The 70,581-nt window shown below is 35.0% G+C and overlaps 7 protein-coding genes across 16 annotated transcripts in view; 6 read left to right on the top strand and 1 right to left on the bottom strand.

Moving 5' to 3' along the window:
- The window catches only part of LOC132628202 (cyclin-B2-4-like), a 4,947-nt gene extending 1,794 nt beyond the window's left edge, over nt 1–3,153 (top strand). Inside the window, exons 2-9 of one of the 7 annotated variants that reach the window (XM_060343956.1) lie at nt 972–1,034; nt 1,162–1,291; nt 1,384–1,449; nt 1,802–1,850; nt 1,921–2,076; nt 2,155–2,282; nt 2,758–2,847; nt 2,931–3,153. In XM_060343956.1, the coding sequence (XP_060199939.1) occupies nt 972–1,034; nt 1,162–1,291; nt 1,384–1,449; nt 1,802–1,850; nt 1,921–2,076; nt 2,155–2,282; nt 2,758–2,818 (653 nt within the window). In that variant the 3' untranslated portion in view covers nt 2,819–2,847; nt 2,931–3,153. Of the gene's footprint in view, nt 515–971; nt 1,035–1,161; nt 1,292–1,383; nt 1,450–1,801; nt 1,851–1,920; nt 2,077–2,154; nt 2,283–2,757; nt 2,848–2,930 lie in introns of those variants that run through there. The other 6 variants (XR_009578053.1, XR_009578052.1, XR_009578050.1 and 3 more) reach the window with 6 other exon arrangements.
- A 209-nt stretch (nt 3,154–3,362) lies between these two features.
- Nucleotides 3,363–4,020, top strand: LOC132628203 (G2/mitotic-specific cyclin-2-like). Its single transcript, XM_060343957.1, has 2 exons — nt 3,363–3,541; nt 3,623–4,020. Exons 1-2 carry the CDS (start codon nt 3,459–3,461, stop codon nt 3,765–3,767), a joined length of 228 nt encoding a protein of 75 aa, XP_060199940.1. The 5' UTR covers nt 3,363–3,458; the 3' UTR covers nt 3,768–4,020.
- A 27,261-nt stretch (nt 4,021–31,281) lies between these two features.
- LOC132628201 (BTB/POZ domain-containing protein At2g30600) lies at nt 31,282–38,748 on the top strand. 2 transcript variants are annotated; one of them, XM_060343954.1, is made up of 14 exons: nt 31,282–31,336; nt 31,385–31,443; nt 32,205–33,050; nt 33,819–34,145; nt 34,457–34,687; nt 35,033–35,194; nt 35,886–36,098; nt 36,205–36,252; nt 36,365–36,423; nt 36,590–36,716; nt 36,819–36,893; nt 37,001–37,081; nt 37,550–37,618; nt 38,299–38,748. In XM_060343954.1, exons 3-14 carry the CDS (start codon nt 32,250–32,252, stop codon nt 38,515–38,517), a joined length of 2,412 nt encoding a protein of 803 aa, XP_060199937.1. In that variant the 5' UTR covers nt 31,282–31,336; nt 31,385–31,443; nt 32,205–32,249; the 3' UTR covers nt 38,518–38,748. The 2 variants fall into 2 exon arrangements, with proteins under 2 accessions (XP_060199937.1, XP_060199936.1); XM_060343953.1 differs by lacking the exons at nt 31,282–31,336; nt 31,385–31,443 and having other exon boundaries at nt 31,483–33,050.
- Nucleotides 38,749–40,659: 1,911 nt separating this feature from the next.
- LOC132628198 (1,4-alpha-glucan-branching enzyme-like) lies at nt 40,660–48,020 on the top strand. Of its 3 annotated transcripts, none has more exons than XM_060343948.1 (14): nt 40,660–40,817; nt 41,855–41,974; nt 42,259–42,466; nt 42,934–43,003; nt 43,116–43,385; nt 43,626–44,532; nt 44,729–44,845; nt 45,097–45,159; nt 45,453–45,560; nt 45,938–46,039; nt 46,159–46,226; nt 46,362–46,443; nt 46,633–46,749; nt 47,460–48,020. In XM_060343948.1, exons 1-14 carry the CDS (start codon nt 40,749–40,751, stop codon nt 47,676–47,678), a joined length of 2,520 nt encoding a protein of 839 aa, XP_060199931.1. In that variant the 5' UTR covers nt 40,660–40,748; the 3' UTR covers nt 47,679–48,020. The 3 variants fall into 3 exon arrangements, with proteins under 3 accessions (XP_060199931.1, XP_060199930.1, XP_060199932.1); XM_060343947.1 differs by having other exon boundaries at nt 42,250–42,466; XM_060343949.1 differs by lacking the exon at nt 41,855–41,974 and having other exon boundaries at nt 40,665–40,817; nt 42,250–42,466.
- A 794-nt stretch (nt 48,021–48,814) lies between these two features.
- Nucleotides 48,815–54,340, top strand: LOC132628199 (dolichol-phosphate mannosyltransferase subunit 1). The gene is made up of 8 exons (XM_060343950.1): nt 48,815–49,033; nt 50,992–51,091; nt 51,190–51,223; nt 51,311–51,387; nt 52,005–52,030; nt 52,109–52,273; nt 52,719–52,833; nt 53,942–54,340. Exons 1-8 carry the CDS (start codon nt 48,939–48,941, stop codon nt 54,044–54,046), a joined length of 717 nt encoding a protein of 238 aa, XP_060199933.1. The 5' UTR covers nt 48,815–48,938; the 3' UTR covers nt 54,047–54,340.
- Nucleotides 54,341–55,041: 701 nt separating this feature from the next.
- LOC132628200 (uncharacterized) lies at nt 55,042–57,324 on the bottom strand. Its single transcript, XM_060343952.1, has 2 exons — nt 57,060–57,324; nt 55,042–55,820 (listed from the first exon to the last, which is right to left on the bottom strand). Exons 1-2 carry the CDS (start codon nt 57,160–57,162, stop codon nt 55,273–55,275), a joined length of 651 nt encoding a protein of 216 aa, XP_060199935.1. The 5' UTR covers nt 57,163–57,324; the 3' UTR covers nt 55,042–55,272.
- An 8,552-nt stretch (nt 57,325–65,876) lies between these two features.
- LOC132624028 (stemmadenine O-acetyltransferase-like) lies at nt 65,877–67,895 on the top strand. The gene has a single exon (XM_060338853.1). The coding sequence runs from the start codon at nt 66,238–66,240 to the stop codon at nt 67,624–67,626; it is 1,389 nt and encodes a 462-aa protein (XP_060194836.1). The 5' UTR covers nt 65,877–66,237; the 3' UTR covers nt 67,627–67,895.
- The last annotated feature ends 2,686 nt before the right edge of the window (nt 67,896–70,581 follow it).

Here is a 70,581-nt window from a genome sequence, read left to right as displayed (position 1 = left end):
TTCGATTCCCTTAAATGAATAAGTTTTGGATAAAGTTCACTAAAGCTTAGGTGCTAATCTTCTTAAACACATCACAGGTAGTTCTTTCTTTTAAAATCTTATCAATATCTTGCAACATGACATTGTTCTGCAGGTTTCAGGCTGACATTATGATGGAATACGAGGTGGCCATCATGAAAGCAGAGGTTTCTTGGCAGCCCTAGTATAAATAGCTTATATTGTCTCCATTTTTAGGTTATATCATTTTGGATATTGAGTGATGATAGTTCTTGTGCGTAGTTTGGGATATGTCCCGTCTCTCCTCTTGGACCTCTCTTTAATTACTACAAGTATAGTAATTCTTGTTTGAGTTCTTTCCCCTTCTCCCTTGGATTGTATTTCTTACTTGAATGTTTATCTAATTAGTTCCTGGTCTCCCTTCTTTGTTGCTTTGAGTTAATTTCGCGACCTTTCATCCAACGGCCATAATTTACTAGCCGTTACTTTCAAAATTATGAAAAGAAAAAAATAAAAAGAAGAAGAAAAAAGAGGTGGCATGTGCAGACATATATCCCTATGTTTACAATTCAATTCCATATATCATCCATCTTTTAATGATACCCAAAATCAACCCCAACAAGAAGAACAGAAACAATCTTTAGACGAAAAAAAAGGAAAAAAAAAAGAGACTTTTCTTTCTATAAATCTTTGATAAATTTCATGGGGTTCTTCTTTTAGGGTTGTTTACACTTAAAGATTTGATCTTTTTTGTAGCTTTCAGTGTAGAGATTCAATTTACTCAATTTACAGGTTTGTTTGATGGACCCCAAGTTTTTTATCTAGCTTAATTCTTTATGTTTTTTCTTGGCTTGATTCTTATTTTGTTTAATGTTGGCATTTAGATTGATGGGGTCGTTTATTTTTTCATTTTTTCAATTGGGGTTTTAATTTTTCTATTTGTGTATCTGATTTATAAGTCTTGTGAATTAAAGCAGGCAAGATGGTTGGATCAGATGAGAATTTCCCAGGTGTGATGAGGCCTTCAAATCTTCAAGGTAAGTTTTTAATAGTATTTGATTAGTTTTTTTGGTCATGTTTTGTGTTCTTGAATTAGTGTTTGTTGATTTGACTGTGATAAACCCTAATTTTACTATTTTGGGAAATTTATGGTATTGTTATTAGGGGGATTAAGGCCTGGTGTTGGAGGAAAATTGGGGCAAAATAGGAGAGCACTAAGTACAGTCAATAGGAATGTAATTGGAGCTCCACCATTAGTACCATGTGCTGTCAACAAGAGAAATGTCATTACTGAGTAAACACTTCTTAAACCCTAAAACTCAATTTCATTTTTAGTTTCAATCTTTATTTTTTTTAATTTACCTGTTTTGACTATCTTTTATTTAGTTATAGTAACAAAGCTAATGCTGTTAACAAGATCCCTCCTGTTCCGATTCATCGTCCAATCACAAGGTTTGACTCTAATTCTTGGTTGCATGATACTAAGTAGGCGCGTTTGGCCATAGATTCCAAATATTTTCACTTTATTTGGAATTTATGAAGTTGGAGTTATGTTTGGTTATTCTTTTTGCAAAGCATTTTAGTTGGAATTTATGAAGATGGAGTTGGAAAACAGGTTTCCAAATTTGGAATCCAACTTTGGAATTTTATAACTGAACACTGATTTTGAAATAAAGTGAAACATTATTCTGGAAAAAAGTAAATAATTCTCATGGCCAAACGGCTCCTTAGTTCTTATCCTAAAAATCGTTACATCTGATCTCAATTCCTTGTTAATTTGTATGTTGGGTTATTGACATTTCAGGAAGTTAGCTGCACAAATCGCAAGCAAACAGCAACAACCAGCAGTCGAGGTACATTTTCAATCCCCTCTTTGGTTTATTTTATAACTCATGAGCTGCTGTTAACATTATATTTCTATAGGTAATAAAGCCACCACCAGTCCCAGTGGCACCAAACAGAAATGAATCAGAAGACTGCATTATTATCGATGCTGAAGATTACAAGGCCACTGGTTATTCTGCCGTGCCAATGTTTGTGCAACATATAGAAGCAATGATGGAGGAAATTGACAGGATGGTAAACTGATATGATCTATATCTTGGTTCTGAATTTTGTTATGGATTGCCCATTGATGTTTTTTAATATGTCGTTCAGGATGAGGAGATAGAGATGGAAGATGCTGAAGATTGGTCAATTGTGGACATAGACAGTTCTGATAAAAAGAACTCACTTTCGGTTGTGGAATACATCACGACATCTATGCTTACTACAAGAAGGCTGAGGTAGAGATGTTATCTCCATTCTCCATATTTGTTTGTTAAGTGTTTTTGTTATTGATAACTTATATGCTCAGTAGGATTATGGCCTGTAGAGTTTGCAGAACTCTCATACTTTTCAACTGATTATCTAATTCTTTTTAATATGGTCTCATCTTCCACCTTTATACTTCCACCTTTATAATCATTAAGCTTAATAGTTTGCCTCATTACTCACAAAATCTAGTCTAATTTCAATATGACAGCAATTTTTTAGCCAAAATCTAGTCTAATCTCTCTCACACACAAACATTGTATGCTTAGGCTGTCTCTGTTGTGATGCTATTCTATCAAGGATTATTATTTCATGAAAAAAAAAAATCAGTCTCCCTCTGTTACTTTCCTCTCTCGATTGATATGAAATCTGGAAAGAAATGGAGGTGTTTTGCTTACTCTTTTCGTTAATGACGGAGTAGATTTTATGTGTCATTTTCGATTGCAGATTGCTGGCTGCGTCCCTCCAAACTATATGGAACAACAATTTGATATTAATGAGAGGATGAGAGGCATCCTCATTGACTGGCTGATTGAGGTAAACATACGACCAGTCTATTGATAGCATATCATTTCTGAATTTAATGAAGTAGAATTAATAATTTCGGGTGTCATTTAAAGGTACACTACAAGTTTGAACTGATGGAGGAGACCTTGTATTTGACCGTGAATCTCATCGATAGATTCTTGGCAGTTCAGTCAGTGATTAGAAAAAAACTTCAACTTGTTGGAATAACTGCTATGCTTCTTGCCTGCAAGTATGAAGAGGTTTCTGTACCTGTAGCGGAGGATCTAATTTTGATCTCCGACAAGGCTTACACCAGAAAAGAATTGCTTGAGATGGTTAGTTAAAAGACCGACCAAATGATGGTGAATGCCTTACAGTTCAACATGACCGTGCCTACAGCATATGTGTGTATGAGGCGGTTTCTTAAAGCCGCTCAGTCTGATGAGAAGGTTGGCTAGATATCTTTTCACTAGAATTGCGTTAAGAAGTAGTAAAAACATTCTGAATCATAACTCAGATTATTTTTGGTTAATGTTTAAATCAGGTGGAGCTGGTGTCTTTCTTCTTGATAGAGCTGTGTCTGGTTGAGTATGAAATGCTTCGATTCCCACCGTCAATGCTAGCAGCTGCTGCTATCTTTAATGCGCAATGCACTCTCGGTGTGTCTTAAGGAGTGGAATAAAACCTGTGAGAAGCATAGCAGCTATGTTAAAGATCAGCTTTGGTAAGTATAGTATACTTTTGATGAATATCAACATATTGACAGAGATGTTTGATTGTGTGTTCCTTATTTTTGGTACAACAGGGAATGCCCGAAGTTGATGGTTTCTTTCCATCAGAAAGCAGCAGTTGGGAAGCTTACTGGCGTGCACCGAAAGTACAGCACTTCTAAATATGGTTATGCTGCTAGATGTGAACCAGCTTCTTTTCTATTAGAAGCATGGTTCTAGGATGATTGATGTCCAGGAAAAGTTGTACCCGTGATAGAACTGCATGCTTGCAGTAGTAGCGTTTAGTTTGAATGTCATTGAGAGCAACATAAGTTGCCCCCTGGGAGGAGGGGGGAGGAGGGTGTTTGAGTTCTTTTGCTGCTTACCATGCTTTTATTTGTTTATTTGGTTTTTCATGTACATTGTTGACGTTGCTGGTATTTTGTGAAATCTAGCTTTTCAGGCTTTCTCTCGAAGCTAAGTTTCCAGAGAACTCCTAATATTTTGTTACATGAAATTATGAATGCACTAGAAATTGCAGTTCTTCTCAGCAGATTAAAAATGGCTAGTAAGTCTGCTCCCTATGATCTTTCCCTACATTATAGCTTCATACATATGCAACTTTTAAAACTAAGAAGCAACTCATGTTTAATGTTTAATCTGTCAGAAATCAACAGAAAATAAATAAAGAAATTGAAATTTTGATAAGAGTTGGATGGGTTAGGCTATATGACCTATTGTTTAGGCCATATTGACTCAGCCCAAATAACTTTTGAGTGGGTCATTGTCAATAACCCGCCCATATTATAAACTCAACTAATGTTGACACCCCCCAAATTCACTGCAAGCTGTCGCCTATTTAATACCCTTTTTGTAACAATACTTTTGTGGAGAAAAAAAAAGGAAGCGGTAGATTGTGAGAGCTCGAAGCCTCCAACTTCTCACTAAAAGATCCATTTGACAAAAAATATTTGGTTCCGTTGCCGGGACTTAACCCGGGTCTCTCGGGTGAGAGCCGAGTATCCTGACCAGCTTGACTACAATGGATGTTGCATGCTATCTCATAGTATGCTTTATATAAATCTTACTCCCTTTCAATTAAAAATGGAAAAGTTGAAGGGTTAACTTTACAATATTCACATCCTTTACACTTTTATGGTTCGCATTTTTAGGGATTAGTTATCACCATTATATTTATTCTCCTTTTAGACATGATTTGAAATCAGATTGATTTGAAGTTGAAGTTTTGTTTGGAATTGCAATTTGAATTTTTTAAGTTATTATTTTTTTTTTCTCAAAACCCCACAAATTGTGAAAACTTTCAAAACTTCCCAAATTGTGATATAATCTTACAAATGAGCAAACCATAATTCATAACAAAGTTAATACGCTATCAAAAGGCTTTTCTAAAAAATACTACATTTGTTGATCTTTAGTGAATAAAAAGGAAAATTGGTAAATGATTGTTAAGAGTAAATTTGTTATAAATATACTACCAATTTTTTTATTTTATTTTTGGTATTTGATATAGATGGTTGGTACACATGGTTGAAATTTATGGATCTTTTCTTACAAAATATAAACTTATGAGCCAAGTTTTACATTTAAAAAAATCGAAATCATGATTTGGAATCCTGAATCCTACTTTTTGGAGAATTGGGATTTGAAATCATGATATGAAGTTGAAATTTTGTGTAAATTTCATAAACAAACGCTGATTTGAAATCAACATATGAAATCATGATTCGAAATCGCATGACCGAATGTCTGCTTAAAATAAACTTCTGTCGTTATCTTTAGCACAAGATTTTAACGTATCTATTCAGTGTTTTCATAGGCATTTTCGAGGCGAGGTGTACCAAAAACGCTTCGGGGCGCAAATGAAAGACGTAGATCCATAAGGGTCCTAGAATTTGGGGCATAAGTCCCGAGTGCAAAAGTGTAAGCCCCAGGCGTAAAGACGTACGCCTCGAGCGTTAAATTTGATTTTATTGTTTTATACTTTGTGTTATCATGTTGAAGTGATTTTTCCTAAAATATATAAATAAAGAAAGCAACTCTCATAAAAAATAACACTGCATAAATAGTTTTTTAGATGATTATGTCTGAAATTGATATGATAGAGATTTCATAGCACTATATTTCTGAAGCAACTTTATCCATTTTTTTTTTCATTGCTCTTACACCTTTTGCCCTTCTCCTTCTTTGAATATATAAATAAAAATCAATGCAAACATTAGTTGAGGTCGGGAAAGACTATTAGATTTAGAGATTGATGATGAAGCGAATGAAAATTTCATTTTAAAGATTAGTAATCCTTTTACGTAATATATAAATTTACTTTGGGCTTAGGCTAAAAAATTGACCATATATCTCTCTCTCTCTTAAAATAAATTGTCATATATAGATGACATATATAAATTTACTAAATAGACACAAATTTAAGAGAAAAGGATCAAATAGTCCATTATCTTTGCCTTTGGGCTTAGGTTAAAAAATAATCCTATTTCTTTTAAGTGGAGAATTAATAGTCCACAATTTTTAATAAGGTGGTGCACTTTCAGTCTCAAGCCTAACCACCGTGAATATTTTAACAGATCAAACTTAGTGCATGTGACTTTTCCTTCAAATCAAGCAACTTCTCTCTTTATCTTAACATAAAACCATCTTTAATTCTCTTCAACTTGTCCTCTTCTAACCTAATGGTCCATTATTTAAACGAAATATGCACTGTGATCCTTTTAGTATTGCAAGAATCCCAGCTTACAAAAATATTTATCTACTTCAGTCCGTCAAAAATTGCAAATAGTCGTGTGGCATATTCATGATTCAGGATAGAAGGGGACACATTGAAATGGGACAAAGAGTTGGACAAAGAAGAAGCAATTGAAATAGATTCTGGTTGGATATACTCTCTGTACACACAACTTAACCATTCATTCACATTACGTTAATGAAACTGAAAACATTTTATTTTTATTTTTTATAACCGTTAATGAAATTGGAAACTTTGTTTTTTTTATAACCATTAATGAAACTGGAAATTAGAAGTTGAAATCAATAACACAGGTAGCATGAATAACACTAGATAACATTGGTACTAATTCATTTATACATTACCATCCATTACACAAAAAAGTAAAAGGTATTTTTCCCCACGACAATTGCATGTGTTCGTGCCTTAAGGGTACATTTGCATTCTACCATATTACAACAACACAAGCACACAAACACTATTGACCAAATGAAAGCATTTTGGTTATCATATTTCCTCTTTCAGTTTTCTAAACTCGGCTCCATTTGCCTCATTTTTCTTCCTTCTCTTTCGAATTTTCGATCTCAATTTCCATTTGACTAATTGTATCAAGAGGAAAGCTTATTCTGTCTCTGCCTTTTGCTATACCTCTATTTCCTCCTGCCTAAGCTTCTTCACATTCTTGTAAACTTCCAATTTGTGTTCAAGTTCACTGATTTTCTTCAATAGCTTGGGATTAACAAACATTGATTGCGGATCATTTTTCTCATTAACTCAATAAAAGAAGTAGCACCATCATGGTTTCTGCAACAGGCAAACACAAATATTAAGCACAAACTAAACCTTTTGAATAAGTACAATACTGCGCTAGAAACACATTTGTAAAGGAACAATTAGAACAAGAAATTGAAGAAAGTCCACATGCTAAGAATCTCATACTTTTCCGCCACCAAATCAAAGCAGCAAAACTGTGATAATTTGAAATCGACTCTTATTCAATTAAAATCTTAAGAGAGAAAAAATATTGTCTCATCTTTACTACATCAATGTACACAGTAAAATCATTAATATTTACTCAATATTTGTTGGAATTAATTCCATCTCCGATGTATCGGAGAAGACAAGAAAAGGAAGCTTGTGTTTTGCAGAGAAAAGGAAAGGGAATAAAGTACATAGTCAGTAGTATTCAATTCTAGTGTTGTGTAGTGTTGTGGAATAGTAGTATTCAATTCTAGTGCTGTGTACTTGTGTAGTGCTGTGCTCTCATTTAAATAAAGAATTAATAGTATTGTGTAGTGCTGTGCACATTAGTAAAATAAACATGTACTGTACACATTGCTATATAAACATGTACTGTGCAGATGAAAAAGACACACAGAAAATTTGTTTCAATCTGTTTCTTTGTCATTTTTTTGTTTCTATCAATATTTGAGTTGCACCCAAAGAGAGAACACTTCCAGAACAATGGAAATTAAGCCATATAAGCAATCACCCCAAATGATTAAAGTCATTTGAAGAATTCCCCATTGAAAAACACCTTCATAATTCATTGCAGCAAACGTTCAAATACTGACAATACATTTCCTAGCAAATATCAACCAACTCTGGATTTTTCAAGAATCTAAAAATGATTGAAGGTTCACTGATATACATTTCACAAATAACTACATTTGATTGATAAAACCAGTCTATTAGAAATAAAATAGCAATGAGCAAAATATCACAACTGCTTTATTTGTCATGTATCTATGTGAATTGTATCATTCGTGTGCCTATCATAAAGCTTCTTAATCATTATTTACTGGTTCGACATAGTTAATTATTTCCAACAAATCTGGCAAGAATTTTGCAACTGACTAAAATACTAAGCATTTGGCACTCCACAAATTTAATGATTGTAGTGAACAAAAAAAAAATTCTAGAGATGCTACTTTAATGAACCACATTTAACCAAAAAATAAATATGAAACTTGTAAACTTAAATTGATAACATTGCAAGTTCAACATACAAATTAAACGGCTGACGTTGATCAAAGTTCATATTTGTGCTTGTCCTTCAAGTGCCTTGTTAAGCCGGTACCCCCATATCCTGATGGTCAGTGCCTATGAGAATATATCCTTAGATAAAACTGACATCAAACATGTTCTTCGTCTGCTGACTCAAAATAATTCCACACCGACAATTTTCGAGGACCGGATCAGATCGGGCCTGACCGTTGTGGGTCCAACATAATTTTACCCTAGACCCGCCTCGTTCCAACCCCCCCCCCCCCCCCCCCGACCCCTATCCCCAACCACCTTTTACGCCAGGACCCGACCGAATCGGCTCCATGACAACCTTACTAATAAGGAGAGATTTAAGGGAACCTAATGATTACAATTAATGAAAGAGATTTTATAGAGCAGGATAGTACAATTAATAAGGAAAGATTTACGTGCACAATCTAAGAATATTTATGGCCACTGCTGTCAACTAATCTCCGCACTTCACAAACACTGAAACCAATAGAATTCAATCTATATGATAATTCAAAACAAACCAACACACGGGATGAATATTTATGGTTAATGCTATCAATTAATCTCTGCATTACAAATTCAGAAACTACTGTATAATTTTATTATTCAACAACCTTCTCAATTTAAGCCAACTTGATATCTCCAGTAACACCAGACAGTCCCGGTAATAAGAAGCATATAAAGCTTCACAAACGAATAGCTTGAAAGTGTTGGTGATGACGGTGAAACTCGCTTCTCGGGAGAAATGGTTGTAAGAAATCAAAGAATCATCTTTTATTCTCCACGGAATTTTAGATTTACGCATAAATCAAAGTGGCTTGGTGATGCTATCAGTGTGCTTCTTGGGATTGGATTACCCCTGGTGCAGAACAGTCGCATCCATGACATTGGATCTACATATTCTTTCATTACCCATACGTCTATATCCACAGTACCACCACCCTGATATGGACCAGCAACCAAGGCCAGGAAGACTTCTTGTGCAAAAAGGACAATATAATCACTCTTGTTGGCTAGCACACTTTTGGCTTAGGAGAATTAAGATGTGTGAAATATTTTCAAGATATGTTAGAGAAGTTGTTTCCTTGTATAGGAAAGAAGGGGCAACAACAATCCTTAAGAGGTCCTTCGTGTATGATGAGAATTCTGGTATTGGCGGGATTTTCGGTTGTCTTGTTGTCTCAGGTTTGACACTTCACACTAATGGTTTAATAGCGGATGAGATTGAATCTAAGGCGACTGAAAATAAGAATCACCTTAACAAGATCATCAAGAACATGGAAGGACGTAATGCAAGTTATCTTGATTGTGAATCTGCGAAAGAGCTTTTACGTGATCAGAAGAATAAGTTAGTTAAACTGGATGGGCTACTTATCTTGTTGGTGGAGGGAGATGAAAAAGAAGAAGAAGGAGGAGGAGGAGAAGGAAAGAATGGCAAGAAGGGTAGTTATGGAGGCTAGCAGGATGGGCATCAAGTTTTTTTTTTTCGAGGGGCGTAAGGACTACTTGCCTAAGCTCTCTTGTAGCTTTCACAGCTTATTGAAGGATAAGCCTCTGTACTTCTCTGATTTCACACATTGGATATGTTATGAGCGAATGGATTAAAAAAAAGCATAATCTCCCGATTTTATGCGAAGAACGGGGTGTTCTCATTGATCGTGTTGCCCAAGCCTGTTAATCACAACAACATGGATGGCTCGAGGATAAGGCAACTAAAGCATCAGCTTTAGGCCCCCAAGAGTCAAAGACCCCCAAAAACTTTGATATTATTATGTAATTAATCATTTCTATATCTTGATATGCAAAAAGTCAGTATCGCACGTCTTATTATATAATTTGGATGTTCTTTCAAATTAATAAAATGTTAGCCATGTATTAGAATACAATACCTTGATTCTTGTTGTAAAAAATCTTTTTGACAGACATTAAGATTTAAGTAGTTAAATTTAAAATTCTAAAATATCACGCAAAATTCTAATGCCTTTTAACAACAAACTTACAGAATTTAAAAGAAAATTTACTACAATCCTAATGTGATGACAATATAAGGCGATACTTTTATTTGTCCATGAAAAAATTTATTTGAACGAATTAATCCTTAGAAAGATAACTTTATAGTTTTGCATTTGAAAGGGTTAAAAGAGTGAATTTTGAATATATATATATATATATATATATATATATATATATATATATTATTAAAAGTATTTAAATTTTGTTAGGCTTTCGCTTTAGGTCACCGATTGTATTGAGCCGCCCCGACACAACAAGAGTGAATTTTTTTTAGCCAAGCACAGGCTTCCCATTATGTCGTATGATATATCAATCCGAAGCCATAGGTCAACATTCTCAATTGGTCATAGAAATGAAAGAGTTAACAGATTTTCCTAGAGTTAGACGCTTTGGATAGAGCAAGTGAGAGAGCTTAGGCAAGTAGTCCTTACGCCCCTCCAAAATATCAAAAAAAGGAGAAACAAACTTGATGCCCATCCCGCTAGCTTCCATAACTACCCTTCCTGCCATTCTTTCCTTCGAAAGCTACAAGATGGGGCTAGCACACTTTTATCTTCCCAAATATCGGTGCTTAACTTGTAAATTTGCACATTTGTTGCACCACCAAATTTTCTCCTATCTGTACTAGCTTGACGAGTCTTGTAGCACTGTCAAACCCAAGCCCATGTCTGCGTATATTGTAAGAAACATGTTTTATAGTTGTTTCTGGAACTTTAATCGTTCTCTTGATGGAAGGGTTCCAGAGGTAACAAGCACTCCAATCAAAGTCAACAACACAAACATACCATGACACTCAGTGATAAAAGGAAATAGCCACTACTGCTCTTGTAAGGAAAGTTGAACTTGGTCAAGGTGTTATTGTCCTGTAAGATGACATATTGCTCCTTTGTACTTGAATATGATCGAACCAGCAAGTCGCCTTTTTTCTTTGGTGGTTGAGGTGGTTGAAGATAAAGTCACGGTTAGTGGTACGAGTACACATCGACTTCCAGACAACAGTGAACCTAAGAATTGCCTTAACATGTAACCTTATAAAAATATCTGTCAGGATTTCCACCGGCACGTAATTCTTTTATGTTGATCTTTTTGGTCCCATTTAAAAAATCAGTCATGATCAACACTCTACAATTAGATCGTCTTAAACATTTTCTTCCATTAACTAATTTAAAAATGCATGGTATAAGGATAAACACAAAAATAATATGACATTTTTACTCACGATCCATTACAGTGAACAAAAAATACATATAATCCCTAAAATTACACTCACCGGGGGTCACTATTCTTTACTCAAAATTTTCAACTTATATTTTCACTCTTTCTCATTGTGTCACACTTCTTCAACATAGAAAAAACTCTTAACTTCATAAAGCTTAAAATTGTCTTCCCTCCTGCAGTCACATCCTCGCTCCAACTACATGTCAAGATTCAAAACCTTTATCAGACGTCATACTCCTTTCATGTCGGAAAATCGAGGTATCTATTATCCATGTAGTCAGAGGCGGATCCAGGATTTTAATCTTGTGGGTTCAATTTTAAGATTTTTAGTATTGAAATCTTTATATTTTAAAAGTTATGGGTTCATATCTACTATATATTATAATTTTAATAATTACTTACACATAAATTTATGTTCCGTGTCGAAAGTTAGGGATTCAATTGAACCCCACTTAATAGGCTAGATAGGCCCTTCAGTAGCTCAAATATAATTCCTAGATTTAAGACTTTTTGTTGTACCAGAAGAGATTTTTTTCCATTTTAAGCTTTAGAGATGATAACAATGAAGAGATTTGACACAGACGTAAATAAAATGATTAAATCTCGGGTCTATGAGTCTGACATTAGAGAGATTAGAGATTTGACCTCAATAGAATGAATATAAGTAATCATGAAAATAATAGGTGTAGTCTTTTCATATCTTTTTTCCTTCACCCTCTTTCAGTGATTTCTCTTCGAAGCTTATCCAGATAAGATTTTTTCTTTTTATCAAAGGTTTTGGGTATATATTATCACTAGTAGATATTTATATAGTGTATAGGCATACTTATTATGTTCTGTGTTAACTTTGTGTAAATTCTTAGAAATTGTAAGTTATTTGGGACATTTTCCAATATGATTATTGGGCTACTTCTTCTCTTTTATCACATTTAATTTCATTGTAGTAGCTAAAATATAATTGCTAGATTTAAGACTTTTTTATTGTACCAGAAGAGATTGTATTCCATTTTAAGCTTTAGAGATGTTAATAATAAAGAGACTGACACAGATGTAAATAAAATGAATATATCTTGGGCCCAACAAGTTAAGATTAAAGATTTGACTTCAATAGGATGAATAGGAGTCATCATGAAAATAATAGGTGTAGTCTTTTCATACTTTTTTTTCTTCACCTTCTGTCAATGATTTTCTCTTCAAAACTTACCCAGATAAGGGTTTTTCTTTTTTATCAAAGGTTTTGACGTATATATTAGAGAAAATTCCTCCATAACTTGTTCGCAAAATTCACTTTAGCAATTTAATTTTACGGACATTTATATATTCTCTAAACTCTAGCCCAAACCAAGTCAAAGTTGGGTGTTGTTGAGCCACTCACTTTCTAATTCGGCCACGTCATTTAATGAGTTTTTTTAATAATTTCATCCAAACTAAAAAAAAAAAATATAAAATTAACAAACACCCCACCCGTTCCCCGAGTCCTTCACCGGAAATATGAGAAGTCATCGGGAAAATGTAATAATTGCAAAACCAGTCTGAAATCATAAGTAAACATGTCAAATAGCAAAATAGAGGTAAGTATCAATGGAGTTCATCCGTGAAAACACAATGAACACCATAAAAACACAATGAACAACTTTCTTCGGGGGTTACAATGGAAAACAAAGGGGAAGAGGGGGCGGTGTCAGTTCAAAGGCATCGCCGGAGAGACGTCATAAGAACAGAATCTCACTGGTGTTGGGTCTTCTTCCGCCAGATATGAGAAGAAAATTCTGAAAAAAGAAATTAAGAGAAAAGGGAGAAAGAAGAAGAAATAGAAAAGGAAAAAAAAACTAAAAGGAAAAATAAAATATTTAAAAAGTATAATTAACTATAATAAATATTCATCCAATTAAAAGATGACAAATGTATATTTGGGGATCATTTTTAGTGTTATTTTTTCCTCCCACACGCTTTTCAGAAATTGATCACACTTTCTTATCACGTCACAAGTTAAGAGGGTACTAAATTCAGTTGAAAGTTGTTTAGAGGATATATAAACACCTGTAAAGTTAATTGCTAAAGTGAGTTTCGGGAAAAAGTTAAGGATGGATTTTTATGTATTTTCTCATATTTTTATAATCACAACAATATCATGATATATTTACAAAAAAGAAATTCGTGTTAGATCAAATCAGGACTATCATATAGTTATACTAATGTTCAGAATGGAATCAAAATTTGAAATTTATGAGTTATGAATTTATTGTCAAACTCATATCCCAATTTAATTATTGAATTTGTAAATATAAACTTTTAATAGACTTCTTAGTATAAATAGAAGGTCTAAGTTTGTCCAAACTCGTACATACTAGCTCCGCCTGCCTCAGATCAAACAAAAAGGCACATGAAATGGACATGGGCGAAACTACAGTGTAAACCTATGAGTAGCCTGTTTGGCCAAGCGTTTTTTAGGGTAGAAGTACTATTTTTTTATTTATTTTTTAGATTTGAGGTGTTTAACCAACAAAAAGAAAATGCTTTTGAGGCGCGAAACAGTTTTTCTGCGATTGGAAAAAATTAAAACAAAAAACTATTCTTAAAAAAAGCAAAAGTAGAAAATTATTTTTGAAAGATAAAAATATACCTACCATAAATACATATTTACCAAGTATATTCCTTATTAATTCATTAATTTTTAATTATAAAACAACTCGTTTGGTTACTGCGTATATTAAATCATTTCCTTTTGATTCTTTAATCATGCATTTCATATAAATTATTTTTCTCGATGTTTTTAGTATATTTAAATAATATGTTAATATTATATCAAGGGAAAATACATAAATACCCCCCTCCCCCCAACGTATACTCGGATTAATTATGATGCACCCAACCTTTGCGGGCGATCTATTACTCCCCTGACCTTATTTTTTCTGTATTTTTGTACTCCTTTTTGACTGACGTGGCATAATCAAAATTTGATGCCCAGTTGCACAGTGAAGAGTGTTGCACACTCTCCGCCACATTGGCGCCACGTCACTGTCACGTCGTCGTCGTCTTCTTCTTCTTCTTCTTCATTTCAAGAAATCAATCAACTCATTTTCCTTAATTAACACACACACATTCAATTTCATCATCAATCGCTTATTTTCAAGAAATCAACCAACCCATATTCTTCCTCCATTAACACACACACATTCAACTATTTTGTTCCTCCATTAACACACCTACATTCAAGAAAATTGATAAATGGACGCCTAGTTGGATGGTTTGAATTAAGAGAGAATTGATAAATGGATGCTTATGTTACAGTCAAGTAACTTTCTGAGAAGCAAGGCTAGATTACCCAAACCAATTGAACCGGACTATTACTATAATCCATATGTATTCAAACTTAAACAATACAACTTTTTTTTTTTTTTTTTTGTAATTTCATTTGGCAAATATATCTTGAATTAGGATTTACCCAAATACTGTATGGACATAATCAATTAATTTTTCTGGCCCCAATTACAAGCATACGAACTTAACTTTACAAGATTGGCAAGTTTGCTCTAGTAGAACAAATTCCATTTGCAAATTTCTTCTTTATTTCCACCCACACAAGCTGCGTTAAAAGGAAAGGGAAAATGAAGAATGAGAATTTTAATTAAGAAAAATGACAAACTAAAACTGATTGGCAGCTACATCACATCAATGCAAGTTCACTGGCCTGCGAATTAACTCTAGCTAAAGTAGAATAGGATTTTCCTACCGGGGATGAAGGGAGGAATAATTTTAGGAAGAATATGGGTTGGTTGATTTCTTGAAAATATATTAATGATTGATGATGAAATTGAATATGAGTATGTTAATGGAGGAAGAAAATGGATTTGTGGGTGTGTTAATGGAGGAAGAAAATGAGTTGAATGTGTGTTAATGGATGAAGAATATTGGTTGGTTGATTTCTTGAAAATAAGCTTTTTATGATTGATGATGAAATTGAATGTGTGTGTGTTAATGGAGAAAAATGGGTTGATTGATTTCTTGAAATGATGATGAAGAATAAGAAGATAAAGAAAAAGAAGAAGAAGAAGACGACGACGACGTGGCACTGACGTGGCGCCAATGTGGCAGAGAGTGTGCAACACTCTCCACTGTGCAACTGGCATCAAATTTTGATTGTGCCACGTCAGCCAAAAAGGGGTACAAAAATACAGAAAAAATAAGGCCAGGGGTGTAATAGGTTGTCCGCAAAGGTTGGATGCGTCATAATTAATCCGAATATACGTGGGGATATTTGTGTATTTTCCCATTATATCAATATTTGATATTTTCTTTTATTTATCTATGTATTATATTGATTGAAAATTTTTATATGTACTTTTTTATTTTAATTAAATAAAAGTACAAACTTTAATTAAAGTCTTTCATAATAGATATTTAAAATAATTTTCCTCTACAAAAAATTCTTAATAGTAATCCATTAGTACTTGTCCTTTTTCGTAATTTGACATTCAAAAACACTTTTTTGAAGAAAAAAAGCCAAACACAATCTGCTTATCAAAAATACTTTTCAAAAAATTAGTCAAACACAAACTGCTTTTGATCAATTTTTTTTAAAAAAAGCACTTCTTAAAATAATCACTTTTTAGTCGCTCGGCCAAATATGCTCTCAGTAGCTTTACTTCATACTTTATATTTATGTTTAAATTATATATAATATGTACAAATGATTTATTCAAATTCAATAACTTTTTTTTAAAAAAATATAACCTATAAACTCAAAATTTTAGTTTCACCACGGTAGGTAGACACTCGGGACAATTTTTTTTTTTTTATTTGTCACCTAGTATATGAGCCGAATTAAATTCTAATTCATGCATTGTAGTGTCTATTTCTGAGGAAAGCTCACCATATAAGATTTTTTTCCATTCGCACGGGTTCAAACCCCTCTTATTAAGGGTGAAAGTATTTCAACAATTCCACCACTAAATCGTACATAACTAATACACACATTGTCACATCCCATTTTAACCCCGGAGAGTTAAAATTTAGAAGTATGACGTATTGGAGATTCCTGTTTTTTGTTTGTTGTTGAGTTAAGGAGTCGCCACCTAATTATTTATGGTGAATTAGGACACCTAAATTTATTAAAGTTATGTTTAAAGTTAGCTCTGTTTAAGGTCTGCGAAATTTAAGATTCTAGATAAGGGTTCAATTAGTCTAAAGGGAAGGTATTAGGCACCCTTTAAGACCCATTAACAATGGTTAACCGACCGGACTTAAAATTAATTAGGCTAGGTGTAAATATAGTATTATAGAAAAGAAAGTAGCTTTGTAAGTATGACTAAAGTTATAGATAAGCATGTAAACATGCTATTTATAAAAATAGAACTTATAAATAATAATTTGTATAAAAGAATACTCATTATGTTATTTTAAAATACAACTTATAAATGTTGTTGAAATTTTAAATGGAAGTGTAATAGTATTATTTAAAATAATACTTGTAGAAAACACAATAATTTGTTTAAAGAGTTTAGTTAAAATAAACTAAAAGAAACAGAATATGTAATGTTTATATGTATTCGACGAAAAGTGATCTATGCCGACTCACAAATTCAAAGAGTTATTATAAGATTAATGTGGAATAAATATTAAAGGCTTCATATGAAGACTAGTAGTTTAATATATATATATATATATATATATATATATATATATATATATATATATATATATATATATATTGTGCTAAAATTATTTCAAACAATTATGTATTTCAAGTGTTAGAAAGGAATTAAAGTGGGAAAGTTATCCGTTGAAACTAATTTGCCTTTTATTTTTAGAATAAGCTAAGTTAGTGTAAAACTTGGGGCGTTTTAAAGCTTCTAAAATAGTAAGTATAATTTATGGTTCCTTTAGTCAAAAAATATATAGTCATGATACTTTGAAAATCAATTATTCTAAAAAAAGATAAATATTGTGGATAATAGATAATTTCGATATAAACTAATGAAGCTTAATTGTTAGTCTTCTCTTTGAATTAACTACCCACAACTAAATTAAAATCTCTAATGTTACTAAAGTTTATCTTAATTGACAAACACAAATGTTAGTTATACAAAGCAAATAAAATACATAACAATAAGAATAAGGAAGAGAGGAAAATGTTAAATGGATCTGGCCCATTTAATTTCTTTGTATTGCTGCTGCGGGTTATTCTGTATAAGGCTGACTCGAGAGAAATTATGTTGGGCTTTTTTATGTGCAGTGAACGTGATGTCGAGGCTTCGAATCTACACTCGAACGCGACGAACTCGAACTCGAACTCGTTTATGCTTGAATTCAAATTGGTAGCAGGGGAGAAAGGGAACAAAATGAGTTGCTATCTTGAATCGCTACCCGAAAGTGTTAAGGCTCAAGGATATCAATGCTTTTTTTTTTCTGAGGGATGTAAGCGGCTAAAACAGAACTCCAAACACATAAAAGTTTCAAATTGAGTTCAATCCCCCTTTTTTTTTTAAATTGATTGCGGGCTCCGTCTCCTTCTCCCCAAAAATCCGTCTGATTTTTGATCCCCTCCTTTCTTTCTGTCTCTTTTTCGTTGATTTCCCTTTTTCTTTCTTCCCCTCGTTGTTCTCCTCCTTTATAGGTTTTGTTTTCGTTTGTTTTTGTACTGAAAAAAAAAAAAGGAGGAGGAGCGGGAAAGAGAGACAAGTGGGGGACAGGGGTGAGTGGGTAGCGGAGAAGAAGGAGGGAAAGGGGGTGAGTGGGAGCGGCGAGTGGAAGGGAGCGGAGTGAGATGGGAAAGGAGAGTGGGAGGCGGAAAGAAGGAGGGAAAAGAAAGAGGCGGAAATGAAAGGGGAAACCCTAAAAAGGGTTTCCCTTACTTTTGCTGAAAATGAATTGGACCCGGTCCATTTGTGGACCGGGTCAAATTTTAGACTGGGTATTTAAAAGAATGGACCAGTAAATTAAACATGGACTGATCTAAAAAATTGAGATAAAAATATGGTCTAGTCCAAAATATTAAGAATTAATCGGACTTTGATTTGGGGTCCGGTAAGTCAAAATACGGACTGAGTGCAAGAAATAGTTTGGCTTCTAAATTTGAATAAGAGACACATTTTGATTAACGATGTACTAAGGGTGCCAGAATATCACCTAATACGGAAATATGTAATTATAAAAAGACCCGGGTAAAAATTATATGATGTCGCAAATGACCGTGCAATAATATTTAATAACAAACGCTATCATTTAAATGTGCGAAATAAATGTGATGTGTGTGCGGAAGTTGGTAGAAACGTTGAGAAATGCAAATTTCAATAATACTGAATAATAGTAGCAAATAAATAGCGGTAGTAATACTGATAAATAACAATGATAATGGTAATAATGATAATGTTGATGATAATGGTGATAAAAAAATAATAGTAGATATAATAATAATGGTAAATAACAAACATTGATAATAAAAAATGATAATAATTAATAATAATTAATAATAAAGATGATAGAAATTAATAAATAAAAAATAATAACGATAAATAACAATTATTGATAAAATAATGATAATAATTAATAATAAAATAACGATGATAATGATGATAAATAATTGATAACAAAAAATAACGCTGATAATAATGATTAGTAATTAATAATAATAATAATAATAATAATAATAATAATAATAATAATAATAATAATGGAAATAACAAGAATGATAATAATAAATGACAATTAGTAATAAATGATAATTTAAGAATAATAATAATAATAATAATAATAATAATAATAATAACAATAATAATAATAACAATAATAATAATAATGATAATAATAAACTGCAGAAGAATAAATAAAACGTGGGTGTTAATAAAAGACTAATAATTATAGTAAAACTTAAATGCATATTTTTTAATTTCTCGAAATACCAGAAGTATAAATAGGTATTTCGGAGGAGATGCGGGACAAAATTAGGTGTCAACAGTATATAGAAAGTAAGGATTTACAAAGTGTTGTCTTGTAATTAATTTAACGATTCTAAAACCCGAAAGTGAAATGACGATGAACATTTAAAATTTGTGATAAATTAATACTTGTAATGTTAAAAAGTAGCGAATATAAATAGCAGTGAAAAATAAAGTATCTAGCTCGTCAATAAATTTAGACGTCCGAATGAATAGAATTAACTAAAGGAGGGACAAAATTGGGTGTCAACAGATGCCCCTCTTCGACCGGAGGCGATGTAAGAATCTTCGGGCGAAGAAGTTGACGTAGTAGCCAATTTTGTTTGGACTAACGAGTATGAGTTTGTAAGAAAGTATGATTTAGGAAAATTAATGGAAAATATTATGAGGGCCGAAGTAATTATGAAAAATTATGGCCGAATCTCAGTTTCGAGTCGCCTACATATCTCGGGTTGCACGAGAATCAGGCCATGTGTAGTTCGAAAGTTTTTTGTGGATTCACAATCTTGCAGGGGGTTGTAGACAAGTGACGAGACGTTCAAGAATAGAACACGTGTTTATAGCCTCCTAATTATAAGTGTGATGCACAACACACCCATAAGTAGGACTCTACTAGACACGGTGTAAATTCTTCAAAGATGCCCCAGTGTCGAGTTATGGAGACACTGGGTGTAGAAAGGAATATGAGATTGTGAGAAGAGTAAATTTAGTAGAGTTTTAGCGGAGGATGTGAAAGAGAAATTAACCTACGTATCACGTGTTTGTGGACATAGGCGGAATTGAGTTCGAGAGTAGATTCGTGACCCTTGCTTACGAGTTTGATATTCCTCTTCAGCAAATTTGCCCCAGTTCACTGCGTAAGATAAAGTTCCACGTTGTGTTGCGTCCCTGCAGGTTGTATTTTCTGCCAAAACTGAAATTCATGTCAGAATTAGTAATAAAGTTGAAAGTGTAAAATTATAAAGAGTGTAAAACGATAGTAAATATGAGTGTGGGAATAAAAATGAAGCTGTGTGGCCAATGTTGTCTCTGGTTGTCTTCAGGGACTTGAATGAATGCATGATGCGTATGCTGAGGATGTGATAATATCTCTAGTTGCAGTTGAAGATGATAGTGATAAGGCCTCCGGCTTTCTTCCGGGACTCGATGATAAATGATATCTGCGAAACGTAAGGTAAATTCGTCAAAGTAGGTAAAGTAGATGATGAAATAAAGAAATGAAGTAAGGAGTAAAGTAAGTGTATAGCCGTTTGGCTTATGCAAGTGAGGCCGTGTAGCCATGCGATATCTCCGGTTGTCTTCGGGGACTTGATGATGCATCTCCGGTTGTCTTCGGGGACTTGATGCTATGTCTCCGGTTGTCTTCGGGGACTTGATGCTATGCCTCCGGTTGTCTTCGGGGACTTGATGCTGTGTCTCCGGTTGTCTTCGGGGACTTGATGCTGTGTCTCCGGTTGTCTTCGGGGACTTGATGTTGTGTCTCCGGTTGTCTTCGGGGACTTGATGCTGTGTCTCCGGTTGTCTTCGGGGACTTGATGCTGTGTCTCCGGTTGTCTTCGGGGACTTGATGCTGTGTCTCCGGTTGTCTTCGGGGACTTGATGCTGTGTCTCCGGTTGTCTTCGGGGACTTGATGATATTCCTGTAAAGTTCAAGGTAAATCATTAGAGTTGATGATGTGTAGCCGTCTGGCTTATGCATATGGGGCAGTATAGCCGAGTGATGCCCGGTTGTCTTCGGGACTTGATGATCTGTCTCCGGTTGTCTTCAGAGATTTGATGATGCGTCTCCGGTTGTCTTCGGGGACTTGATGATACATCTCCGGTTGTCTTCGGAGATTTGATGACGTGTCTCCGGTTGTCTTCGGGGACTTGATGATACTTCTCCGATTGTCCTCAGAGATTTGATGATGTGTCTCCGGTTGTCTTCGGGGACTTGATAATAATTCCTGCAAAGTTCAGAATAAAATGGTTAAGCTAGTGAAGTATATGATAAAGTAATTGGTAAAGTATGGAGCAAAGCGGTAGAATATCCGTTTGGCTTATGATGTTGATGGTATCGTGACAGGCTGAACTAATGACGTGCGATCCTGATTTAATTCGCCTCCAACTTCGTCAACCTACAAAATAGGTATATAAAGTCATAAAGTTATTGTGATAAAATAAAAATTAAAGATAGAGTTAGAAATAAAGCCGTTTGGCTTTTTAGGCGAGGCCATATTGAGCCAGATGATGCTTTTCTGCCATGATTGATAGACTTGACTGTTGATCTCGCGGTCTTAAGTTCCTGCACTCAAAGAAAAATTCTTAGTTTGGGAGGGGGAAGTTGATTCGTGTTGACTCGAAGCTTGACGTGGTTGGCGCTCCATTCGTCTTGTTTGTTTGGATCTTGTGATCTCCGTTTAAGCCTCGGTAGATAAACAGTAGTGAAATAATTGAAAGAAAGTATTTCATTTGAAAGGTAGGTATGTAAGTATATGTATAAGGGAATGTAACTATACGTATATAAGTTGTGAAATATGTATATGTAAACGCATGTATGTAAGGAAAGATATATATGTAAATATATGTATATAAGGAAATATATATGCGTAAATATGTGTATGTAAGTTGTAAAATATTTCTGCCAACTTCAGATTGTGACACTTCTAAAGTAATTGGTCTATAATACTTCCTATCTGGTAGCCTTAATCTTGTCGATGTCCAACTGTTCTTTTGTCTATATCTTTTCAAAATATGCCCCAGTTTTGGGTTCAAAAGGGTATGCTAAACTTATGTTGTGGTGTGACCGAACCTTGTATAGGTTGCCTACGTATCCGCCAAGGAATCAGGTCAGAGCGTAGTTCATGAAACATAAAATGGTCTGAAGTTTTCTAATAAAGGGACCGAACCCGATGTGGATTGCCTACGTATCCCACCAAGGGAATCAGGTCAGCGTAGTTCTGTTATATAAACGGTAAAAGGTTTGTTGGATTTTTATCTAAGTGCGACGGATCTGTATGTTGATAGTCTACGAATCCTGCCAAGGGAATCAGGCCCTGTATGGTTTTCTTTGTGTAATAATTTTTAGATTTTCTGTTATAGCGCAACCGAACCCTATGTGGGCTGCCTACGTATCCCACCTCGGGAATCAGGTCGGAACGTAGTTCGTAAGCATGCAAATGTGAAAAAATCTAACCTAGTATGACCGAGTCCCTATGTGGGCTGCCTACGTATCCACCGAGGAATCAGGTCAAGCGTAGTTCGCACGCATAAGATATTTTGGATTTTTTTATAAAGCAACCGAACCCTATGTGGGCTGCCTACGTATCCCACCATGGGAATCAGGTCGGAACGTAGTTCGTACCTAAAGGAAAGATTGCAAACTAGGTTGTCTAACCTAATGTCGTACTTTGATTTCTTCTTGAATTGCTAACTTTTAGGCTTATGTTATCACCTATTGGCTATTTCAATTTCTCGAGTGGAATCTTGTCTTGTCCCCTAGTTTTGTTGTTACTCTCTCGGGATGTATGTTGTCTATTCGTTCATTTTATGTCACAATCGTAGAGTTGACGGATTTGATAATTATAGTAGAAAATAATAGTAGATGATTAAGGAAAATTAGAAATGCATTCATAGTTTTCACGATTAAGCCTCCAAAAGATGAAGCAAAGCAAACAAAAGTTTTGAGCATGATTCAAGCTTTTAAAAATAAAAGTTCACTACATGTTCAGTCCACCAAGACTCCTGGCGAATCAGGGACGGAGTACAAGTCTAGTTCTTCAGAGTCTCTCCTGGTTCTGCACCCTGGATGGTTGGTGTCTCAGTAGTTGTTTCAACAATCTTCACTGGCACTTGTTTTCGGATCATCCCCACAGGCACAACGAACATTGATGAGATGCCTCTCTCCATCTTTTCCAATTGGCGCAACGGCCTCCTTCCGATTCTTAACTTTTCGATAATTATCATGTTCACGTTGGCGTTTTCGTGAGTAGGCAAAGGGATGGGGATCCATATCGGGTCGAGCTCCAGTGAGCTGGATCGCTCCTTCCTTAATCAAGGTTTCGATTTTGTTTTTGAGGCCATAGCAATCCTCAGTGGCGTGCCCAGGAACTCCAGAATGATATGCACAATGCTTGGAACTATCAAACCATTTTGGAATAGGATTGAGAATTTTTCCTTCAATAGGTTGTACCACGCCTGCCGCTTTCAGTCTTTCAAATAGTTGAGCCAAAGGTTCAGCAAACCGAGTATAATTACGGGTGTTTTTTATGACAGGATTTGGACGGACTTTATGTGTGGTATGTGGTCGATTTTGGTAAGTGGGAGTTTGGACAAGTGGGTTTTGATAGTGAGGTGCTCGAGGTTGGCAATAGTTTGCTTGGGTGTTGTAGACAGGGTAATGGAATAGTGGAACTTGGTAGGGTTTGGCGTAGTGGTAAGGATAGAAAGGCTGTTGTGGATGGTCAGAGTATGTAATGGCTTGTTTTAGAGGAGTAATTGTAGGTGGTGGGTTAGTGTTGATGGGTAAAGGAATGTAAGGAGTATGACCTAGTGATTGGTTTGGTGAGTTGGGTGGTGGATCAGGAGTAGCATGGGTAGCGTAGGTTGGAGGTAAGTTGTTGTGGGTAGGTACAGTGTTTTGCGGAGGAAAATGTTCAGGGGCTGGAGATTCAAGTGATGGAAAACGAGGCGGGTTTGGTGCGACATTCCTAGGTTCAGGAGGCGGACTTTGGAGTGTGACAGATGAGTTGGTCATGTTTCTAACCCGATTCAGTTCTCTGCGTAGATCCTCAATCTCTTGAGTTAGGCGGGCGATATGTTCATCCCGTTGGATAGTAGTGCTATGTTCAGAAGTCTCAGGGGGATCATTAGAAACCATGATGTTTTCCGGACCAGTTGAGATAGGTGTGGCTGGATCAGACGTAATATTTGCCTTTCCTTGAACAACCCAGCTGCGTTGAGGTAACGATGATGTCTTTGACCTTGTGATGTAAGGGTGGTCGGCCATCGAGTGTCAACACGAATCAACTCTCTTTTTGGGAATAAGATAAAAGAAACATACAGTATAAACGATGTTAGTCTCACGAACATATCTAGGTAAAGTCATGATCACGTAAAGTCAAGTAAGGCATGTAGCAAATAATTTATCAAAGAGAGTCAAACAAGTTGTCAAACAGATGTAAACGATTATATAAAAAAAAAAAAAAAAAAAAAAAAAAAAATAACGCGTCCTAATATGCATGTGACCTCTTTGTGCCAGAGGTAGGCCTAACGTTTGTTTGAAGGGTAAAGTGTGTCATAATATGTCATCCTGTTGCTTTGATTAATTAAACGGATTCTATTTCCCCAAAATAAAGTACAAAAAATTGTGTAACATTTATTACATATCAAATGAATACAACAAGAAGTGTTTCCTAATCTAAGTAAAGTAAATAAAATTTCTGTGCCTAACTTCTAGTTTCTATTTTTGATGTCCTTGATCTTCATCATTTGTTGTACTCCAATGCAAATCCATACCTGTCATAGAAACGTTAATCATCCTTCCCTCCTAAAGTTTAATTAATTAAAGCAAATAGTCAATATTTAGGCACAGTTATCCTTCAAACATGCACATAAAGTATGATTGGTGTCACTTGGGGTCGTGAACCCGCTTGGACGTTTGGGTAAAGTCATCTAATGGATTTAATACACCAAGAGTATTAAACCTCCTAGGTCATGAAATGTATGCTCTTAATAAAGGGTGTTGGTTTAGCTCTATCTTAGGCTGACTAAGAGTTGGCTTCCTATGACACAAGGTTCTCCCAAGCGGACAACTTGGGAGTGGAAAGTCCGTGGCCGTCGACTGCACCGCTGATCGACTAAATCCACAAGATCAATCCAACTAAAGGGGAAATTTAGTAGTGAACGGGCGCGAACCGCGAAGCCGTTTTGAGTGTGTGAATATGTGTGAGTTTTCCAGGAGTGGAAGAAATATGAACGGAATGACAGTTTATCAAAGCAGTAACACATAAATAGTTTATATCAAACAAACAGTTTATATCAAGCAAACAATTAATAGCATGTAAAAACAGTTAACAAACAAATAAAGTAATTAAAATAAGCACACAAAACCTATTTAAACTAAGTCCGTTATGGTTAGAACCTAAGTGATTCCCCAGCAGAGTCGCCAAGCTGTCACACCCCATTTTAACCCCGGAGAGTTAAAATTTAGAAGTATGACGTATTGGAGATTCCTATTTTTTGTTTGTTGTTGAGTTAAGGAGTCGCCACCTAATTATTTATGGTGAATTAGGACACCTAAATTTATTAAAGTTATGTTTAAAGTTAGCTCTGTTTAAGGTCTGCGAAATTTAAGATTCTAGATAAGGGTTCAATTAGTCTAAAGGGAAGGTATTAGGCACCCTTTAAGACCCATTAACAATGGTTAACCGACCGGACTTAAAATTAATTAGGCTAGGTGTAAATATAGTATTATAGAAAAGAAAGTAGCTTTGTAAGTATGGCTAAAGTTATAGATAAGCATGTAAACATGCTATTTATAAAAATAGAACTTATAAATAATAATTTGTATAAAAGAATACTCATTATGTTATTTTAAAATACAACTTATAAATGTTGTTGAAATTTTAAATGGAAGTGTAATAGTATTATTTAAAATAATACTTGTAGAAAACACAATAATTTGTTTAAAGAGTTTAGTTAAAATAAACTAAAAGAAACAGAATATGTAATGTTTATATGTATTCGACGAAAAGTGATCTATGCCGACTCACAAATTCAAAGAGTTATTATAAGATTAATGTGGAATAAATATTAAAGGCTTCATATGAAGACTAGTAGTTTAATATATATATATATATATATATATATATATATATATATATATATATATATATATATATATATATATATATATATATTGTGCTAAAATTATTTCAAACAATTATGTATTTCAAGTGTTAGAAAGGAATTAAAGTGGGAAAGTTATCCGTTGAAACTAATTTGCCTTTTATTTTTAGAATAAGCTAAGTTAGTGTAAAACTTGGGGCGTTTTAAAGCTTCTAAAATAGTAAGTATAATTTATGGTTCCTTTAGTCAAAAAATATATAGTCATGATACTTTGAAAATCAATTATTCTAAAAAAAGATAAATATTGTGGATAATAGATAATTTCGATATAAACTAATGAAGCTTAATTGTTAGTCTTCTCTTTGAATTAACTACCCACAACTAAATTAAAATCTCTAATGTTACTAAAGTTTATCTTAATTGACAAACACAAATGTTAGTTATACAAAGCAAATAAAATACATAACAATAAGAATAAGGAAGAGAGGAAAATGTTAAATGGATCTGGCCCATTTAATTTCTTTGTATTGCTGCTGCGGGTTATTCTGTATAAGGCTGACTCGAGAGAAATTATGTTGGGCTTTTTTATGTGCAGTGAACGTGATGTCGAGGCTTCGAATCTACACTCGAACGCGACGAACTCGAACTCGAACTCGTTTATGCTTGAATTCAAATTGGTAGCAGGGGAGAAAGGGAACAAAATGAGTTGCTATCTTGAATCGCTACCCGAAAGTGTTAAGGCTCAAGGATATCAATGCTTTTTTTTTTTTCTGAGGGATGTAAGCGGCTAAAACAGAACTCCAAACACATAAAAGTTTCAAATTGAGTTCAATCCCCTTTTTTTTTTAAATTGATTGCGGGCTCCGTCTCCTTCTCCCCAAAAATCCGTCTGATTTTTGATCCCCTCCTTTCTTTCTGTCTCTTTTTCGTTGATTTCCCTTTTTCTTTCTTCCCCTCGTTGTTCTCCTCCTTTATAGGTTTTGTTTTCGTTTGTTTTTGTACTGAAAAAAAAAAAAGGAGGAGGAGCGGGAAAGAGAGACAAGTGGGGGACAGGGGTGAGTGGGTAGCGGAGAAGAAAGAGGGAAAGGGGGTGAGTGGGAGCGGCGAGTGGAAGGGAGCGGAGTGAGATGGGAAAGGAGAGTGGGAGGCGGAAAGAAGGAGGGAAAAGAAAGAGGCGGAAATGAGAGGGGAAACCCTAAAAAGGGTTTCCCTTACTTTTGCTGAAAATGAATTGGACCCGGTCCATTTGTGGACCGGGTCAAATTTTAGACTGGGTATTTAAAAGAATGGACCAGTAAATTAAACATGGACTGATCTAAAAAATTGAGATAAAAATATGGTCTAGTCCAAAATATTAGGAATTAATCGGACTTTGATTTGGGGTCCGGTAAGTCAAAATACGGACTGAGTGCAAGAAATAGTTTGGCTTCTAAATTTGAATAAGAGACACATTTTGATTAACGATGTACTAAGGGTGCCAGAATATCACCTAATACGGAAATATGTAATTATAAAAAGACCCGGGTAAAAATTATATGATGTCGCAAATGACCGTGCAATAATATTTAATAACAAACGCTATCATTTAAATGTGCGAAATAAATGTGATGTGTGTGCGGAAGTTGGTAGAAACGTTGAGAAATGCAAATTTCAATAATACTGAATAATAGTAGCAAATAAATAGCGGTAGTAATACTGATAAATAACAATGATAATGGTAATAATGATAATGTTGATGATAATGGTGATAAAAAAATAATAGTAGATATAATAATAATGGTAAATAACAAACATTGATAATAAAAAATGATAATAATTAATAATAATTAATAATAAAGATGATAGAAATTAATAAATAAAAAATAATAACGATAAATAACAATTATTGATAAAATAATGATAATAATTAATAATAAAATAACGATGATAATGATGATAAATAATTGATAACAAAAAATAACGCTGATAATAATGATTAGTAATTAATAATAATAATAATAATAATAATAATAATAATAATAATAATGGAAATAACAAGAATGATAATAATAAATGACAATTAGTAATAAATGATAATTTAAGAATAATAATAATAATAATAATAATAATAATAACAATAATAATAATAATGATAATAATAAACTGCAGAAGAATAAATAAAACGTGGGTGTTAATAAAAGACTAATAATTATAGTAAAACTTAAATGCATATTTTTTAATTTCTCGAAATACCAGAAGTATAAATAGGTATTTCGGAGGAGATGCGGGACAAAATTAGGTGTCAACAGTATATAGAAAGTAAGGATTTACAAAGTGTTGTCTTGTAATTAATTTAACGATTCTAAAACCCGAAAGTGAAATGACGATGAACATTTAAAATTTGTGATAAATTAATACTTGTAATGTTAAAAAGTAGCGAATATAAATAGCAGTGAAAAATAAAGTATCTAGCTCGTCAATAAATTTAGACGTCCGAATGAATAGAATTAACTAAAGGAGGGACAAAATTGGGTGTCAACACACATAACTCTAACTAGCTATCAAACTGCCTGTTTATGCACATTTTAGTTGAAGATGACGTGATGAAAGGAAACATCTAGTGAGCTGTCCAGAGCCACTTCAGCTTGACGTGGATGATAAAGACAACTAATATAGAAAATCTATACTGTTATTCTCAATGTCTTAGCTCATGAACCACCGTACAATGCCACGTATTTTATTCTTCTCTCAAATTAGCTAATAGCCATGAATTTTTCCCACCAAAAGAATCAATTCCCATCTCCTAAAAATATCCAAAGACTATCGTGTTTGAATGAGCTTAAAATAAGCAGCTTATAAGTTAAAATTAACTTATAAATTAAAAAAAAATAAGTTGAGGTAAGTTAATTTCTTTTTTGGCTTATAAGTTATTTTCAACTTATAAGCTGTTTTAGCTAAGCTAAGTCGGGCTCAATTATATTTTTAGGCTTATTTTATGCACAAACTAATTTTAAGCTGGCCAGCTAAACACTAAAAAAAAACTGAAAACGCCTTATAAGCAACTTATAAGCTAATCCAAATGCAATTTTTTGCGCGGAGTGCCCTTCTTTTGGGCTGGTCTTTATATTTTGCCCCTCATTTATGTCTTCTTTAAATTTTGTCTTTGCCACCTGTTTAATGAAAGTTTTTTGACAACATATGTCGGGTCCGGCAGAGTTCTTGGTTTTTGAAACTGAAGTTATGCCGGTTCCGGCATAAAGTTATGCTTGTTCCGGCATAAAGTTATGCTTGTTCCGGCATAACTTCATGAATTAAGTTAATTTATGTGTGCTTGGTTTTTTGGTGGTGTGTTGTTAATAATTTTGATTTTTATGCAATCTTATGTGTTTTTGGTGTTTTGTTAATAATGTTTTGTTTTGGTTATGAAAAATGAAAGTTTGCCTCTCACGGCATACTTTGTAATTTTGTAAACTGAAGTTATGCCGGTTCCGGCATAAAGTTATGCTTGTTCCGGCATAACTTCATGAATTAAGTTAATTTATGTGTGCTTGATTTTTTGGTGTTGTCTTGTTAATAATTTTGGTTTTTATGCAATCTTATGTGTTTTTGGTGTTGTTTTGTTAATAATGTTTTTATTTTGCTTATGAAAATGAAAGTTGCCTCTAACAGCATACTTTATTCTTTTGTAAAGTGAACTTCTGCCTCCTCCGGCATACTTTTCTAGTTCTTAACACTTGCGTAAATTTTTGTTTTGCTCATGAAAATAAAAGTTTGTCACTAACAACATACTTTGTTCTTTTGTAACGTGAACTTCTTCCCCCTCCGGCAGACTTGTCTAATTCTTAACACTTGTGTACTTTTTTATTTTGCTTATGAAAATGAAAGTTGCCTCTAACAGCATACTTTGTTCTTTTGTAAAGTAAACTTCTGCCTCATCCGGCATACTTTTCTAGTTCTTAACACTTGTATACTTGATGTTTTGCTTATGAAAATGAAAGTTTGCCTCTAACAGCATAATTCGTTCTTTTATAAAGTGAACTTCTGCCTCTTCCGGCAGACTTGTCTAATTCTTAACACTTGTGTACTTTTTTATTTTGTTTATGAAAATGAAAGTTGCCTCTAACAGCATACTTTGTTCTTTTGTAAAGTAAACTTCTGCCTCCTCCGGCATATTTTTCTAGTTCTTAACACTTGCGTAAATTTTTGTTTTGCTCATGAAAATAAAAGTTGCCTCTAACAGCATACTTTGTTCATTTGTAAAGTAAACTTCTGCCTCCTCTGGCATACTTTTCTAGTTCTTAACACTTGTATACTTGATGTTTTGCTTATGAAAATGAAAGTTTGATTCTAGCGGCATACTTTATTCTTTTGCAAGGTGAACTTCTGCCTCCTCCGGCATACTTGTTCAGAACTTTGCCTGATTATTTTTTGTCAACTGAAGTTACTATAATTTCAAGTCTAAGTCATTGAGCATTGTATACTAATCAAATGGAACGTATAAACTAATCAAAATCAGAACAAAGCAATAAATTTGATCAATTCTATGTTGTTGAGTAAAATTATGATTCGCAATGTTGAATCTCAACTGAATATCAGTTGTTTAGTTCATAGAAGATGATTTGTTGTTATTTTCAAATATTAACAAATCTAAATTTAATAAAGCATCAAATTGAGTTGAATTACGTTTAATTGAAACGCTATATATTATGTATTTATCTTTTCCGACGTTGTAGCAGCAAAATCAATGGAGATTTCTCTGGTGAAATGTTGGAACGATGAAACGATTGAAAGGTTTGTTGTTAGAATGATGGATAGGTTTAATTGAATGTTTGAGGTTCGTTACAGACTTTTAAGTTTTTATATGTGATGAATAGGACGTCTTTTCTTATTATTTTTTAGCTTAGAAGGGCAAATATTAAAGACCCATTGCGGGGGCAAAAATTAAAGACCAACGCATTTGAAGGGCATTCGCGCGAATTGCCCATCCAAATGGGCTCATACTGGTTCTTTGTGCTCTGTCACTATCCAAATATCCAATAATAAACTCTATTCCAACTCATCTTTTTTGGTTTTGTTTCTTTGTCTGTGTATATAATTGTTACATACATGGGCGAGTTGTTTACTTCGATCTACTGATAGAGATAGCTCCGTATCAACATATTATGAGGTGATAAAATTCAACCCCACCATGCAATTTCTATAAGTATTATTCTTGAAATTTTGAGAAAATTTCTGCAAAGATCAGATTTTTCAATTTTTGGACATACAATTTTGCTGGATTTTGAATTTTGTTTATATATAGAATGATGCTTAGTTTTAGTGATTTTCTTCTATTCTTGAAATTTTAGGAAAATTCTGCAAAGATCAGATTTTTATCCATTTTTGGACATACCCTTTTGCTGGATATTGGTGATTTTCTACTATTTTTGAATTTTTGTGGATAATTTTCATCAAAGATCAGATTTTTATAAGTTTTTAGGAATACCCATTTGCTGGATATTGGATTTGACCTTTATTTTTATTAAAAAAATGTGCTGCAAATTGAGAGCAAGTTGGAGGTTGATATTTATTTTTGCTTGATTGATTGTATGGTGTCTAGAGATTTCTGGGTTACTTTCAGATGGTGACCATTTCAATTATCTCATTATTTTTCTGTGTAGATTTTGAGATTTTAGAAGTTGCACCTGATATCTTTAGAAATTGCTATCAAGGACATCTTTTTCCTTTTCTTTTTATCTTGCTGTCAAATGTCAAAGCCCTTCCTGGATCACATTAGAAGTTGTTATCAAGGACAGTCTATTTGGCAAGTTGTTTTTTTGGATCTTTTTTGTTACTATCTGTCAGGAACTATATATATAGCAAATTTTTCTTCAATCTTTTCTCATATTGAATATTGATTTTCTGGCTAAAAATATGGTTCACTTACAGCATTATTGTGAAGTGAGTAAACAAGAATTGTTTCCTCCTGGAGAAATGATGGAGAAGAAGCAGAAAAAGTTTCTTACCGTGGCGCCTTTCGAGTGTGCTTGGCCTAATGATCTGAGATTTAGAGAAGCAGGAAGGGGTTGTGTAGCTTTCGATGCTTTCGCACATAACGATGTGACTCTCGTTTTCCGGGAGCAGGTAGGGAGTCAGCATTATCACTACAAAAGGGATAACTGTCCACACTATACTGTAATCATCGGTAGTCATAGGAATAAGAGATTTAAAATCGAGGTTGATGGGAAAACGGTGGTGGACGCTTCCAGTGTTGGTCTTTGTTGTTCTTCAGCATTTCAAAGCTATTGGATTAGTATCTATGATGGATTAATTAGCATTGGTAAAGGAAGGTATCCTTTTCAGAATCTTTGCTTTCAATGGCTTGATTCAAATCCCAATTGCACCGTTCAGTACGTTGGTCTTAGCAGTTGGGATAAACATGTAGGGTACAGGAATGTTAATGTACTCCCTGTCACACCAAATCATTTATCTTTGTGGAAACATGTGGATTATGTTGAGCATGATTTAGGCGAGGATGATTTAGAACAAGAGTTTGAAGATGAAATTAACTATGAAAGTTGGGGTCTCGGGAAGTTTCTTGAGAATTGGGAGTTATCGGATATGTTCTTCGTTGTTGGAAAGGAAGAAAGGGTTGTTCCAGCTCATAAGCTAATTTTAGAAGCATGTGGAGATTTTGGTCTTAGTTCATCAGTTGAAGAAGTTGTTCCCTTGCCAAACATAAGTTATTCCGTTCTTCACGCACTTCTTCAGTACATCTACACCGGACATGCTCAGGTGAGTCCTAAATTTCGCGCGACTTCAAATTATTATCCTTCCATTATATTGTCTGCTAAACTTTGCATAACATACTTATTGCTTATTACTCCTTCCGGTCCATTTTAGTTGTCGTGGTTACTAAATAATTGGTTCAAAATATTTGTCATTTTAGAAAATCAAGATAGAATTGATGATTTTCTTCCACCTTATCCTTACTCTAATAAATGTGGAGAGAGACTATATGGTGAAAAGAAGACTAGTATTAATTGAGATCAAAGAATAAATAAGGGTAGCTTAGTCAAATTGCTATTTTAATTAATATTTTCTTAAGAGGCGTGCAAAAGGCAAACATGACAATTAAAATGGACCGGAGGGAGTGCTTTGTTGAATTTCAGGAACTAAAGAAAACAGAAGAAAAAAGATCTTTTACCATTCAAATAAGGAATTAAATCAAATGTTTCAGATGGAAGAATCAAAACTTATTTATCAGTCTTTACCATGAACTCATTTTCAAATTTGCTCGTTGTGACTTTTGTGTATAGACTAATTTTTCTTTTTACTTTGTACCTCTTTCTATTGTCTAAAGTTTTCTAAGACTTTCAACTTCAGCCAAATCTGAAATCAAACCTACCAAGTGTGTATCAAATATCAAACATAATGCATTCCACTGAAATAGGTATAGATGTGTGAGTATTAGATATTTTTCCAAAGTAGTATTGTATGCGTTAGTTTACACGAATATTTATCTTATAGTTGCTGATCCGCTGCTATATTTGAACATTGTAGATTTTGGAGTCTGATCTCTGCTCATTGAAGTCTTTGAGCTTAGAATACAAAGTGATGTCGTTGGTGATGCAATGTGAAGAGATCCTTGAACGAATTATGTCTAATAAGCAACTCGTTGACTCAGCTAAGCCTGTAGACATATCTTATCCGAGCTGGCTCCAATGTAGCAAAAGTTTTCCGTACGGGTTGCCCATTGATAAAGAAAGGCTTGAACGGTTCCTCTTGACTGGAGAGTACAGTGATATAGACATTTATGTTGGAGTTCATGATATTGTTTTGCGGTCACATAAAGTGATCCTTGGGTCATGGAGTACTCCTTTCACAAAGGTAAATAACATTGTTAATAACTTGAATTTTTAGCCAAAATGGTCCCTTATCTATGGGGGTAAGTCTATTTGGGGTCTTTTAAATATAATCCTGAGCATCTTTAGTCCCTTAAGTTTGCTAAAGTGGAGCACCTTTGGTCCAACTAACAGAATGGACTTAAAAACTAATGGCTGTGGGAGTAAGTCTATTTTATTTCTTGCATCTATGCAACTCTGTTTGAAGCAAAAATTTTAGTAGTGTTATTTAAGTTGTTTAATGTTTATCTTCTGCACATGGCTTTTAGAATACTGAGCAAAATTTCGAATTGGCAGATGTTTACAAATGGAATGAGGGAGAGTGTTTCTTCAATGGTCTGCTTAAAAGATGTTCCTCTTGAAGCATTCAAGATTATGGTAGAATTCATGTATAGCGGAGAACTTAATAAAGAAGCTACTGAGGGAATTAATACCTTGTTACTTCAGCTACTTTTACTAGCAGATGAGTTCGGGGTAACACTTCTTCATCAGGAGTGCTGCAAAATACTTCTGGAGTGCCTCTCAGAGGTAATCTTGTGATTCTCCCTTTTTTTTCTTTTTCTTTCTTTTGGTTTCAAAACCTGTATCTGTCGTATGCTTGTTGAAAGTGCTAAATGTCGGACTACAATTAAAAGAATGGAGAAGTGATGCAGTTCGGAGTAGTGAGCGTGAGCAGAGCCGTTTTATGAAAATGAGATATATTAATATTAATACCTTTCATCTATACATTATATGCAGGGATGGAGTTCTCCTATTGGAAGAAGGTTCAAGAACTTTTTCTATTATGCCAAGTTTATTGGACGTGGAAGAAGACACTTTTGGCAAAGTCTTTGGGTCGTGATCTGTAACACTAACTGTTGATCTTTGTTGCAGGACTCAGTATGCCCAATTCTTCAAGTGATATCATCTGTACCCTCGTGTAAACTCATCGAAGAAACCTGTGAGAGGATATTCTCGATGCATTTTGATTATTGTACAACTGCAAGCATCGACTTTGTCATGTTAGATGAAACAAGTTTTAGCAATATCCTTCAGGTGATCATCATTCCCTCCATATACATGAATAATATGAAATAATGTTGTGATTTTTTATACTTAAACAAGAACCCATCATTGGGGAAAAAACTTGGATTATCTAGTTGGAGTAAATGTCTGCAAGGAGGAAATATCTTTTGCAAACTTCACAAAAGTGCAGTGTGATTGTGAGTCATATTTAATGGTTTAGCCCTTGCATAGAAGAGTTCAGATACTCGTCTATCCAAGGGTTAAACATTAATATTAGCAGAAAATTAATAGGAAATCATATGCTTTTAACTGTCTAATATTGGCGACCTGGTATTACTTTCCATAGCATGGTTTTGGTCCTTTAATTGTGGGAAAACAGTTCGAAGCCCTGGCCTGAAAAATATATTACTCCCTCCGTCCCAATTTATGTGAAGGTGTTTGATTGGCATGGAGTTAAAAGATAAAAGGAAGACTTCTAAATAAGTCATAGATATTTGTATGACTATAAATCATCTCATCAAAGGTAAAATGGGAAGTTTAGTCAAATTGTTACTAAATGTAGAAAGGTGTCATTCTTTTGGGACTGACTAAAACGGAAAGAGTGCTACATAGATTGGGACGGAGGGAGTAACAATCACTTTATGTAGAGATGAATTAAGAAAATTTATATGCCATTGAATTGGCAGTATACATATCTCACAATAAACAATTCCTTTTGCAGCACACAGATTTGACAGTGACATCTGAAGAGAGAGTTCTCAACGCCATCTTGCTTTGGTGCTTACAAGCAAGAGAACTATATGGATGGGAAACAGTAAATGAATTGATGGTAAATTCAATACCTGAAATGCTTTTCGGAGAGAGGCTCACGTCTCTAAATAAATATCTGCATCTTGTGCGGTTCCCCTTACTGCCACTTGATTTGCTGAAGAAGGTATATACCTTGAAATTTACGAGCACCTCACTTCCTTGTCATTAAAGAATTAATATATGCTAAAGTTGGCCCTGTTTGATTGTTGGCTTTGTTGGGAATCCTGCAGTTTGAAGAGAGTAGCCTTAGCCAGCAGATTCCCACTTTTGACCATATGGTATGTTGCAATCCTTTCGAGAAAGATTCCATAGCGTGCAGGGATACATTTATTTTCGTATGTTTTATCATTTTTTGATAGCTCTGGAGAATAACTCGTATACTATTAATAGGTTAAAGAGGCCATAAGATTTCTGGAGTTTGGGTTCACCGATTTTCAAGGAAGCCAGAGGTGAGTGTACTTAAGAGTTTTAATTAAAATCCACCCGGTGGTCATAGTTAGATATGGTATTGCGATATCCTCAAGGGAACGGCCTAGTATAAAGGCGTCTAATAATTGAAGGAATTATTTATCAGTCTGTCCGACGCTGATGAAGTGCTGTATCTTGTGATAATAGATTTCAGCATAGAAAATCAAGTTTTAAGGAGCGGCTCTACATATGCGATGGAGACAGCAACGGGGTCCTTTATTTTGCTGGCACATCATATGGCAAACACCAGTGGGTAAATCCTGTTTTGTCCAAGGTAAATCCTTCCTTCTTTTGACTTGTTGCCGTTCTTAAAAAATATACCTTCTTTTGCCACCTTGTTTTGTCATCTGTTTGACATGGGTAATTCATGTTTCAGAGAGTAACTATTACTGCTAGTAGTCCCATTTCAAGATGCACTGATCCTAAGGTGTTGGTGTCAAGGAACTTCCAGGTATGAATAGGATTTAAACATTCAGTTAATATAAAGGATGTTTTTTTTTTTTTTTTTTTTTTTTTAGATTAGTTGAAAGAAAATGAATTATCACTTTTGTTCTTCAGGGTACATCTCTTGCTGGACCTCAGATGGAGGGCGGAAGAAACACTTCGTGGTGGCTGGTTGATATTGGTCCGGATCACCAGGTTAGATTTATTGGTCTCTGTGTACAATGGACATAGAGAAGGGAGATGAAAGAAGTTTTTGTAAAATAGGATGTATATTGTAACCTGGACAATCACTTTCTTTGTGCCGAGTCTCAAAATTCTGTTGTATTTTGTATTTAACTTGCGAAAATAAACATTTAAATGAAGATCGAAAATTTACATTTCTCATTGTAAGGGCATTGCACTACATCACGGTTGTCTAGAGTAGTGCTTGTTAGTATACCTCTTGGAACAAGATGCCGAAAGTGAACACTCGTCTACTTTTTTTTTTTCTTAAAGAAACTTTTTGAGGTTGGGGGGTTGCTCTTTTGGTATCGTTAAAAGTATTATCTCTCAGTTTATCATTCTAAATTGTGTGTCAATATCCCTGATGGATATTTTTCCATTTGGTATTCAATTAGAAGATACAACATCTGATGCATATAATATTTTGATGAATTGATGCAGCTCATGTGTAACTACTACACATTAAGACAGGACGGATCAAGATCATTTATCAGATGTTGGAACTTTCAGGTAAGCAGTGCGCGCAGTATTCACGAACCAGTATACATGTCATCTCTAGTGGATGTACTCGTCAATAGATTCTATAGAAAATGACAAAAATGGTCCTTTATATTTGGGAGTAGGCTCAAAAAAGTCCTTAAAGTACACTCTGAACTGTTTTGGTCCTTTAAATTTGCCAAACGTGAGCACTTTTGGTCCATCAAATATTTAACAAACTTTGTCTAGTAGATTTGACATAAACTGTGTAAATTTTTTAATAAAAAAACACTTGGGAAGTCCCATTAAATCTTTGAAACTAGAACGCAGAAAATTGTACTAGACACCAAAATATAGACCAAAATAGCAGAAATTACACCTAAAAAGTCGCATCAAACTCTAAAAAGTGACCAAAAATGGCAGAAACTACAAATTCTCGCTACATCCCTTTTTTTCTCATAGTTGCCATCAAATCTAACAGGCAAAGTTCATTAAATATGTGACGTGGACCAAAATTAGTTAAACTTTTGTCCAACTTAAATGACGAGAACTGCTCAAAGCATATTTAAGGGACTATTTGGAACCCATCCCAAACATAAGGGATCAAATTTTGTCATTTTCTCACAGATTCTACATATATACATTCCAACATACTCATTTTGTAGCACTGGTAATGGTGTTAAATAACAAAATTTTATGCATTGCATTTTCAGGGCTCTTTGGATGGGAAAAGTTGGACAAACCTGAGAGTACATGAGAATGATCAAACCATTTGCAAGCCAGGTCAATTTGCATCATGGCCTATTACTGGTCCGAATGCACTACTTCCTTTCAGATTCTTTCGAGTTCTCATGACCGCTCCTACTACGGACGATACTAACCCCTGGAACTGTTGCATCTGCTTCTTAGAACTCTATGGCTATTTTCGTTAGCTTGGTACTCGGTTTAAACATGTTGTTATGAATAGCTAGTTTTTCCACAAACTCTTGTCAAAATGTTACATGGTCTGGTACCGCCCAATGATGTTTACAGTGTGATTTTACATCGTCGTAATTTACATTCACTGTCTTGGACCAGCCAAATCAGTGAAATGCCACTGAGAGTTAGCAGTTCGGTTACTATAATTATAGTTGATAATTGAAATTTTTTCTATTTTCAAGTAATCGATTATTAAGTACTACTTACTATATTTAGTTGTCACTGAACTTTAGATGATCATGAAAGGGATCTGCAGCATCACATGGAAAATAACAAGTACAAAAAACTTGGACCGTCTATATAATCAACTCTTGGAAGCAGATGCAAATTTAAAATCTTAAGTTTATGAGTTCCGAATTTTAGAAAAAGCTGCTTCTTAGATTTGGGATTAATTATTTATATATACTAAGTTGATTCACTAACAGAAATAGAAAGTTTTGGCCAAAACTATTGAGTTCAAATGTGGTTAAATCAGTAATTAAAATTTTAGCTCCGCCCGTACCTGAAAGATAAACCACATGAACAGTGGGCATTACATTTTGTCATATACTACTTCGCACCAGCAAATTATTAGTATGATGCAACTACCACTCGACAAGCGGTTTTTGGTACTTTGGTGATTGACGGTCGATATTGAAAAAATTTCATTTCAAGTTAAAGATTAGTAATTATTAAACTGTAAACTTTGGCAGCTATATTGATTTGATGGTTCATAATAATGTTTTCCGTTTCAAGATAAGATTGTTAATTATTGTGATGTGGACTGTTAATGGAATTATTCTAGTGACGTAAGCATTAACAGTGTAAAAGTCTTTACACAACCAAATTAGTTAAATTACCATTACAAATAATTTTATTTAATAATATTGATTAAATTTTTTAAAAACAAAAATGGTCGAATATATTCACAACACTAAGATATGGCAGTAAATTTTATTTGAACATTCAAACTATGATATGTTTCGATTGAACATCTGAACCTATAATGTTCTAGCAAACGAGTCCAACTTGAATTTTAAAAAGGTTTTTATGTATTTAACTAAACACTCAATATATAAATAAATTAATCTTTTTAAATATATCACATTTTTTAATTATACGCATTAAACAAAGCAGTACTCTTTGCCTTCATATCAACCGTGAATCTGCATGAATTGTTTTTTTTTTGTTTTGACGGACAACCTTTGATCACGTGGAAGTCCAAAGAAGTATAATAAGAGCAAACTGACAAATTAATTTCTTTCGTTTGGCCCACTACTGAAAGTGTTTTTCCTTCTTTTCTTTCTTTCTTTCACGTGTCCAGTTGTGTCCTCGTAGTTGAAAAATATTCAATTCTCATCCAAATGTGATTGCCACTATCGCCCATGATGTTCTGAAAATGGTTGGTCATTCACAAAGTTTATCTTAGTTCCTGTGGACTTTAATCTAAATCAGAAGCTTTATTTTGAAATTTTAGATAATTTAATTCACGGTCCGACGGGTATATGTTGACGGAATAGATTAATCTCGTAATCAAGTCAGTCCATTTTTTATTCAATCATATCTAGGTTTATTAAAGACATCTGGCATTCTAAAATTTATGTAGAATGAATAACTCATATCATAAATATGTTAAGAATGACATATCTCAAAATCAACAATTTTAAATAGCCTCGACATATTTTTCAAAAATACATTTCAAAGCAAGAAAAACATGCTCAATGCAGAAATCTTGTAAATAATCATTACAACAAATGGAGTTGTTTTCATACAAGCCGTATTTATCAACACATTCAACCAAAAAAAAAATCTATAATTAAGATTTGAATTAGTGACCTCGGATTAAAAAATGAAAGGATCTCAATTATACCATCACATCTTTAAATTGGCCGTTGTATATGACTTGGGTAAACAACTCGCAGAGAATAATTTTACGGTCTACACAACTTAAATATAAGAAAACTAAAGAATACGGACATAGATTCAATAGCGAAATGGTAAGGGGTTTTTCTTTGATTTCACAAACCAGTGGGGTCGGAGAGAGATATCCAGAAAGTGGAGGGGTCATATGTTTATTTATTTTTATCATAAAAGCCATTATAAAAAGACGAAATCATGAGAAGTGCAGTAAAGTGTGTTAAACAAATAAGAAAACGAAAGCTGAAGCAACAAAGAAAAGCAGTGAAGAAGCAAAGAAGCATTGATCATGGAGAATAGTTTCAATGTTTTATCAACACCCTTTCAAGCCTCTTTTTCACCTCAAGTTTTTCCAGTGGTAATTTTACTAATTTCATGTTAATTTAACTATGCTTAGCCTTTTAATTACATCTTTCTTGATATTTCTGGATCATCTCTTTACATTTTGGAATGAGGGTGCTTTTTTTTCCACATCAATATGGAAGAAAAAAGATAGTGATAGAGCCTTATGTAAGTATATTGTTATCTTGTGGCAAGTGCATTTATCTTATTCTCAAATTTGTATAGTGGTTGAGTGTTTATGGGTTGAGTGTATAAATTGACAGTGGGGGGTGGGGTGGGGTGGGGATATTTAGAAAGAGTGTTCTAGGTTTAGTGGATTAATACTTGAGGTAGTTACTCACTCCGATCATTTTTACTTGTCACGTATTGACTTGACATGCCTATTAAGGAGCCAAAAATAGAATGTCAATTTTACTATATCACCCTTTGAATATAAGAAATGCAATATTTTGGGAAATGCATTGAGAAGTGATTATAGTAAATGTAAGGGTAAATTAGGAACTAAGTGTTAAATTATGTCTTGATTTTCTAAACTGGACAAGTAAAAATTGACATAAATAGTATAGAGGACAAGTAAAAATGGACGGAGGGTATACTTGGTAACAATTGTTTCTTTTATGAAAGTTAAACTTGTTACGGGTTTTGGTGGAAATAGAATAAGCTCTAATTGCTGAGATAGCTACTGAAGTTTGCTTTTCCTAGCTTATTAAATGTTCCAATAATAGATTCAGACGAGTATCTTCTGATTACCCGATCGTGATGTTTCTATTTTTTACATTTTTTTTTTTTGTGTTAAATTGCAATTTAAAATATTGTATCATGTGAGATGGATAATTGAGGATGTGTTCTTTGTATGGACCTTGAGAATCTCAAATGCTACTACAATAATTTCTACATTAATTTACAAACGTACTGTCAGATTTACTGAATTCAGATTCAGTTTTTTTAGCTGAGTCCAAAGATTAGGATATGCTGCATTTACTTGTTCAATTATAGTGTAAGATTTCTTAAATTCTCAAAATATCCATGTAACCTCAAGAATTTCTTTGACAGGCTTCTAGAAATAAGATATGTTTTCCTTCTCAACATAATACTCGACTGAAGTTTGGATCTCCGGAACAGTCTTGGGATATTTCTTCCACCCCAAAATCAAGAGTTAGAAAAGATGACAGGGTATGTTTGATAATTTGATATGGTTGCGCGGAGAATACAGAAATAGCTAGAAAAATTATGTACTGGTGTTCATGCTATATTTGATCTGTACGATGTGTTACTTGGTCCCACCAATTTATAGTACCTAAACTTGGGAAAAAGAGCTCTTTACTCCTGTGTGCATTTATTATTTTCATTACTATCTTTATGCGCATGGTGTTTCCAAATTCGTTTTTAGGTCCGTTAATACCTTTCCTCCTTTGATATAAACTGACTGTGGTGCATTGCCTTCCTAGATGAAGCAGAGTTCAGCTATTTCCGCTGTTTTGACCGATGACAACTCGACAACGGCATCCCCAGAGGAAGACAGTGAGACTGAAAATATTGGTCTCCTAATGTTGGATCCAGCTTTGGAACCTTATCTCGATCACTTCAGATACAGAATGAAGAGATATGTGGATCAGAAAAAGCTCATTGAAAAATATGAGGGAGCTCTTGAGGAATTTGCTCTAGGTAACAGCCAAAAGTTGAGCTTTAGGCAATTTGACCTTATTGAAGATGACTTGTTTATACCTACTTTGACTTTGCTAGAGAATTTTGCCTACCGGGGAGTAAGTACTTCTCAAACTTTTAAAAAGCTGTTTGTTTGGTTCATCAAAAAAGTAAACAAGTTTTTGGAGAAGTGAAACACCCTTGATGTCAGTGGCGGGGTCATGATTTTCACAAAGGAAATTCAAAAGATAAAAATTAATACACACAAAGAAGCCGAGGGGATTCAACATCTACTATATAAACATAAAAAAAAATCTTAAAGCAATTTTACAGTAAAAAAATCTTCCTCCTGTTGCTTCATAATTTCCTTCAACAATCATGAGTTACTCTTTCTGTTCAAAATAGCTTCTTAATATTACATTCAACAATAATACTGTTGTTGAGATTTAGCAGGGTTTTCTTGTGTAAATTGCTCTCTTTTTTCCCAGGTTATTTAAAATTTGGATTCAACAGGGAAGAAGGTTGCATAGTCTATCGTGAATGGGCTCCTGCTGCTCAGTAGGTCCTTTTCAACTACGAAATACCAGTTTCCATCATCATAACAATTTACTTTTTACATGTTCTGATTGCTACGAAGGTTCTGCTTCTAATTAACTCATCCACAATGCAGGGAAGCAGAAGTTGTTGGCGATTTCAATGGATGGAATGGTTCCAACCACATGATGGAGAAGGGCCAATTTGGTGTTTGGAGTATTAGAATTCCTGATGTAGACGGCAACCCAGCCATTCCACACAACTCCAGAGTCAAGTTCCGTTTCAAGCATGGTGATGGAGTTTGGGTAGATCGTATCCCTGCTTGGATAAAGTATGCCACTGTAGACGCTACAAGATTTGCAGCACCATATGATGGTGTCTACTGGGACCCACCACCTTCAGAAAGGTTTTGTTATTCATATCTTGAAGCTGAATATTGAACTCCTTTCTTCAGTAACTTGTCATCACTTCGTCACAGGCATTAAACATGTTTTTTTTTACTCATCTTCTTTATGTAAGATATTTTGAAATGCAAAAGCTAAAATAATCTGTCTTTTCTAATTTGGACTTGATCCATACTTTTCCCCTTAACAAAATGAGTCAATCTGTTAGTGCTTGAACACTTACTAATTCGGCAATTAAACAGGTACCACTTCAAATACCCTCGCCCTCCCAAACCCAAAGCCCCCCGAATCTACGAAGCACATGTCGGCATGAGCAACTCTGAGCCACGTGTAAATTCGTATCGTGAGTTTGCAGATGATGTTTTGCCTCGAATTAAGGAAAATAACTATAATACTGTCCAGTTGATGGCCATAATGGAACATTCTTACTATGGATCATTTGGATATCATGTTACAAACTTTTTTGCTGTGAGCAGTAGATCTGGAAACCCGGAAGATTTAAAGTATCTGATAGATAAAGCACATAGCTTGGGTTTACAAGTTCTGGTGGATGTAGTTCATAGTCATGCAAGCAGCAATATCAATGATGGCCTCAACGGCTTTGATATTGGCCAAAGTTCTCAAGAATCTTACTTTCATGTTGGAGAGCGAGGTTACCATAAGTTGTGGGATAGCAGGCTGTTCAACTATGCTAATTGGGAGGTTCTTCGTTTCCTTCTGTCCAACTTGAGGTGGTGGCTAGAAGAGTATAGATTTGACGGATTTCGATTTGATGGAATAACTTCTATGCTGTATGTTCACCATGGAATCAATATGGGATTCACAGGGAACTACAATGAGTATTTCAGCGAGGATACAGATGTTGATGCTGTGGTCTATTTAATGTTGGCCAATAATCTGATTCGCAAGATCTTCCCAGACGCAACTGTTATTGCCGAAGATGTTTCCGGTATGCCCGGCCTTGGCCGACCTGTTTCTGAGGGAGGAATTGGTTTTGATTACCGCCTGGCAATGGCAATCCCAGATAAGTGGATAGATTACTTGAAGAATAAGAATGATCTAGACTGGTCCATGAAGGAAGTAACATCGAGTTTGACAAATAGGAGATATACAGAGAAATGTATAGCTTACGCAGAGAGCCATGACCAGGTATTACATGTTTACATCAACACTAACAATTCTTCGAGAAATTGTTAGATAGAATTCAAATATACACGTCCCAAAGTGTAAAAGACTTCTTTTGCCATGGGCTTCAGAATATTGGTAGCTATTGGATCTCATGGTTAGTTATTTATCCGGTGACTTCTAGTTTTATGATCTCTCCTATTTTGTCTGCTGGAAACAGTCTATTGTGGGTGACAAGACCATTGCATTTCTCCTAATGGACAAAGAGATGTATTCTGGCATGTCTTGCTTGACAGATGCTTCTCCTGTTGTTGACCGAGGGATTGCGCTTCACAAGGTTTGTCTGCTCTTATTGCATTTTAAGGTTTATATTAGTTAATCATGAGAATTCTGGCACTCTTTATGAGGTAGTCACTAGACATAGTTTCTGATGGACCATTCGATTTTCCGTTTATCATTTGTCTTTTCTGTTTATGCTTTGTTTTCTTTTTCAATATCCTTCTCACTGGGTTGTTGTTGTTGTTGTTGTTGTCTCTTCTCATTTGGAGGTCTTTTTTCCATCTATTCACTTTTAGCTTTTACTCACAGATGATCCACTTTTTCACGATGGCCTTAGGAGGAGAGGGGTACCTCAATTTCATGGGTAACGAGGTATGAGTTACAGCTTAGATATTTTGTGATAATTACAATTAGTTTGGCTTACTGGAACAAGACACATTCCTCAAATATGGCCGAAGCTGTTGTGCATGCAAATGGGTCGAAACATAGAGATAAACAGCACAATCAGTGTTTCCATTGTCTAGGGATTTCTATTATGTTGCGACAAAAACGTCATCTTAGAAAAGTACATTGCTTACTTTTTCTATATAGAAGATTAAGGTATAGAATTTGCAAGTGTGTCTGTTTTGGAGTAATTGTGATATGTCTGATGAATTTCATTGTAGTTTGGCCATCCTGACTGGATTGACTTCCCTAGAGACGGCAATAATTGGAGTTATGACAAATGTAGACGCCAGTGGAACCTCCTGGATACCGAACACTTGAGATACAAGGTTCAGTATTTTGTATTGGAGCTTGTTAAATATCTATTAATTTTTAGATTGCTTACTTGGTCCAGAGGAAGATAGCTCATTTCATCTTTATCTACTTATTTTTCCAAGGACAAATTTCTTATTTTCTTTAGAGGTCCCAGTGTTAAATTCATCTACATACTTAATTACCGCCTCGTTTACTGCCAATAAGGCTTTAGTGAGCAGTTTAAGTTGATTCTTTGAAGCTATAATTTGAGGCTACCAATCCACATCCTGCTATATTTGTCGAATACGTTTTTTTTTTTTTTTTTTTTTTTCACATGAAGTGATACTAATTGAATGGCCTAATCTGATATCTATTTTTCTCAATCTTTCCTCCCTCTCATGTTGAAATGCAGTTCATGAATGCATTTGACAGAGCCATGAATTTTCTCGACGAAAAGTTCTCATTCCTTGCATCAGGAAAACAGATAGTAAGCAGCATGGATGAAGATAATAAGGTACAATCATCTAAAGTTGAAATGCTCGGTTTATAAATGCTATCTAAGGACATGTAGAAACCTTCTCACCTTCCATTTATTGATGGATTTCATATTTATTTAGTTACTTCACTTTGCAGATTGTTGTGTTTGAACGTGGCGACCTCGTATTTGTATTCAACTTCCACCCAGATAACACATATGAAGGGTATATATGTTTTACTTTTCGTAAAATTTTGTTTTTTAATCCTGTTAACAAGCTTTATGGAGAAGTAAACAAAATGAATCGTTTTCACATTGTCTGATTTAACTCTTTTTTCTGATCCTCACATGATGAAAGCAGGTATAAAGTTGGATGCGACTTGCCAGGGAAGTACAGAGTTGCACTGGATAGTGATGCTTGGGCATTTGGTGGCCATGGAAGAGTAAGGAGTTTGCTTGAATAACTATAATTGTCTCAACCTTTAGTTGGATAAAATATCTGACTCTCTAAGCTTGGGAGTCTTTGAGCCTCCTGCCCTCCCCCCGCGTTGTTTAGTTAATTGAAAAAAATGAGATGACTGTTTACGGATGATCTTTGTCTTCATGATGATGTGCAATATATTTTATGACAGGTTGGTCATGATGTTGACCATTTCACATCGCCAGAAGGAATACCTGGAGTTCCAGAGACAAATTTCAATGGTCGCCCAAATTCCCTCAAAGTGCTGTCTCCTGCGCGCACATGTGTGGTACAGTTCTTGCCAGAACCTCCCCTTTAATATGGTTTTGTTCATTAGTTATTTGAATGCATAGAGAGTATTTCCTGAAAGACCTTAGTGTGCACATGTTAACTATTGATTACCATAAGAATCACCAGTTAAGCCCTCTGAATACTAATTTGATAGGTATGAATAGTCATAATCAGATCTGCCTTTGGCATCTACTGTGCAAAATAAATTCCATAAATCTTCTCTGTTTTCTCTTTTTCCCATGTAGCTTGTGCTTACATATAAATTAGGTAAATGATCAAAGTTGAAGTTGATAGGAACTTAAAACCACAACAACAACAACAACAACAACAACCACCCAGTGAAATCCCACAACGTAGGGTCTGGGGAGGGTAGGGTGTACGCAGACCTTACTCCTACCAAGGTAGGAACTTAAAACCACCCTGAAGTAAAAAGCTAGGAATAGTCATAATCATATCCATCTTTGGTGTCTGCGCTATATAATAATAGTTGTTGTTGTTGTTGAACCAATGCGTGTAGCTTCACTTATATGGGACAACACAACTATTTGTGCAAGTCAAAAGATTTACCATTCATTTTGCAGCTGTGTTCTGGAATAGTTAAATAACATATGAATTTGCTAGTATAAAAATAGTAGGGAAAGAAAAGCAAAGCAACTTCGTTAATCTTTCTTTTTGTCTTTTGCTTCTTCTTTGCCTTGTTTTATGAAGGCTTATCATAGAGTTGACGAAAGCATGTCAGAAATTGAAGATGACCGGACAATCATTTCTAGTGAGCTACTACCAACAACCAATATCAAGGAGAGTGACGAGAAACTTAAAGATTCACCATCCGTAAATATCAGTGAAGTTGGTCAGACTGTTGTAGTTTCCGTTGAGGAGAGTAATGAGGATGCAAACGTCTGGGATTATGACCAGTCGGATGATTAATCGACCCGATCCTTCCATGTTGGTGATCTTGGTCTGCGTATGATGTCATCAGGGTGGTTGCATTGACTGATTGCATTATAGGTTTTTTTTTTTTTTTTTTTTTGTAAGTATTTCCTCTCTATGCATAGTAGCATCCAACAAATGTGCTGGTTGTAAATAGAAGAAATGCATCTGCAATGTGCTGTGTCTGTCTGAATTCTCCCCCACTTTTTGGTGCTTTTGCCTCTAGAGCCAAGTCTGTTTGTTTCTGGTGCTAGCACTTCTTATGCCCCTGGTTGAGTTTTTGCGATAAAATGTGTAAGAGCATTCATATATATAGGCTTCATTTCTTTTTTTGGTTCATTCTTTCCAAAATCATCCTCTTATTGTGAGCCGTGAAAAAAGATTTAACAAAAGACAGACAAATCCACTATCTGTTTTACAACAAACAATGTGGAGTAACTCCCGATATAACCATAAAAGTAAAACGTGTAGGTGGATCATGGAATTCTTTTTATATGGTACTGATACAACTTATTTGCTTCCGGTCTTCTCTTTAAAATTACACAAAATACGGGCTAAACAAGCTTTCATTCTTCGCAAAAAGTTTCTACCAGAAACATTCAATTTTCTTCCAAAACTTTTGAATCCAACATAAATTACTTTGGCTGAGTGTGACAGTTAAAAATACATCTTCAAGGCTTGAAATAATAATTTATAATACTCTTTAGGGATAATTTCATAGATCTTCCCTTAGGTATCATTTTGTCACACTAATCTCGAACAAATAGTTTAGTACTTAGTAAGGAAAGAGTAAAAAGAAGCCCCTTTAGTGAGTAATAATTTAGACTTTTACTCTTTAAGCTACTAATAGCCGAGGGTCTATCGGAAATAATCTCTCTACCCTATAAAGATAGAAGTAAGGTCTGCGTACATCTTATCCTCCTCAGACCGAACTATGTGGGACTACACTGGGTATGTTGTTGCTACTCTTTAAGCTACTAGTGGGCTATGAATAATGCATCTATAAGTTACTCTTTAAAAAGTGGATCGTGAACATTACCTTTCATTTGAAGGATAAATATTAAACCAAATTTTAATGCGTGCGTATAAATTGCGATATATTACATTCTCATTTGTTTTTTCCAAATTAAAAAATACCATCCGGGGCCCAAAATTAGAACTCTCGGGTCGGGTCGGTCTTGTTAATGGTGGATTAATCTTGTAAATGGTATAATTACCATTGAAGAAAAATTTCCAACTTTGAGATCAATCAAGAAAATGGAGGAGAAGAACAAATACAGTATAATTATACCAACCTACAATGAACGCCTCAATATTGCTCTCATCATTTACCTTGTCTTCAAACATCTCTCGTAAACACTCTTTATCTCTCTCTCCCTCTCTATTCCACTTTTTGAAATTAATTGGAATTGTGTGAAATTTGTTACTTTTAATGTGGTTTCTGTAATATCCGAGTTGGGGTTTGTGATATGTTAAAATAGAATTGTTTTTCATATTGGATCTTCTGTAAGCAACTTAAATTTGGATTTATGTAGAGGAAATTAATTGGAATTGTGTAAAAATTGTTACTTTTAAGGTGGTTTGTTTTATATCCCAATTCCCAGTAGTTACGTATTCGATTAAGCTATGATCCATATGAAAAGGAATCAGGAAAAAGGGTAGTCCTTAATTTTGAACTGTTATAGGGGAGAAATCAGATTTTTTTTGAAACTGGTACTATTTAGGGGAGAAATTAGAATTAGAATAGAGTATAAATGGAGAAGAAAAATAGGAGAGAATAAAGAAAGAAGGCAAGAGAATATAGAGACGAAGTGAAACAGAGATCACAGAGAAAGAACGGGTGATAGAGAGGTTAGATAGAAGGTTGAAGAGAGAATATGTTATCATTGTCAAAAAAACGAAAAAAAGAAGAAGAAGAAGGTTGAAGAGAACTTCAGTATAGGAATAGAAGGGAAGGAACAGAGGAATGCACAATTTCCACTTTTCCAAAAAATCTGTCAACCCTAGCTTCTCTCTCTTTTTGTGTGTGAGAGAGAGATAGATGGTCAGTTACAGCTCAGGTGTGCCACCCATGTTCTTACAAGCTAAGTTGCTCGGACTCAGGTGCGGGTGTCCGATACGGGTGTGGATTTGGATCTAGAGGTTGGATCTTTCATGATCTAAATTTTAAGATTCGGGGATACGGATCTAGGTATGGATACGGGTGCGGGGATTTGGCAAAAATTACTTCAAATATCTGAAAATAGAGTTATAAAACCTTAATTATGAGATATTATGTGGAAAACCTGAGGAGAAAATATTGATCAAGAGAAAAATCCTGGAAGGAGATAAAAGAAAAAGGAGTGACATAGAAATTTCTATGTACAAGGTATTCCATTTTCTTCAATTTCACCTTGTCATTTGTTTTGATTACTGAAATCATTGAATCTGTCCGGAATTCCTCCATCGATTTTGGTCAAAATACCCGAAATCGTTTGACCAGATTGGGTATGGAACCCATACCCACACCCATGTCGTGTCGACACGGGTGCGGCACCAAAAGTGAAGAGTCCGAGTAACTTAGCTTACAAGTCACAACTATATGCAGGTTCGTAATAGTTTGATCGAAATTTAAGTTAGATTATACAGGAGGATCTGTGAAGATTGTATCTTTTTACGTGGTTTTTGTGGAAATTAATGTAGATGGTTGGAAGTTTTCATGAAGATTGTTACTTTCGAGCACATTCATTGATTGGTAAGTTGGCAAATAATGAGTGTTGCTGGCAGATATTACTTATCAGGAGTTAATTTGGCTCCGTCAAAGCATTTAACAGTTCTGGGAAGCAACGTACAACCATTTAAGTTATTTTGGAAGATTTTTTTTTTTTTTTTTTGTGTTGGGGGGGGGGAAGGTGATTTATTCTCTATTTGTCATATGGATGCGGAGTTACTTTCCGTCCTTCACATCCTTACCATTTTTTCATGCTTGTTGTTAGTTTGCTCATTGCTAAGGTTATGATATTCAACCACGAGACAATAGGCTTTCGCCAAGAAGACATTGTTATAGAGATTGATTTCCCTAGATGTTGGATCCTGTTTTATTCAATATTGTTGTGTATTGTGACGCAAAAGTAATGTACACCATGTTCGCGATGTCATTTATTGTCTTTGAGGGGGATGATCCCATTTTGAGGACCAAAAGTCATCTTTTCCTTGTATTTGAATAATATCTCAGTGCTAATTTTTTCGTGTGCAGTATTTGAAGGTGCTAAAATCATGTAAAATGGATAAGCAGCCTCTTATCGCAAAAATTATCTTTTTCCTTACTCAGGGATGTTGATTTCGAAATAATAGTAGTGGATGATGGAAGTCCAGATGGAACACAGGATATTGTCAAACAATTGCAGAAAGTATATGGAGAAGATCGTATTGTTAGTAGTTTCTTACTTCACCCGGTTGCTGCACATTATGCTTGTTTGGTCATACCTAGTTATCGTCTCACTTTGCTCATTTCTCTTGTTTGCTACAGTTATTGAGAGCTCGACCTCGGAAACTTGGTTTAGGTACTTCCATTTTGATATGATCACCATGTATTTTTTTATTTTTTTTTAAATAAGAATGAATAATCCCTGACATTCCTCTTATGGCAGGCACTGCATATATTCATGGTTTGAAGCATGCCTCAGGCAATTTTGTTGTTATTATGGATGCGGATCTTTCTCACCATGTAAGTATGATTGAAGATACGGGCTTCGTTTGGTTTCCTTCTATATTTTGTCTTTTTGTTTTGTTGGAAAAGGTCCTTTATCTATTTGTTTGAACATCAATTATTTTTTGTTGGAAAAGGAACAGAAGGGGATATGTGGTATATAGTGGTTTCTTTTGTGCTTGATATCATGGAGTAATTCACAGATCATCCACTGTTTTGAGTGTGTATATCGAATAAATTGAAATTTTATTTTGTGCATTACGTTATTGCACGCCCTCGTTGTTGTATAACTTGTCCGTGCCTGCACTGATGTACTTTCTCTCACATCCATCACCCCTCAAAGGTAAGAAAAAGGGACGATTGGTTGCTTGGACAACTGAGACTTGATAGTGTAGGACCAAAATATCAGTGATCTTTCTGAATTTAATTATGTGACCCCATTAAGGATTCTCTTTTTCTTTTCTTTTGTTTTTTCCCTCATCCTTCCTTTGTCTTCACATTTTTTTTCATTTTTTTTTGGTAACGAGGTGACACATTTTCTGGGCACTGATACCTTATTAAGTGAATGTAGAATCTCTATACAAAGCTTATTCTTCTGTTTGAATTTTAAATTTTATTGTTGATTCTTTTTACAGCCAAAATACCTGCCAAGATTTATCAAGTGAGTATCTATTTTCCTAATTTCTACATTTCTTGTAATGGTGAGCACTAGAACTATAATTCTAATTTTTATGTCTAGGAAACAAATGGAGACGGGTGCCAATATAGTTACTGGAACTCGATATGTTTCTAGTGGTGGTGTCCATGGATGGAACCTTATGCGCAAATTGACAAGTAGGGGAGCAAATGTCCTTGCACAGACACTACTTTGGCCGGGTGTATCAGATTTAACTGGATCCTTCCGGTATGCTTTATCTTGGAAGTAGAGGGAAATCAGTGGTTCTATGAATTGTAATGAATGTATTTAGGAAATGTACTTTGCATAAGGGGTTGCTTAGATTAGGATCTTAGTGTCTGGGACTCTGGCATGGAGATTTTAAATCTAATAATATGATGTAATGGGAGATAATAATAATAATAGATCAAGACTTCCTATTATTCTACAAACTTAAAACTAGAAAGGAGGGAAGTCCTCATAGAAAAGGAAGAAAGACACCATAGTTTTATATGGAATATTGATTTAGTCTCAGGAATCATTGTTTTGTGTGTGAAATTGTGCTTTAGAAACTGAATGATCATCACACATTTTACTCTTATGCTAGAGCTTCCATATCCCTTTTATACAATGGTAGTCACAACTTCTGTAATTTGTATACTCAGTGTCTAAAACTGAATTGCTTGTTTTGAAGGCTTTATCAGAAGTCTGCACTAGAAGACATCATAAGCTCTTGTGTTAGTAAAGGATATGTTTTTCAGATGGAGATGATTGTTCGGGCTTCAAGAAAAGGTTACCACATTGAAGAGGTAGCTACAGACATGGATATACTGTTGAATATTAATTAATCCACTGTATTAACATTTGTTTGGACCAGAAAATCTGATCTCTTTCCGCATCTTGCTATTCACTGCATAAGTTATGATCTCTGAAATGCTTTTCTAATAGAAATCATGATGCAGCCTAATGGCAATTGTGAAGCATTTAGTGTATGCTCTCCCCCCCCCCCCCCCCCCCCCCCCTCTCTCTCTCTCTCTCCCTGTCTCCCTTCCTCTCTTTAGAATACTCTGGGAAAATTCGTACATTTTTTGGCCCCTCTCTCATTTTATTTTGGCCTCTGGATGTATTACACTTTGATTGAGCGGTCCTTGCATTGCGTTAGACTTCCATTTTGAGGTGAATTTGTAATTATCGATGGAGATTCTTTATGACAGGCATCTGAAATTAGATTCTTGGGATTGAGTTCTGTATCTGAAGTTGGTCTAAGTGACATCGAAGTTGAAGTTAGATCTGCTACAGAGTTGGCTGATATTGGTGCTTTGTTTATTTCATTCGTGTGATTGGAATGAGGAGCAAGGGAGAAAGGGTTACCGGCCTTGTAGAAACTCTATAGTTTGGTTGCAGATTACCAGCAGCTCATTATGTCTGATCTCTGTTGGTAAACTCATTAGGGTCACTGTGATTAGTTAGTTGTTGAGATGTGAAAAATGCTAGACTTGGACGTTATCTGGACCAGCAAAGATGCGGCTGTGACCCGTTTGATATTTATAACATTCATTTCAAGAAAAATAATGATTCAACCTGCAGGAATATATCGACTTGAGTTTCAACCTGCAGAAATATATTCTGGTTCTTTTGCTCCCAAGAGAGCTCTCTTCATTATTCTATTATTATGTTTTCCTCTTCACAATTAGTCACCTGCAACCACGTCATTGTTTGGTTTTATTTGTATGTTGTACTTTTCATATTTCTAAAGGTTAGCCTGAATTCAACTTCGGATTTTGCTATTTGTAGGTCATCTCAGTTCTTCACAATTAGTCACCTGCAACCACGTCATTGTTTGGTTTTATTTGTATGTTGTACTTTTCATCTTTCTAAAGGTTAGCCTGAATTCAAGTTCGGATTTTGCTATTGTAGGTTCCAATTACTTTTGTCGATAGAGTATTTGGAAGTTCCAAGCTGGGAGGATCTGAAATAGTGGAGTATCTGAAAGGCCTCCTGTATCTTCTGGTTACAACTTGATATGGATAACAAGCTGCATGTCCAGAGAGTAAGAAGATTTACGATGTTTAGCAACCTGTGACATTCTTAAGACTTGAACTAGGACACCGGTAGAACGAATTCTTTTTCTTTTTGCTTCAGCTTAGGTGACCAAAATTTTGATGAATGAGCTATACTGTATTGGAAAAGAGTGTTACTGAATTAATTTTCAACGCAACTTTGGCTTATTTTTGTGGATGCTGCTTTTCAGTATTGGCTAGTACACTAGTGCAAGTTATCTATTATCAAATGAAAAGTGAAAATGTCATCTAAGTACTTCCTTGCTTGAATTCTTTGGATTAGTCTTAGGTCATTTTTATGTGGGATCTAAGCATATTGATCCAACATCTGTGAGTTCAACTATTTATGATTCTTCTTTTCAGTTTACGCTCATTATCTCAAGCTGCAGATCAAACTAATCCATTGACACAAATAGTTCATGGGAGAAAATTAAGTTATTTGGACCCCGGAGGATTGACAGGGCGCGTTGCTAGTTTTCGGATACGAGATGTCCGTCCTAGTCACTATTGATGTATTATACTATCTCGATTAATTGTGTTTTGTGCATGCATAAAGGTGTCTTCTTGTTTTATATGTCACTCGATGACTTGAGTAGTTGCTATCCATTTTAACTTGCATTTTCCAGCTTATGCAAGTGTCTACGTCTTGTTCAATTAGTAAGGGAAACTGGTTAAGCATATTTATAGTTCCAGCTTAATCTTCCGCATCACAACCTATAAAACCCGCAAGAAATTGTTTTGGTGACACGGACATCTCCAAGTATGATGGTATCAGAAGAATATATTGGTTAGTTTTGTTTAGATTAGTGGGGCTTCTCATTTTTCTTTTTGTCTAAACTTGCTGGTGTTTACAGTAGTTTGGATCAACAGGACATATTACCTATGAGACAAATTGATTGAAAATAAACAGGGCATGACTATACTGCATGACTAAATGCACAAATATAAGCTTAAAAATAAGCAAAGCAAAAGGGAAAGATTCATATCGCAATCATCCATGAAATTGAACTGAAGCTATCAGCCACATAGCCTCTTCATTGTACTTCAAACACCAAACACCCTAATCTACAAATTTTGCCACAGAACTAACTACATTTGCCATCCCAAATCATCAAGAAGCTAATAATACTTTTTTTTGTCCAATAAAAGTCTTAAGGGAAAATCAAGCATCTCCAAGTTCATTCCAACTCAAATTTTCCTAGCTCTTCTGGCTGCAGGTCTCCTTTCTGAAAAACCCACAGATTTGTCCATGCTGATAGGCAAAGGCAAAGGCAAAGGAGGCTTCTTGTTCTCCTTACTAGCTGTGCTGCTCCTCAAGAAATACCTCGGAGTTTCTCTCCTCTCTGCAACTGGCGTAGAAGCAACAGCTGATTTCCTCGCGCTTTGGTACACTTTAGGCTCTCCTCTTTTCTTGGAAGATTCAACTCTAACTCCCAAATCATACACCGGTTTTTTCTTCTCATCACCAGTATCACTACCACCATTCTTCCTCTTCAATCTCTCATTCCTTCTAGCAGAGTACTCTTCATAAAACCTGCCCCTTTCAAATAAAGGACTTCTCTTTGCATTCAACGAATCAGAGTTATCAGCAGCATTCACATCCCTACCAAAGTCGTTCTGCACCATTTTTGCCAAAGACCTTAGTTCACAAGAAATGGTACGGTACTCTGGACGAAGTTCCCATTCTTCAACATTGCTGCCAGCCCTTTTAGGCAACTGAGATTTTGTTATAGAACCTGCATTTACAATCTTTAGCCCGAGAAAAAATCTCTCAAAGAACATCACATTGATAAGGAAAAAGGGGGTCTTTAAATGTTATACAGTTTAACAGTAACACAAAGTATGGGACTTTTCCCTGTTTATATTCAACAATTGAAAAAATTCTTCGAAAACCAGAAAAGAAAAACAACACAATAACAACTACGCCCAAATCAGCTATGTCTGAAAAATCCATTATTTCAAAACAGAACTGAAATAGAAAAGGGCCTTAGATTTTGTATTCATTCCAACTACTGTACTAACAATGAAAATTGGTCCCTATTCATATTTAAAGCTATTAACCAAAAGAAATTCCCTAAAATACAATCAAAACTAGAAAAGAAACAACACAACACAACCCAATCCCCTATATAAATACTCAACATTCAACAACCATTTCTCTTCGTTTTTTTCCAATACAACAACTACAACATGCCCAGTGTAATCAGTAGGGTCTGGAGAGCGTAGGATGTACACAAACAAAAAGAGTCTCACAATTTTTGTCCTCTAGCTCTAAATACAGTGTACAAATTATACAAATACACAACAAAAAAAAAAAAAAGAGCAAAAGGCGGTCTCAAATTTTTGTCTTCCACTTCTAAATACAGTACTAATTATATTATTTTTTACAAATAAACAACAGTCAACACCCATTTATCTTCATTCCAATACATACAAAAAGAAAAAAAGAAAAAGAAAAAAAAAAGCAAAATGGGTCTCAAATTTTTGTCTTCCAACTCTAAACACAGTACTAATTATACAAATACTCAACGGTCAAATACCCATTTCTCTTCAAAACTGGGAAAGAAAGTAAAATGGGTCCCAAAATTTTTGTTTTCCAGCTCTAAATACGGTACTAATTATACAAATACATACAAAACTGAGGGAAAAAAAAAAGGTCTCAAATTTGTCTTCCAGCTCTAAATACAGACTAATTATACAAATACTCAACAGTCAAAAAAAAAAAAAAAAACTCAACAGTCAACACGCATTTCTCTTCATTCCAATACATACAAAACTGTAAAAACAAAAAAGGGGTCTCAAATTTTTGTCTTCCAACTCTAAATACTGTACTAATTATACAAATAAACAACAGTCAACACCCATTTCTCTTCATTTTTTCCATTACAAAACTAGGAAAAAAAGCAAAAGGGGTCTTGATTATTTGTTTTCCAACTCTAAATAGAGTGGAGTAGTAATTAATTAAAGAAAAATACCAGGTGGGGTTCTCATGGGATTTGGAGTAGATTGAACAACACGTCGATTCCTAATTCCAACAGGTGATCTAGCAAGTGGGGGTTTACGGCTTCTCATCATCATCTTTGAAAATATATCTGACAAAATATGAGAAATGAAAAAACTTCAAGAAGCGGCGAAAGAAAAAGAGTAGTGGTTTTGTGGCTTAGTAGTGCTTTGAGCGTTCTTGAAATGGCAATTTGTTTATTGTTATTAATTTTTTGTCCTTTTTGGGAGCTTTGTAGATGAGTTTGAATTTAAGCCGTAAAGTAGGGAGGAGCGTTCTAACGGTCAAATTTAAAGATCGGACGGTTATAAATCGTCTGAAATAAAAGGTAAGGATTCACGGATATTATTGCTTTTAGTAGTACTATTATGGAATTTAACTCTTCGTTGACGATGATGTATAAATTTATTTCTTTTGTAATATGATGATGTTTTTTTTTGTTTTTTTATTTTTATGTTAGTGTAATAAATTTGTTACCTCAAATGTAAAGCTTTTATTCGAGAAAACTTATATTTTTTACTGCTTCTAACGTATTAAAAATGGCTTAAATTTATCAATATTTTATCTATTGCATCTAAATTGCCCTTAACGTTAATGTTTGAGTTAAAATGCTCCTCCTTCCATTTGTTAGACTTCAATTTTCCTTAACGTTAATTTTCGGACTAAAAATGTCTCTCCCTTGTAAATAATTTTTTCGACAATACTTCTGACAAAGGTTTTTTTTAAAAAAAAATTTAGAAGTTTGATCAAACAAGCTATAAATTGTCTTGGGATGTGACAATGTTAAGATTACTACTATATTTTTTTATGTATATATATTATGTATTGAATTCCTTAACTTTTTTGTATATTTATTTTTTATATTTTAAATCCGCTTATTGAAATATAACTCCTTGCTCTGCTGTTGATGTGACATGTCTTAAAAAACTGAATATAAAAATAAAAATTAAAAAAAAAAGACAAATTCATAACACGCAGGATGCCGATAATGTCAAAGCTTAAAAGGATGTGCTTTGATTGGTATCAAATTTGAAACCTTTCAAATTATATATTCTAGATTTTTATAGTTTACAGCAATACAAAAGGAAAATTGCGTAGTATTAAAAAAAGGAAAAGACTCAAATATGTCATAAAGTTATAGGAAATGTCTCATTTATGTCACTCATTCATGCCATTTTTCATTAATTTGGGTCGGATTTTTTTTTATTATTTTGAGATTTAAAATTGGGCTAGTTTAATTAAACGATGTGGACCTTTAATTGGAGGTCACGTGTTATATCCGGTATTGTAAAACCGGTGTTAATGAAAAATGGCATGAATGAGCCATTTTAGTAACGACGATGGCATAAATGAGCCATTTTGGTAACGACGATGGCATAGATGAGCCATTTTGGTAATAGCGATGGCATAAATGAGCCAAACTATTGACAAGTGGCAGAAATGAGTCATTTTCGCTAGTTCAATGACATATTTGAGCCTTTTCCATAAATAATTTTTTTTAAAAAAAAGGCAACATGTTACAGAATTGAACCAAACAAAAAAGGAAATTAAATATGTAAAATTTTAATAGTGCACTTACATCCGCAGAAATTTGGTGTCATCGCTATCTTTTGTCAATTTGTGCATGCACACAAAGCAAATTTAGATTCGTTTATTTTAAGAAAAATTGTAGTAGCCATTTTTATCATTTTCTTACCATATACAACAACAATAACATACCCAGTGAAATTCCACAAGTGGGGTTTGAGGAGGATAGAGCATATGCAAATGATGAGGATTCATAAACTTGATTTTTTTTTTTTTAATTTCTCCAAATAGTGGATTTTACTCTCATTTGTTATATTCAAATAACAAAGCAAAATATTTTCAGTCAACGTTTGAACAAACAAATAAAGGGAAAAAATTGATTGCATCCCGTATATGCATTTTCCAAAAATCACATGAAGTACATTTGTATACGGTAAAAACCGGACGCGAGGCAAACCGGTGGAGCGAGGGGGCCGACTGATCTGCCTTCTTCGTCATTGGAACGACCAAGCCCGGTGACCCGAGCATTCGTGGCCGTTGGTCCGAGCATTCGTGGCCGTTGGTCCGAGTAGCCGTTGGTCCGGGTGGCCGTTACACGCGGGTCACGCGCCAGTAACGTCCTGTCCTGGTCAACTACCCACCATGCGTATGTCAGACGGCGCCGTCAGTCTAATCCCACCAAATCCGTGCAGAGCTGTCCTTGTTGATATTATTTTATTAGCTCACATCATATGAGACCCATGGAGGTCACACTATAAATAGAGCACATCCCTCTCCTTTGCAGGGGCTGGCTCCCCGGGATCAACAACATTTTTGTACTAGAAGATATATACAAATCTCTCTCTCAATATTAGATTTTGGTCCGGAATCATTATGTTCATCTCTATTACTTGTTCAAACAAATAATACTTATATGTTAGTAGATGTATAAATCCACAGTGGTCCTCTAAGCATCATCGTTTTCTTCACATCTTAACCATACGAATCTTGTATCCATCAAATATATCGAGATTCAAACACATATCCTATACCCGCGTACAAATTCAATTGATTTACCAAATTCGGGGTAAACAGTTTGGCGCCCACCGTGGGGCTAGGATAATAGTGGTCTTTGATCTTGATCTCTATCTTACCCATCAAAATCGGAAACATCTGATGTCCGTCTCGGAAGAAACGGACCAAATGGCTAACAGTGGGCAATCTGGTCACGTCAACAACAACGAGATCGTGGCTGAAAATGAAGGCAGCGGGCCGCGAGGATTGCCAAACCCCACTGACCCTTTAAATACTAACAATTCGATTACTTTGTCCGGGACACAAGTCCAAAAAGAACCGGATACCCCGAATGATAATATTGACTTGCGTTTAATTTTTGAAATGTTGCAGGAACAGAGAGCGGCGATTGCTGAACAGGGAATCGCAATAGCCCGGTTGCAAAACGGAGGAGATGAAGCAACCCCGGGGAAGACGAAGGGTGTTGTCGAAATCGGAAGAAACGAGCCACGGATGGTCGAAAGTAACGGTTCCGGAGCCGGTTCCTCCACCGAGGTTCTAAAGATGCTCAAAACTTTGGCAAAACGGGTAGACTCGACCGAAAAGAGGGTCGAGACGTATAACTCCCGGGTGGATCAAATACCGGGGGCTCCACCTTTGCTAAAAGGGCCAAACTCGAAAAGGTACATTCAAATGCCTTTTCCTCCGAGTGCGGCCCCGAAATTGATCCCGAAGAGGTTCAAAATGCCGGATATCCAAAAATATGACGGCACAACGGACCCTTGCGAACACGTGACCTCATACACCTGTGCTATAAAAGGCAATGATATGGAAGAGGATGAAATCGAATCCGTGTTGCTGAAAAAATTAGGGGAAACTCTGGCAAAAGGAGCATTGACTTGGTACGATCATCTGCCCGAGCATTCAATCACTTCTTTCGAAACGCTCGCCGATGCCTTCATAAAAGCACACGCCGGAGCCAAAAAGGTGCAGGCTCGGAAGGCGGATATTTTCCGTATTGCCCAAAGAAACGATGAGTTACTGCGTGAATTTGTCAGCCGGTTCCAAAGGGAACGAATGGAGCTTCCCCCGGTTCCGGAGGAATGGGCTGCACAAGCTTTCACAAAGGGGCTCAATGTTCGGAGCTCGACGGCTTCGTTCAAATTAAAGGAAAGCTTGGTGGAATACGAGGCCGTGACATGGGCAGATGTCCATAACCGGTATGAGTCGAAGATTCGGGTGGAGGATGACCAACTCGAGCTTCCCCCGGGGCCCGTAAATATGAACAAAAGTCTGGAGAGACCAAGGAAGAATTACGAACCGGAGGCCAGATCGTCGAGGGAGAGGTACCGGCCATATTCTCATCCGGAGAAACCAAGCTTCAGGTCGGACTAAGGTATGGACTTCTCGTGTTTTTCTATTGACCTCTTTCTTTTTTTGCAGGAAGTCAAGTACCGGATAAAGTTAGAATCTAGGTCTGAAAACAATTGTTGCACTCTTTTCCTTAGTACGGTTTTGTCCCAAAATGGGTTTTCCGACTAGGTTTTTAATGAGGCAACGAGTACAACGTGTTACTCAACAAAGATAAGGGACCAGCACCCGGAAACTCGAGGTCACACCCTCCGAAGTGGGGGCTTGATAACACTCACCCGACCTCGCAGCTCGGATAAATACTAGGGGACTTATACCCACATCGAGGTTTACCCCGGTTAGTGGAAAACGGAGGGGCTCAACAAGTCAAGACCGGACCAAACGATCATAACGAATCGTGTCCCATTCAACATTTACTACGGCAAAACAAAGGCCCGGCCACCGGCCATAGCCTTCGACGTAAGGACCAAACGATCATAATGAATCGTGTCCCATTCAACATTTGCTACGGCAAAACTAAGGCCCGGCCACCGGCCACAACCTCCGATGTAAGGACCAAACGATCATAATGAATCGTGTCCCATTTTTCATTTACTACAACAAGGCAGAAGGAATTAAAATTCTCATATGTACAAACATTTTGCAAACGCAAAAGCTGGTATAACAAAATCTTGGGTGTCTTTCTGTTAAAAGGACTTCGCCCCGATGGTAACCGCCGTATTCCGGCACTGCCCCACTCACATACTCTATATCGAGGATTGTGCCCGAAATTCGACAAAGGCGACAAGGTCACAATGACCCAAGCCAAAGCTCGGCAAATTCCCTCAAAACGAGGACTGCTACATCAAAAACTTTGCCAAGGTTGAAAAAATACCGACCCTGAAGAAAATGCCTATCGTAATTCGGAGGCATCTGAACTTATGAAGCATCGGATAAGTCCCACGGGCACGGTGAATTAACGACTATAAGTCGACCTGTCCTAAAACGGACCAACGATCATGACCAAAATAATGGCAAACATTCAAAACAAAGAAATAAGAAGGTAACGACGAGCTGACAGGGCCACCGGTTTCGGAAGTTATCCACTCCCCTTTACTCCGATAGATCGGAGATCCGGGAAGTGTGGAGCTATCTGTATACGGTAAAAACTGGACGCGAGGCAAACCGGTGGAGCGAGGGGGCCGACTAATCTGCCTTCTTCGTCATTGGAACGACCAAGCCCGGTGACCCGAGCATTCGTGGCCGTTGGTCCGAGCATTCGTGGTCGTTGGTCCGTGTGGCCGTTGGTCCGAGTAGCCGTTGATCCGGGTGGCCGTTGCACGCGGGTCACGCGCCAGTAACGTCCTGTCCTGGTCAACTACTCACCATGCGTGTGTCAGACGGCGCCGTCAGTCTAATCCCACCAAATCCGTGCAGAGCTGTCCTTGTTGATATTATTTTATTAGCTCACATCATATGAGACTCATGGAGGTCACACTATAAATAGAGCACATCCCTCTCCTTTGCAGGGGCTGGCTCCCCGGGATCAACAACATTTTTGTACTAGAAGATATATACAAATCTCTCTCTCAATATTAGATTTTGGTCCGGAATCATTGTGTTCATCTCTATTACTTGTTCAAACAAATAATACTTATATGTTAGTAGATGTATAAATCCACAGTGGTCCTCTAAGCATCATCGTTTTCTTCACATCTTAACCATACGAATCTTGTATCCATCAAATATATCGAGATTCAAACACATATCCTATACCCGCGTACAAATTCAATTGATTTACCAAATTCGGGGTAAACAACATTCATTATTAATTTGATACGTGAGTATTGACGAGTGGCATAAATGGCATTTTGGTATCTGGTATTGTAAAACCGGTGTTAATGAAAAATGGCATGAATGAGCCATTTTGGTAACGACGATGACATAAATGAGCCAACCTATTGACGAGTGACATAAATAAGCCATTTTCGATAATTAAATGACATATTTGAGCCTTTTCAGTAAAAAAAAAAAAAAAAAAAAAAAAAAAAAAGGAACATGTTACAGAATTGAACCAAACAAAAAGCGAAACTGTAAAATTTTAATAGTGCATTAACATCGGCAGAAATTTGGTGTCATCGCCATATTTTGTCAATTTGTGCATGCACACACGCAAAGCAAATTTAGATTCGTTTATTTAAGAAAAATTGTAGTAGCCACTTTTATCATTTTCTTACCATATACAACAACAACATACTCACTGAAATCTCACAAATGAGATCTGGGAAGGATATATAGAGTATACGTAGATAATAAGGTTTCATAAACTTGATATTTTTTTTTTTAGTTCTCCCAATAGTGGAGTTTACTCTCGTTTGTCATATCCAAATAACTAAACAAAATATTTTCAGTCAACGTTTGAACAAACAAATAAAGGGAAAAATTGATTGCATCCCGTATTTGCATTTTGTAAAAATTCACATGATGTACATTCATTGTTAATTTGATACGTGAACCAGTTAGGAATATAAAAAATTCCTTTGAAGACTCCGTATCTAATTCTTCAATGTTTTCATATTATTGGTGGGTGGGTTGGGGGGGTGATGGATTTAATTAAAATTCTATAAGAATATATAAGCTAAGTCATAGTCATTTATAGGAGCAATCTTTTTTTTGGGAAGTAAATGCAGACCAAACAAAAGCCTAATTCATTAACAATACAAATTGATGTGAAATTTTCGCTGCTCATCTCTTTTACGGACATTTGTTTAGTAAATGACCATCTTTATATTATTCTTGTAATTTATGGACCTTTTAGATCACAGTCTAAAAAACTCTTTTGACAAAATGAAAATCTTATGAAAAAAGGTTAGACAACGATCTAAATGTTTGCAAATTATTTACAAATATTAGACAACGACAACCTAATAATTTTCCTCTAAGATTGAATAATATATGAATAAACATTAAAAGAATAACTTTTCAAGTATTATATTTGCACAATTTTTAAAAGGAAAAATTGGAATTAAAATTTAAATAATGACCAAAAAGGGGACATTTGCGTAAATTAGTCAAATTGATACATTTACCATAGCACATGAAAACATCCAAGTCTAAAGGAAGCAAAAAGTATATTTAGTTGTTTAAGATATTAGAATGCACACATTTTACTAGAGCATATAGAGATTCGGGATTCAAGTTTCATTGCGTTCATAGCAAAAATGTGTTTTCATCGTACTTGACTCATGAAAAAAAATTACACCAGCCAATAATGAATGCAAGTATAATAACCTCTCTAGCTAGAGATAAATCTTAATTAATTTGAATCGGTACAAGTTGTCAAACTACAATATTTTGATATGGTACATGTGAATATCAAAATCTACTCTACATAATGCGCATATTAGCTACGTGTTCCAACGAATCTAAAATTTTGATATGGTACATGAATATATTTATATATGTGAAACACTAAAATTCATGACAGATATTATATATTTAAGTCATCATTTTAATGTAGTATAACAAGTTCAGTATTAAGGTTTTGCTACGGGTATGTACGAAAATAATCCCCTCGATTGGTATGAAAACATTAATGTATTGATGTTTAATGTTCGGTAACTTAAGTGCATGTTTATATGCGTTGTATATACTAAAACACCAAATATATAGCTGCTTAATTAGCAATAAGGACTGGAGACGTCATCAGCCATTAAACATGCGTAATCTTCCGTCATCCGTCATGCGTTAATTATGAAATGTTTAATACTACATTTCATGTTTAATGTTATAATTTCATCAAGAAACATACAGATTTTCCTAAAAACTATTTATGTTTATATGTGTTGCATATATCAAAGCACCAAATCTTTCATAATCAGTCATGGATTAATGAAAGCATTAATATATGTCGTGTTTAATGTTCGGTAATGAAAATGCCAAAGAATAAGACTAAGGGATTCTGCAGTTTGCCAATTGCCATGTCGTAAGTTGCAGTAGCTTGCTCGTGGTGCAGCGGCAATATGCTCTCTTTTTTTCTTTTTTTTTTCTTTCTTTTTGGATTTTTCATAGCGTTCGCTATTTGCTTTGGAGCCCCAACTAATCCGGATTCATATTGTATGATTCATTAAAGGAAGAAACGCTCTCTAACAGTATTTTTTTCATTCACATGACTTGAACCAGCCGGAACATTTAATTAAAAATAGAAGAATAATCTTATTCATCACATCAAAATTGCATTAATGTATATAGACATCACCATCAAATGCATATAGTACTACTAAATTGTTGTGTGATAGTCGCTATCATCAACATGTTATTGTTATCCATATAGCATTAATAAACGAGTTCGAATTTTGTGTACTTACAGTCTATACATCTTTTATATCATCAAATTATGTTAGACTTACGATAATGATTAACTCTTCGTAACAAGCTTGATATGAAAATATTAAAAAAAAAAAAAAAAAAAAAAAAAAGAGTAATAACTTGTTATATTCTACTTTAATTTAAATTCCTACCATTATTATTTTCTTTATACTATTACTGTATATAAATTAAATTCTTACCGTAAATAGGTGTTGTGGGATTGTTGGAATCGCTCCTTTCTTAATTAGAGGATTTGGCCAGGTTTTAATCTTGAGAAAGAATAACTTCTTGATAGAAACTAAAACTAAAACTATAGATTTCTAGAATGCATGATTGCTTTCCAGCATTGTGGGGTCCATCCACGTGATTTGATAAGGAAAAATAAAGGAAGAATTTGTCACTGGTCAAATTGCAACTCTTTTTAAAGATATTTGAGAAGGGTTAAATTTGACGCCGGCTAAATTAAATGTAAAGATGAAAAATGACACATTTCATTCCTATAAATAGGAAGCTATCCATCATCTTTAAACACATCAGAAAAGAGAAAAAAAAATATAGAGAGTAAGGTATTCCATAGACCGTAAGAAAATAATCTGTGAAGAAAAATAGAGTGTGAGAGATATTGTAGTGAGGTAGAAAAATCAAAAGAGTGTTATTTCTTTTGAGTGCGTAATGGTATTTGGAGTATTGTAAAATTCCTTACTACAGTGATACCAACGGCTCCTCTTGGCTGTGGTTTTTCCCTTATTCAGAAGGGTTTTCACGTAAAATTTTGATGTCATTATTGCTTCATTTTATTCTTGTTGATTTAACCATAACTTAGTATTCCACATTTATCATTAATACTGTAAATATTATTTTTGTGGGTCTATTTTATCCCCACCAAGCATATAGGTACATGACAAGGCTTAGAGATGCTAGGCATCTGTTATGTCTCCCCTGTCTATATAGGCTCTTTGCATTGTTCTCCATTATTCCTACATGAAGAAACACTAAATTTCATAAAAACAACTATGATGAAAGTTCAAGTTATTTCCAGAGAAAGCATTAAACCGTCATCTCCAACACCAAATCACCTCAAAAACTTTAATCTTTCTCTCTTAGATCAACTAATTCCAGCTCCTTATGCACCAATTGTACTATTTTATCCCAATCTTGACGACGTTAAAGTCCACGAAAAATCAGCGTTGTTAAAGAAATCACTAACTAAAACGTTGTCATCCTTTTATCCCCTTGCAGGTAGGTTCAAAGATGAACTCTCCATTGATTGCAATGATCAAGGAGTCAATTATGTTACGACCAAGGTTAATTGCCATCTAATGGAGTTTCTAAACGAACCAAACCTCGAATCGATTGGTCAATTTCTTCCTTGTCAACCTCCTTTTAAGGAATTAGCTGCAGGGGATTGTGTCACTAACATTCAAATAAATGTTTTTAAATGTGGTGGCATTGCAATTGGTTTGTGTATAGCACATAAGGTTCTTGATGGAACAGTGCTTAGTACATTTCTGAAAAATTGGGCTGGATTAATCCAATGTCCTAATGTAATGGCAAATTACTTATTCCCTGCTGAGGATTTGTGGTTAAGAGACACATCTATGACAATGTGGAGTTCAATGTTCAAGAAGGGTAATTTTGTCACAAAAAGGTTTGTTTTTAATGCCCCTGCTATAGAGAACCTTAAAGCTATGTCAACAAATTCACATGTCAAATATCCTACTAAAGTTGAAGTAGTCTCATCTTTCATATGGAAATGTTCAATAGCCTCTAATAAGAGACCTAATAATTCACTACTAACACACATTGTGAACTTGAGAAAAAGAGCATCGCCAGCTTTACCAGAAAACATTCTTGGGAATCTTCTTTGGTTATCAAGTGCAAAGAACACAGAAAAACCTGAAATGGAGTTGCCTGATTTGGTGAATCAAGTAAGAAAATCTATATCGAGGATCGACGGTGACTATGTTCAAAGGCTACGAGGCGATGAAAGGTGCAATTTGATGAGATTATCTCTTAAGGAAATTGGAGATTTTTGCACAAAAGGTGCAAATCACTATGGTTTTAGTAGTTGGTGCAAGTTTGGATTCTATGACATTGATTTTGGATTTGGAAAACCAATATGGGTGAGTAGTATAAGTTCAAGGTGTTCCTTTTTCATGAATCTTATTATACTTATGGAAACTAGGTGCGTTGATGGAATTGAAGCATGGGTGACATTGGATGAGGAAGAAATGAACATGTTAGTAGGCAATCAAGAACTGTTGGCTCTTGCTTGCATAGACCCTAGCCCTCTTAGTAAATAGGTCAATAGCTATTTACTTCACTTTCTTTCTCAGTATTGTTTCACGTACAACTTCTTTTTCTGATACAGTCGGAATATTGTACTCATATCGAGTTCTAAATCTCCTGTGATCGAGAATGGCTGTAAAAGATTATGTCGCCTCCCCCTTATGCTATCATTGGGAGATGATTTGCATGTAAAGATGTTGGAAGTAGCCTTTTTTTTAGCTAACATAAAATAAATGAACAAAAATGCAACTACTTTAATAATATAAGCTATTAGATGATGAGTTGATTCACACATTTAATTATGGTAGTAGACCTAGACCATATAGTTTCCAGAATTCGAGTCTCCTTCTCTCAGAAACAAGTGAGTTTCCATCATACTTAACTCATGAAGAAGAAAACGTTCACCTACACGCGTTATGAGACATGTTGCAAGCATACAATTAACGAAGGTAGACACATCAATTGCCTTCATTTGTACCAATACACGTTAAAATTATAATGTTATACAATAACTAACATACGAGAAATGGTTCAGAAAGCAACATAATAAATAAAAGAATCAAATTGGACCTACATATCGCAACACTACAGGAGTAAAGAAAACAAATATACTTAACTAATAATATGGAAATCGTAACTAGAGCTAATTATCTAAATTAAAAAGTTGTTTCAGCTTATCTAAAGCTTTGGTAATTTCCGTTATATTACTAAGTGAATCCAAATGCGTGTTTTTGACCTTGGCTAGCGTTGCAACGAGGGGAACAAAGATTTGAGATCCCGGATTTTTCATTACTGGCACATCTATAATCTTTCTATACTGTCTCGTCTCAAAATCATATTCGTATATAGTTCCATCTTTTGAAAATGAATGTACTAGGAGGAACAATGTCCATTTGTTGTTGTCGATCCATAGAGGACGACCATACCTGTAACAATCCGAAGTTAAACCAGTGAGAAAGTTGTTATTAATGTGTACAACTTCCCAGCTGTTGATTTCATCATCATATGTAACAACTACAACGTAGTTCTTCAAGGCCCAGACTAGGTGAAGTTTTCCTTGAACCACCCCAAACCATGAATCATGATGAAAAATTTTATCACCTGCAGAAATTTAACAAAACCAAAGATTACAACATGATATTAGAAAATAACAATAAAAAGTATTTACACGAGATTAGATTTCTGACTGCAAGTACTTCATGACTATTGAGAGGTACTATTATAAAGCATATATTTTTAGAGAAGAGAACAAATAGTAGCAAATGCTTGCACTTGTGAAAATAGCGTACGTGGAAGGAAAATGAAAGGAAGAAATATTTTTTACTCCTTTCCATGTTGTGTTATCTCAGCCACAAATGATGAAGGATTGTCAGTTGAACACCCTTTTATCAGAAGATCATAAAGTGTATACAACAATAATAACATATGAGTGTAATTCTACAAGTGGGGACTGAAGAGGGTAGAGTGTACGCAGACAAAGGTTGTTTCCGATAGACCCTTAGTTCAAGGAAAAGCAATCCAAAGCAGTTCGAAAAAAAAAAAACGGAAGTGAAGAAGCCATAAGAAATACTATAGAAAGCATGACACCACAATCTGAAAAAAGGAATTACAACAAAATAATATGACAATTGAAGTACAAGAAACAACAGATAGTAACAGAAATCGAAGGACAAGAAACTACAATAGTAATACTACGACTAATTTGTATGGAAGGATAAGCGAGACAAAACTCAACTACTTACTAATCTTCTATCCTAATTTATGTCCTTCATAACCTCCTATTAGAGGTCATGTCTTCTGTAGGCTGAAACTACACTTGATAACCTTGATATAAAGTGTATATATCAAATATATATTAAATGAAATTCTTGACTTCGCCATTGATTATATATATATATATATATATATATATATATAATAAAATATGTTTAGTGGAAGGAAAAAAAAAGAACCACCTGGAAGGTCGACGTGCTGCTTAATGACCTCAAGCGAACTCTTAAGGATTCTTGCATATTTCTGGTTTGTACCAAAAGCGAGAACCCTGCCATCCTTTATTAGCCAATACAAAGTATGATTCAAAGTAAACAGATCTACTCTGGAAATTTACATAGTCCCCGAAGCTCGTTGTCCATTGGAAGTCTTGCCATATCCCTACGTCCGATGAAAACATGTGGAATATATAGGGATCTTCGCCACAGAAATTTTCAACCACCACCAACTTGTACTCATTTGAAGTAGGATATTCATAGGCGAAGCCTCTGTTACATTGGAATATATATAAGTCAGTTTCTTCATATAAAATAGTACCAGCAGCACTACTAAAAAAATCACTGTTTTCCCACTAAAAATTGTTTATCAGGAAATTTCTCAGCTTTTTAATGAGAACTTTTTTCCCATCATGTGCGATCGATGGAAATAAGATGAGAAAATCATGTTTTATAACACAAATTTCTTACTGATTGTCGGTGGGAAAAACATATGTTTCTAGTAATGCAGGCACAAAGATTAATTATAAAATATTCAATCAGATATTTTACCCCAATAAACCGCTTAGGAAATCGTATTAATTGGTTCATCCCAGTAAGGGGATTCAAAACACAAAAATTTCTACTATCCTTCCAGAATTGCAAGAGGAGGAGACCGTTGCATGAGAAGAACATCAAATTTGATGTGCAAATCTGTTTCAGTAATATTAGAGACCTGTGATATTTTTTTGAAAATCGTACGGGAGGGGCTGGATAAATATACGATGCTACAAACTGGTGGCAATGCATGGTTTTCAACAAATTTTGGGTCAGAAAGTAATTGGTTGAATCTCTTTGTTAGGGTTTTGCATTGGACTAATTTCTTCAATGGCAAAAAGGAGATAATACTCACCACTAAATCTTCATGCAGTTCCATATTCATCAAATTGGAGTAACTGGTTGGAATGGTTTGTATGTAGGTACGTTTAGTACTTCGTGTTCAAT

This window comes from Lycium barbarum, chromosome 2 (genome assembly GCF_019175385.1).
Source record: "Lycium barbarum isolate Lr01 chromosome 2, ASM1917538v2, whole genome shotgun sequence".
Taxonomy (NCBI): domain Eukaryota; kingdom Viridiplantae; phylum Streptophyta; class Magnoliopsida; order Solanales; family Solanaceae; genus Lycium; species Lycium barbarum.
The sequence above is the reverse complement of the archived record's forward strand: the minus strand, read 5'-3'. Positions and strand labels throughout refer to the sequence as shown.

Coding starts and splice junctions, on each gene's coding strand:
- LOC132628203 (XM_060343957.1), top strand. CDS start 3,459: ATGCGCAATGCACTCTCGGTGTGTCTTAAGGAGTGGAATAAAACCTGT. Junction 3,542..3,622: donor TATGTTAAAGATCAGCTTTG/GTAAGTATAGTA, acceptor TTGGTACAACAG/GGAATGCCCGAAGTTGATGG.
- LOC132628201 (XM_060343953.1), top strand. CDS start 32,190: ATGGTTCACTTACAGCATTATTGTGAAGTGAGTAAACAAGAATTGTTT. Junction 35,195..35,885: donor GTTTTAGCAATATCCTTCAG/GTGATCATCATT, acceptor TTCCTTTTGCAG/CACACAGATTTGACAGTGAC. Junction 36,424..36,589: donor GATTTTCAAGGAAGCCAGAG/GTGAGTGTACTT, acceptor TTGTGATAATAG/ATTTCAGCATAGAAAATCAA.
- LOC132628198 (XM_060343947.1), top strand. CDS start 40,749: ATGGAGAATAGTTTCAATGTTTTATCAACACCCTTTCAAGCCTCTTTT. Junction 43,004..43,115: donor GAATGGGCTCCTGCTGCTCA/GTAGGTCCTTTT, acceptor TCCACAATGCAG/GGAAGCAGAAGTTGTTGGCG. Junction 46,040..46,158: donor GCATGGATGAAGATAATAAG/GTACAATCATCT, acceptor TTCACTTTGCAG/ATTGTTGTGTTTGAACGTGG.
- LOC132628199 (XM_060343950.1), top strand. CDS start 48,939: ATGGAGGAGAAGAACAAATACAGTATAATTATACCAACCTACAATGAA. Junction 51,092..51,189: donor TATATGGAGAAGATCGTATT/GTTAGTAGTTTC, acceptor TGTTTGCTACAG/TTATTGAGAGCTCGACCTCG. Junction 51,388..52,004: donor ATGCGGATCTTTCTCACCAT/GTAAGTATGATT, acceptor TTCTTTTTACAG/CCAAAATACCTGCCAAGATT.
- LOC132628200 (XM_060343952.1), bottom strand. CDS start 57,162: ATGATGATGAGAAGCCGTAAACCCCCACTTGCTAGATCACCTGTTGGA. Junction 55,821..57,059: donor TCCCATGAGAACCCCACCTG/GTATTTTTCTTT, acceptor TTGTAAATGCAG/GTTCTATAACAAAATCTCAG.
- LOC132624028 (XM_060338853.1), top strand. CDS start 66,238: ATGCTAGGCATCTGTTATGTCTCCCCTGTCTATATAGGCTCTTTGCAT.